A 67,263-nucleotide genomic window follows, 5' to 3' on the forward strand; every position below is an offset into this window, starting at 1 on the left:
TGGATTCCCTTATAGTTCAGCGATTGCTAAAAGCCGGCAGTCTACAGGGTCAGGGGGGAAATTGTTTACAAGTAGGCACTTACCTTTCCTTGTGCCTGTGGTGTGCGGCCATGAGACCCCTGCCAGGCTATGGGATCTCCAGGCCGTTCCCGCAACTCACCGTGGCCACGAGGAGAGGTAAGTACCTACTTGTAATCAATTCCACCCCTCCCCCTGCCAGCAATCGCCAGGCTTAAAGCCTAGTCCCTTTTTTTGGGAGTACACTTCATAAGAATGCCCCACCAAAAATATGCGTTTCCTGTTGAAATATTCATGCACGCTGAGCTGATCCGAGCATACATTCATGGGAGAGTAACCAACGTTGGCCTTACAACTACTGAATGTATACTGGCAGCCTTATAAGTTAGACAGATCTAATAAATGCATATGGCTGCTACTTTCTATAACAGACAATAGCGGCAGCCATATTGCATCACTAAAGTCATGAGGATTTATCAAAGTGTGTGGCATCACAAGGTTCGGATCATGAATCAGAATGTGATTGTAGTCCTGTGTATTCGGTATCATGCTACGTTCCTGATACCCACCTATTCTATTCCTCAGTCTAATGTAAGTCTACCTTATGATCAGAGAATAAGCTGCATTTACTGTTCAGGACTCTAGGAAAGCTTGGTGACGGCCCCTATAGGAGCAATGTTACCTGATATTGAAAAATAGCTCTGTTTTCCTGCTCCTACCCTGACATTCTAGGACTGTCCCTGCATATTACATCCAGCTGGTAACTCAAGGAATGAAAGGAAATGGATCTCAGAATGGCAGCAGTTGGTTCCATATCTGTAGGTGGAACAATTACATCCCACCACAAGCTATGGTATTGCTCGCCCACTGCCAGTGTCCACCCTATGGTATATCCGCTATAGTCCACACTGCAGAGGTATGTGAGGATCGAGCAGCTGCCTCCCTCCATCCTCCTCCAGGCTCACGCTCAGGACTGGCATCTCTCCTATAGACACATGGAGGGAGCCGTCTCCACGCCTGGGGAGGAAACACAAACATTTCACAGCTGACTTTATACAACCTAAAAGACCTCTGCTTGCTGTCATTCAATAGTGACTCCTACTCTACTCATTTCCTTCAGTTATGATATCAGCCTGGTATCCGCATATGGAATCATTTTGGATCAGGCACAGGATCCCGGCTCCCATAATATAGGGTTTACTGCCTACAAATTATTTTATTTTATTTTCCATTGAGGCCACCATATCACTTGTGATGTAGTGAAATATCACATAAAATTGTATCCTTCTATGATTTCCATAGACTAATACGCAGATAAATCTGTATCGTAAGAGAGACTAGGCTGAGCTGAAGCATGCATGCCACCTCTATCCTCCACCCCTCCCTTCTGTGCTGGAAGACAAGCACATTGTTGTTTAGGGTGGGGTGGGGAGGCAGAAGGCATGCATGCGGCAGCTTAGCTCAGCCTTAAAGGGAAATCATGATGTTATAACTTTGCACCCAGCCATCACGTAAGAGACTGATATAATTTGTTTTATCTCCCTATCTGCCCCTGTATGCCGCTCTGAGCATGATATAAGGCACAGCTCAGCAGTATGTTGTATATATTAGAGCTGCTAGAGCTACACAGCAACTTGTGACCATGTGATGTAAGGGGCAGTCACGCATTCCATGCATGGTCCATATATATATCGGACTACGAGCTGTGGAGCGGAATGCAGAACTCCTAGCATCACGATTTATTATGATGCCGGGAGCTCCGAATCAGTGTGAATCTTTGTGCGGCTGTGTCAGTACAGTAGCGCCAAGATATAAACAAATCATGATGCTGGGAGCTCAGTAGCACATTGTCTGTGCATGGACCGTAAACATAAAACACGTGAATGTCCCCAAGACCGCTATGTCATGCTGTTACATCACAACAAATAATAGTAACTGTGGTTGTGTCACAACCTGTTACCACAAATATGACAACACTGTACTATACAACACTCAAACATTGTGTGGCCCTGTCCTAAGGGTCCTATACACACTGAGGGAGAGATTTATCAAACATGGTGTAAAGTGAAACTGTCTCAGTTGCCCCTAGCAACCAATCAGATTCCACCTTTCATTCCTCACAGACTCTTTGGAAAATGAAAGATGGAATCTGATTGGTTGCTAGGGGCAACTGAGCCAGATTCACTTTACACCATGATTGATAAATCTCCCCCAATGTGTATAGACATCTCCCAACTCTGACAGATGATGTTGGGGGAGGGAGAGAAAGATCGGGCATCTTCGATTTCAACTACCTGATACTTTTGTTTTTGGGGAGATAAGCCGCTGCCAGAGCTCTTCGGCAAAAACAAACCCTTCTTTCTCCCTATTCATAACACATGAAGGTTCATCCGAGCTGAATGTTTATGTATATGGAAGGATGGAGTGAAATAGCTGTCAGTCAAACGAATGAAGGTGTGCCGGCACCTTTAGGACTCTAAAGAGCTGTTGTGCCAGGGCTTCCATAGAGATGCATGAGGCCTCTACTGTCCTTCCATATCTGTCTCCTCCTTATACAAGCTACGATGCTTGTCCCATGCTTCATCGGACTCATCGGTACATAGCATGTACCATGTGCCTCCATAACATACAGTACTCTTCCCTGGCCATATGGAGCTATGCAGTAATCTATTGTTGTGTACAACCTGTGGTCCTCCACCCTGTAGCTGTCAGGGCATGATGGGAATTGTAGTTTTGCAGCAGCTGGAGGGCCACAGGTTGTGCACCCCTGCTATAGATCAGGAATGGGGAACCTTCGGCTCTCCAGCTGTTGCAAAACTACAATACCCATCATGCCTGGACAGCCGAAGCGTTAGCTTCGGCTGTCCAGGCATGATGGGAATTGTAGTTTTGCAACAGCTGGAGGGCCGAAGGTTCCCCATTCCTGCTATGGATGGTTCTTGTTATACAATTTTTTGTTATATACAATTTAGATATCGAGCACTAAAAAGTTCCCCTAAGCAGCTTCCTTTTGAAAGTGGGTAAAATCCGGGTTCATCGTTTTCCTATAGATATTAAAAGGAAACAAAAACACCATGAAAACACGAGCGATCGGACACTATAATAATAGGATAAAAAGATAATTCATAATTCTGCGATATATATACATATATATATATATATATATATATATATATATCGGTTCTTTGTGAGATCAACAGTCAAGGAGGTATGACAAGAGTTAAAATCCCAGCCCATACAATGATCTAATGGTAGCGAGGCGGCGTTTAATGGTTTACTTTATGGAACAGAAAATGCCTGTGTATTTATTATGTATCCCAGTGACCCGGCTGTATCCTGGGACTCAGCAGACAGAGGCAGGCGCAGTGCCGCTGCTCCTCGAGAGCTGCCAGTAACCCCTTCCCTCCCGAGCCCTCCCATACACTGTCTGGGCACGAGGCTATAAACAAGGCTTTGAAAGGAACATGTGCCCTCCATGTACCAGTCTATGCCCGGAGGAAGGCACCATAATTGGCTTAATGGCTATTTATTAACGTTGCGTTGCTGTCTGTCGGCTATATGGCGTGTTTACTTACACAATGCGCTGTATATAGTATTTGTGTGTTTGTTGCAAGTTCTCCCACTGAACTTATCTCTATCACTACAGAAATTCTGCGTCCAATCCCGTCACTTGTCTATGTGTTGCGGGGCTGTTATTGGTCTGCGGACATCCCTCCAGGTGTACGTGTGGCTGCTATGCGGACGGCCATTGGCTGGGGAGGACCCCATGGCATCCAATGAGGCTTTACCCTGCCTCGCAACCAGGCTCTGTGTCTCTGCAGCAGATTAGCCTGTTCAGGAATCAGAGCTAATTAGGATAATCCCATTACTGCAGCTCAGCATCTCCCCGGCCACAACACACATTCACCTTCCCGCCTGATGCTGCAAAACACAGGGACCTGCCAGGAGCAGGGGGCGGCTGCGGGGCAAGGAAAAGCGGGCCCGTCCGGCTCAATTCACTCTTTAACCCATTCATCGCCTCCCTTGTTGTTCCTAAATAGAGTCCATCACGTGACTCATTACAATTACCTCATTGTTAAGACGGCTTCATCCATTAACCCGTTACTTACCTACGGCAGAGAATGATAACATTACTTTACATGCTGTTACTAATGCTGCGTTTACACGAGACGATTATCGGTTGAATTTTCACAATATCAATCGCATTTGAGCGATAATCGTACGTGTAAACACAGTGAACGGTCAAGCGAAGAGCGAGAAATCGTTCATTTTGATCTTTTAACATGTTCTCAAATTGTTTTTGGTCGTTCGCTAAAAAATCGCAGATGGCTTTGTGCGAACAGTCTTTCACCGATTTATCCTAGGCTTAAGCGATCTTAAAACAATCGCAATAACGAATTTTCCAAACTATATATTGTTCCGTATAAACGCTGATCGTTATAAAAAAACCACATCGTTACCTCGAAATCATTAATTGTTCGATTGGGCGAATTATCGCTCTGTGTAAACACAGCATAAGTCACATTAATTTCGTCCATTCTGTCTGGGGCTGGGTTCACACAATGCAGTTTTTTTTTTTTATTTCCTAAAACAATGATAAGAATAGTGTGTGTGTTTATTTTCTGAAACAATTAGCCACCGTTGAGGTTACGTGTCATATGATCAAAATATTTGCGCGACCTACTATCACTCAATTTTATCGCAGTAGCAATTTGGTTAATCGAAGGAAGTCGCAAGCAGGTTGTAATGACATGAGACTTGTATTAAGGTCAATGGCGGCAAATGAAAGCGAGACCAAAACGCCATTTAAATTGGACTTTGCGCTTCTTTTGTATCATGTATTAGACGTGAGGTCACGATGCAACATCACCATCTTCATGCCACATGACCATTGACCCCTATCTTTTCTGTTTAAAGAAAACAAGTGGATTGGCAGTAATAGAAAATACAGCAACTGTTCTAATAATTGTTTCAGTGTTTTAGCCTGTATATATTTTAGGCAATCAGCTGTAGAGTGTGAACACAGCCTTAGGGTATGTTGCCACTTGGGGAACATATCGGGCAAAGGCGGCCATCTCCCTATTAGGGTTTTCGGCTGTCCAGGCATGATGGAAATTGTTGTTTTGCAACAGCTGGAGCGCTTGAGTTTGACACCTGTGCTCTATATAGACATAGATCATGATCATTATTAGCAGTCATCTATATACCGAGACGGCCGCCTCTCCCAGCTATGTACCCAAAGTGGGAACAAAGCCTTAAAGGGGTTGTCCAGAGAAAATCTTTTTGTTTCAAATCAACTGATATCAAAAAGTTACATAGATTTATAATTTACTTCTATTAAAAAATCTCAAGTCTTCCCATACTTTTCAGCTGCTGTATTTCCTGCAGGAAATGTTTTACTTTCAGTCTGACACAGTGCTCTCTGCTGACATCTCTGGCCGAGACAGGAACTCTGTCTCGGTTTTCTATGAATCCCCATGGAAAACCTCTCCTGCTCTGGACAGTTCCTGTCTCGGCCAGAGATGTCAGCAGAGAGCACTGTATCATACTGAAAATAAAATGACATTTCCTGCAGGACATACAGCAGCTAATAAGTATGGGAAGACTTGAGATTTTTTAAATAGAAGTAAAGTAGAAGTACAAATCTATATAACTTTCTGACACCAGTTGATTTGAAAGAAAAAGATTTTCGCTAGACAACCCCTTTAAAGCGGTACTGTCATTTATATAAACTTTATATACATTTAATAGGGTTTTTAAGTGTGGATCAAGAGTCTTTTTGTGCACTACTACCGAGTTTGCGTCGCTGGATTTATCAAGAGGCCTGCGTCTCTATAGCCTAAATAATCTTTGCCAGCTCGGAGCTGTTGTAGATTTTTCCCCTTTTTTGGCTCATTGGGCGAATATACTGTATTGATATATACTGTACATTTATACACAATGTCATTCCCCCCACCCATATGGCGCAAACTGGCAAAGTCGCTAAATTTTGCGTATTTGTTCCAGTTTGCTGTAGACACTCAGCTTGTTCTTAAAACCATTGGTTACAGGAGTTGGGCTCCATAGATGATAATAGAGTATGATTCCCATAATCTGTTGGATTACGTGTTTCCTCTGGTTATAACTCACAGTCGCAGCGAGTATCAGGACGGAGGACTTTTATCTAGACAACAAGTTTATATAAATGACGGTGGCCATACTCGTTTATGTGACTAGTAGCCATCACCCCTAAGCCCCAAGTAACAGTAGTATGCATCATGTTCATTGCTATGGAGAAGGCAGGGGAAGCATCTGAGTGAATGTCCGAGAGTGGATGACTGGAGGCGTCTGGCCACCCCCATACACAATGGCTCATCGGATGATCCCATCATTGTTGCTTGACGTGAATGTAATGCGGAGGCTCATCTTCATTAAACATAGAGGAGATGCATTTACAGCACTTCCCTAATATATACTTGTTACCTGCATCCCTCCCTTTACAAGCGTGTAATAGCGGGGAGTAGGAGTAAAGAAATCAAATAGCTCAAGCTTGTTCTTCTCGGAGCTGTCAGCAGAACATGCTGTAATCTCTATATGAAGAGAGGAGAAGGGTGTTATGGTGTTATACCAGTCGTCTCGCTCCGCTCACTCCTCAGTGGCAGATAACAGGAGCGGGGGACTGTTACTATGCACCAGTCACACCAGTTACTTTACAGTTTAAGACCTTGTTCACACAGTGCAGTTCTGTACAACTAATGGCATGTATAATGTATTATATGTCAACCCTTATCTGACACAGAGAGCCCCTGTGCTACAACAGTACATGGGTTCCTTGGCCTCCGATTGTCCATCATGGAGCATGCCCCTTATGGCTCTCTTTGAATCCACCAGTAAGGCTTGGTAGGCATGGGAAAGAAATGGGGCAAATTTCACCTGCAGATTTGTGCAGGTAAAATCCATAGAGGATTATTATAACAAGGCTTAGACTGGCTCACAGGGGAGCAGGTGAATTCCCTTGTGGGCCCCTAAGGTAGAACGGGCTGCTCTGGTGTCTGGTTCTAACAGAGACACAGTCACTTACTGGAAGTATACAAGTGTACCACAATGGATCCACAATCCATTATATATTAAAGATGAAAAATTATTCTCAAAAATGCAACTGGTCCTGCAAAAAACAAGCCTCCATATAGCTTTGTATACACAAATAAAACAAGTAATGGCTGAAACAACTTAACATGGCTGCAGCATTAAACTTCCTAAAGTGACTGTACCACCAGGCCCAGGCTGAAGCACTGGACGCGGGCCGACCAACCCCCAATGGGAAGAAACCCTAGCCCCTTCATGATGTGACTCCATTAGAATCAATGGAGCCCTATCATAGATGGGCTAGGGTTTCCTCCCACTAAGGGTGGGTCGGCCAGCCTCCAGTGCTTTAGCCTGGGCCTGGTAGTACAGTCACTTTAAAACTTCTTGATAAGACTTGCTGCAGAATTGTCCACAACACATATGGACCTTTGCTAATTTCAAGCCATAGGGGGAGATTTATCAAAGGGTGTAAAATTTAGACTGGTGCAAACTGCCCACAGCAACCAATCACAGCTCAGCTTTCCTTTCAGCACTGCCTAAAGCTGAGCTGTGATTGGTTGCTGTGGGCAGTTTGCACCAGTCTAAATTTTACACCCTTTGATAAATCTCCCCCATAATGTTTATCAGCTCAGACCTTTAGGGCCCCATACACCTTACCTCTCCACAGCATTGTTCAGCATGGCTGAGTGTTCCTGTGTTCTTTACGGGGATGGAAGGGGTAATTTGCAGCGGTTTATCTCTCCCTGAACAAAAGGGTGAGGTGGGCATATTCTGTATTGAAAAGTTGGGGGATTAGATCCTGCATTGTACAGTTGGTGGTGGTGGGGGGGGGGGGGGGCTTTATTGTATTGTAAAGGTAAGGTTAGCCATATTAAACAGTGGTGTATGGTGTTAGAGGGTGTCCTGTACAGTGAAGTGGTTACAGCCTATATCGTATAGGTTTTGGGAAGTTATGTCATATACAGCATTGAAGAAGGTCACAATGTACATGTAGTAAGATCAGAGGGAGATCAGAAGTTGTGGTCCGATTGTGAAACACAGGGTTAGTTACTATACAGGGTGACCACATGGCGGTGATATAATGTGCTATGTTACTATAATCAGATATAACCCACAGGTGGTGGGTTTCTTGGCTCTACTATATGCAGTGGCTATGGTCAGCGACTGGCACCAGTGCTGTACTTTATTTAACCCCCTACTTATACAGGGCATCCACCCGGCACATGACTTTCCACATCACAGGTTCCCATCCAGGCAGAAGAGGAAGTGCCGGTCAGCGTACTTCTTATTCCTGAGGTTGGGCGTCTTCTGAGACCACAAACCCTTGTTTACCAGTAAAACAACATGTACGGCGGATCGTGAGAAAGGAGCTGTCTCTTTTACTCTCAGGGCCTGGCACTGTGTGATTGTTACATGTATCTTACATGACCTCTGCCCTGTCGCTCCTGTAACGCTATGTGCACACACAATTTTGGGCAATTGTATTAGCTGTAGCCCAAAAACACGTTAAAAAAAAGGCAAAAAAATTACTTTTTTTTTGCCTATTAAAATAGACATTTATCAAATAGAGATTTATCAAACATGGTGTAAAGTGAAACAGGCTCAGTTGCCCCTAGCAACCAATCAGATTCCACCTTTCATTCCCTACAGACTCTTTGGAAAATGAAAGGTGGAATCTGATTGGTTGCTAGGAGCAACTGAGCCAGTTTCACTTTACACCATGTTTGATAAATCTCCCTCATGGTGTAAAGTGAGACTGGCTCAGTTGCCCCTAGCAACCAATCAGATTCCACCTTTTATTTTCCAAAGTCTGAGGAATGAAAGGTGGAATCTGATTTGTTGCTAGGGGCAACTGAGCCAGTTTCAATTTACACCATGTTTGATAAATCTTCCCCAATAAGTGTTACCAACAATCTGTCAGTTCTTAAAGGGACAGTAAACAGGGGGGAAAAAAACTTTACTTAAAATTACTTTCTGACCCCACTTTGGTATGGAGGAAACTACACACTACAGAAGTTTACTTCAATAACAAACTCATGTCTACTCTTTCTAGGTTCTTTCCTACGATGAAGGTCCTTCCTGGCCCCGATACTTGATGCCATTAAACATGATGACCATGTGGGGACTAAACACACCCAAAGAAAGGCAGGAGGAAGTAAAATGGGTATAAGGAGAAACAGGTCAATGATGGAAGTTTACAAAACAGCAGCGCTTTACAGATAACCTTTATAGAGACTTGTCAGGGTATGCAAAACAAGGATATGTTGTATAGGCCTCTCGAAAAGGGGGAACTGGAGCTTAGAGGCAGTGGCTGAGTGTCCCGCACCACTGCAGGTTTACTGGTCATAGAGAATGAATAGAGCCACAGGTCACGTGTCAACCCTTGTCTGTACTGAAATCAAAGGAGCCTGGGGCCGATCTGTAGATTGGGGGGCATGGAGGTCTGACCCTCCCGCAATCGCCTGAAGGGCCCTATTACACGGAGCGATAATCGGCCAGATTATCGCTTTGTGTAATAGAGACAATGATCAGCCAATGAAAAGATCAATACATGTAATAGCGATGCATGGCTGACGATTGTCCAAACACCTGATACCTTACCTCTTCCCGCTCCCCGTCTTCTCTCCTGTGCTCTACAGCTTCCCGATCCCGGCGGCTGCAGCGTTTGAGCATCCTGTCAGCTAATAGGTCGCTTAGCCAATCACAGGAGAGAAGAACGGGAGCGGGGAGAGGTAATGTTGGGTTCACACGTTTTTGCAATCAGTTTCTTTCATCCAGTTTTGGAAAAAAAAAACGGATAAAAAAAAGGGATACATTTGTGTGCATCCGTTTTTTTCTATTGACCTTCATTATAAAAAAAAAAAAAAAATGTTTTTTAAAACGGACACAAAAACACAGTCTACCTCATTTTTGTGTCCGTTAAAAAAAACCCATACATTTTGATTGTTTTTTTTTTTTTTTAAAGTCAATCGAAAAACGGCTGAAAACGGATACACACAAATGCATCTGTTTTTTTGCAAAACTGTATGAAAAAAACTGATTGAAAAAACGTAGTGTGAACCAAGCCTGAGGTATCAGGTGTTTGGACAAGGGCTGCATGGACATCGCTAATGACTTCCATGCAACCCTTACTGTCCGATTATTAAAATCTAGCAGATTGATGCTCGGTTGCTTAAATGATCAGGCCGTAGTCGTAGTCCCAAAGTTTTAATTGGAAAACCCCTTTAAATCCATAATCACGTTATAAGGCTTCTCCCAGGAGTGAGGCACTGACTGACAAGGGCTTCTCTATGTCTTTCTTCCCAGACTTCCTATTTGATGTGGATTTTTGTGGCAATTTTTTTACCATGTGAGAAATCCACATTGATACCATAGAGAAATGTGCAGATAAGGGCATCACTGTTTTTGTAACGTGTGAACAATTAAATTCAATGGCAGACAAATTCCCATGTGGAAAGATGCTGATTTGGACATGGGAATTGGAATGGATTTTATACAAAACATCCCCTATACGGGAAGGTTTTCCATTATTTGTAGCAAATGATCCACATCAGGGGGTATAAGGTATGAAGTGTATGATGTTATGATGATGATACTTCTGAATGTATGATGATGCAAAAAGCGGATTAGTGCAGATGAGGTTTAGGCCGGATTAACACCTAAATACAGGTGTATTTATACCCTTGTAATGTTGCCGCAAAATACCTTATGTGTTTGAGAAATATACAATAATACTAGAAATCTATCATTCCTTTGTGCAGTTGTTTACGATGACGTCTTCTGGTTGCAGATCATAGGTACACAGTTTTCAGGCATGAGTGAGCAGCAGCCGGCCAGCAGTCTGTAATTTCCACAATAAATGAGAAGTGCGTCTGCCACTGCAGCGCTGTCACCTCTGTGATCGATTTCCAGAAACCCGTCTTACCGCCTGGAGAACTGGACAAAACCATATTTTAGGGGCCACTGCCATCTAGTGGTCACTTGTGGGGAACTACAGAAGATCTCTTGGTTGGAGTCATCACTTTCATAGTGCCAGATCCCAGAGTCCGGCGGTCACCAGTGGCTTCTACCCCCACATCAGCATCACGATGCACTACAAGTAATCAGAATTTTTTAAAGTCTTATGGACTTGCTCTTCAGTCACTGACTTTCTATAGGTTGCAGAAAGTAAACCTAGACCAGTCACTGCGGGGAGCAAGACCTGGCTGACATATGGGCACTGTATGGTGGTATTATTGGTGCTTGTACACTAGTGGGGAGATTTATCAATGGTGTAAAGTGAAACTGGCTCAGTTGCCCCTAGCAACCAATCAGATTCCACCTTTCATTTTCCAAACAGTCTGTGAGGAATAAAAAGTGGAATCTGATTGGTTGATAGGGGCAACTGAGCCAGTTTCACTTTACACCATGTTGGATAAATCTTACCCCAGTAGTGTAAACTTAAATCTTATTTTCATTCTCCTGTTATAGGTATGGTTTACTTATTAAGGAAATAGAGAGAGACATGGCCAAATTATTGGTCGCTAGTTTTTTGTAGTACAGGGCAGAAGCCGTATTATATGTGGGCAGGTGAGGTTTATAGGCTAGGACTGCCTTTTCGTCTCAGCCTGGCTCGGCATAGCTCTACAATGAGTCCTTTATAAGGATAAACTTGAGTTTATTGTCCCCCCCCCCTCCTCCTCCTCTTTTCAGCATTGACCATAGTAGATATTAATCCATCCTTTCTATGGACGAGCCAGCAGCGAGACCACAGGGTTACTAACAAAGCCTCTTCATGGTGAAGAACTGAAGTTTCGCCGAATGAGTAACTGTCATTTAAATGTCAAGTTGCAGATAGGGATCAATAGTAGAAGCGGTTTAAAAAAAACCTCTATAATAGGTTTTATTAAGCAAAGTTGTTTCCTTCTGTATTTAAAAAGCTGTTTTCCCACCTCCCCCCTCACTTCAGAAGAAGCAGGATTTCTTTGTCCATTATGGTCTATGGAGATGGGAGGGGCTGAGGGCAATGAGTGAGCACGGAGAGGAGAAAAGGCAGCCCTGCACTATACATCATCCTGCAATCTTACCTCACCAAGTTCCCAGACCAGCACTGACTTTTCTGACCTGTGACTTCAGTGTTTTAGGTGCTCAGTCTCCAAACTGCTGGGCTGCTTCTCTGCTCTCACTGCTCACTCATCCCCTCCCTCCTTCATAGGTTATATAGTAAACCTGTCTTCACTTTGCTCCTCTGTAATGAAGACGACTTGGCCTGATAATAAAAAGATAAGGAGGGGGAGGGTGGCTAACGGCTTTTTGAGTACAGAAAAAGGCTTTTTTGCCTTATAAAACCTATTACAGAGTCTCTTAAAATGATTTGTCATTTTGATTTCTGCAAAAATATTATTAAATGACAGTTACACTTTAAGTCATTCCTGCTTTTCCACATTGAGTACCTTTCTTTACTGCTTACCAGCTTCTTTTGTCTATCTTGTATAATGAGATCTCATGGGTCTAACCAAAAGGTCACATCAGGGGCGTAGCTAGGATTCATGGGGCCCCATAGCAAAAAAAAAAAAAAAAAAAAGTACAGCGCCCCATGAATCCACCACACATACATACATACATATACTCACCCAGCCCCCCAGCATTGCTTACAGTGGCTAGGGCTGAGTTCACACGTCCGTCAGGGCTCCATCAGAGGTCCGTGCGTTTTGCAGGATCTGGGGAGACAAAAAAAACCAAACTACAAACAGTGATCTTTTATCAGCTTAAATTCTGCAAAATAAACGGGAGGAACACCAGGCAGAAGCCCGATGGCCCCAATAATGTCAATGGAATCTCCTATGTATCCGTCTGCATCAGTTATTAAACAGACTGCCCGGCTGTGTTCTGTGGCACCAAGGTGACTCTCTGATGGAGGCTCCGAACAGGGCCTAGCGGAAATGTGATTGAAGTCCTTATCGTATCCCAGATCCCCTTTGCGGTGCACCAACTGCCCCATTCTTTATAGTACATCACCTTCTCACCATCCTTATACTGCACCACAGGGTGAGGTGATGGTGCCCTCTTAAGTATATAGATTGAAGGAGGTGATGAGCTATAAAAGGACTGAGGGGCAGGGACGGGTTAAAGGTACCCCAGCCCAGTCCACCCATCCTGCCTCCTCCCCTCAGTGCACAGACGCACTGACAAGGGACCCTAGAGCAATGAACTCTCTGGCATCCTCCTAGAGTAGATGGCCCCCGCTGCAGCAGTGTTCCCTTTAAGCTGCATGGACGTCCAGCTCAAAGAGAAGCCCCGCTCATTGCCACCCTGGGACCTCTGAGTTACGACTGGCAAAGATTGACACAGCGAGGAGCTATTGCCTCTCTGCTGGGCCAATGTCTCTTGTAGCTGCAGGCAGCAATTCTTCCTCTGTCCACAAGAGGTCACTACTTCCTGCAGAGCAGGGAGAGGAAGAAGGAGCAAGCCAGGTGAGTATGTTTTTTTTTTTTTAACACTGGGGGGTGCCACCTGGGGTTGGGGGAATACTACATCCTGGGGGGTGGTTACCTAAAAGGGATGTCAACCTATCACTATGTCCACTATATTTAATTTACTATGCTACATTAGCTTTTAGACTAAAGCCCCCTCCACACTTCAGGAAAATCTGTCTGGATTTTTTCACCCATAGGGTTGCATTGGGCACTGACACCCTTCAGGGTGTCCATTCAGGAAAATAGGTCAGAAAATTATAGAACCTGTCCTATCTTCGTCATAGAGGTCTATGGGAGCTCAGGAAATCCTGATTGTTTATTGAACGTAAAAACAGATAACTGTCAGGAAATCCCTGGTGTACACCATAGGTGATTATAGTGCAGTTACAGCCAGTGACTCACTGTGGAAACGTTTTCATTGAGTGAATAGGAGTTAACATTTCTTCTTCCTAGAAGGCAGGCCCCTCTCTGTGCATTTGTATAGTAGTAGTTACCCTATGCAGGTAGCTCTCCTAGTAGGTAGTATCCCCCATGTGTGGTGTTCCTGGTAGGTAGGCATCCCCCTGTAAGTAACACCCCCCCCCCCCCCAGTAATAAGTCCACTAGTATGTAGTATACCACATGTAGGCACTCCATTGTAGGTAATCACCCCCTGGGAGTTGACCCCCCCTTCCCTATATGGCAATCTTCCATCCCCCTTCCATAGGCATCTCTCCTTGTAATCTCCTCCCTCCATATAGACATCTCTCCTGGTAGTTAACCCTTCTCCCTCCTTTGTACTCATCTCCCTGGTAGGTAGCTTCCCCTTTTCTCCATGTGGCATCTCCCTTGGTAGTTAGCCCCCCTTTGCCACCTTCACCCCGCACGAAGGCACCCCCTGCAAATTAACCCTCTTCTCATGCAGGCAATCCCCCTCTACGATATCATAACCCCCCCAAAAAAAGCTACCACCATCACTATGTGCGCATCCCCCAGTAAATTAACCCCTCTCCCACAATGTAGCCATCTCCCGTTAGGTAGCATACTCCCCACCTCCGTTCCCAATGCAGGCATTCTTGTGTAGTAAAAAACAATCAATACTCACCTAGCTGCAGTACTAGCTACGGAGTCTGCTTCGTTTGCCTGCTCTGAGCTCATGAGTGACGTCATGTGCCAGAGTTCTGGGGGAGGGAGCTGGCTTTTGTGACTGAAGGCAGAATGCTATGGGCTCCTGACCCTGTCAATCACAGCCCTGCATTTAGCTGTGAGTGCTAACCCGATACTCTGGCAGTGAAAGTGCTAGATAGAGACATTTGCAGCACCCAGGAGACCCGCTCAGCAGCTTCAACTGATGCCATGTTAGGGGGCCCGGCCCCTGATATGGCCATCCCAATAGTAGTCGCCTTGGTGGTAACCCCCCCCCCCCATTAGTACATGGCCCCCTCCTGTGTAGCCCCCCCATTAGTACATGTCCCACTCCTGTGTAGCCCCCCCATTAGTACATGGCCCCCTCCTGTGTAGCCCCCCCATTAGTACATGGCCCCCTCCTGTGTAGCCCCCCATTAGTACATGGCCCCCTCCTGTGTAGCCCCCCATTAGTACATGGCTTCCTCCTGTGTAGCCTCCCATTAGTACATGGCCCCCTCCTGTGTAGCCCCCCATTAGTACATGGCCCCCTCCTGTGTAGCCCCCCCCATTAGTACATGGCCCCCTCCTGTGTAGCCCCCCCATTAGTACATGGCCCCTTTTTGTGTAGCCCCCCCATTAGTACATGGCCCCCTGTTGTGTAGCCCCCCCATTAGTACATGGCCCCCTGTTGTGTAGCCCCCCCATTAGTACATGGCCCCCTGTTGTGTAGACCCCCCCCCCCATTAGTACATGGCCCCCTCCTGTGTAGCCCCCCCCCATTAGTACATGGCCCCCTGTTGTGTAGCCCCCCCCATTAGTACATGGCCCCCTCCTGTGTAGCCCCCCCCCCCATTAGTAGATGGCCCCCTCCTGTGTAGCCCCCCCCATTAGTAGATGGCCCCCTGTTGTGTAGCCCCCCCCATTAGTACATGGCCCCCTGTTGTGTAGACCCCCCCCATTAGTACATGGCCCCCTCCTGTGTAGCCCCCCCCATTAGTAGATGGCCCCCTCCTGTGTAGCTCCCCCATTAGTACATGGCCTTCTTCTGTGATACATGACTTCCTCCTGTGTAGTCCCTCCTTCGGTACATGGCCACTTCCTGTGTAGTCCCACCCCTCCTTTTTAGTACATGACCCCCTCCTGTGTAATCCCTTTATAGTACATGGCTCTCACGATGATATTAAACGATAGAAAGTTAAAAATAAATAAATAAAACTCACCTCCCCCAGGCTCCCCCGTTGCGGCTCTCCTTTTCTGCCTGCGCCGGAAGTTCCTGCTGCCTGTCTGTGTCTGGCGCACACACAATTGAACAGTGCAGGGCAGCTTGAATGGCTGTGACAGCCCGAATTGCCCACATTATAGTGTGCCACAGCGGGGGTTATTGTGAGTAGGAGGGCTGCACTAGTCAGCTGTGCTGCACGGGAGACTCCAGAGGCGGCCAGGTACATTGTCAGCCCAGCCGCCAGCTCTCTGCCCACAACAAGTATGGCGGACACAGCACGGCTGCACGCACTCTACTCACCGGTACGTCACTGGAAGCCCCGCCCCTGTACGCTCCGCCGTTAAAGAGGAACACGCATGTTATTGGAGCCGGAAGGCAGAGCAGGGCAGCAGGTGAGCGGGGATTAACCCCTTTATCCCCGGGTGTGTATTGGACGATAGTAGAATGTGCGGCGGTGCGGTGCTATAAGGGGTGGGGTACCCCGGGCATGGTGTGATTATAGGGCTGGGCTGTGGGGTGCCGGGTCAGGTGGTACCGGTAGGTGATCTATCTGCTCAGGGTGACTGCCGGGCCGGTAAAGTTGTTGCACACGTGTAGTTATAGCAATCAACCGGAAATCCTCAGACTGTGTTCACACGTTGCGTGTGTACCGCGGTTTTCTGAGATCGCGATCAAAATCACCCATACAATGCTGTATACCCAACACTACGTATGAACAGGGCCGCAGTGTGCGGTTTCTGCTGCTGAGCTACTATGCTTGCATCATTGTCAGTGAAATTAACAATCAAAATAAAATAACGCACAGTGTGAATGCGGCTGAAATAGAGCCCCCACCGCAATCCTAATAGGGGGAACAAGAAAAACTACAGTTCCCATCATGCCTCGGAAACAAAAGCTTTGCTTAGGCTGTCCAGGCATGATGGGAGTTGTAGTTGTGGGACAGCTGGAGGGCTTAGATACATGCAGCCAGTCTATAGAGAGGCTGACTATGTATGATATGTCTGTATAGCGTCCAGCCCCCTGTGTGTATACGGATGGGGGGTCCTGGGTGCACAGGATGGGATGTCCACATGTAGAGTTTGTTTCTGTGAGGTGTCACTAGAGAGATATCTATATATATATATATATATATATATATATATAACACACTCATTGTTTTACAGAAAGAAGACCCCCCTGAGATTCTGCCCGGCCCCCCCCTGCTGACAGCAATGGTAAGCTTCACAAGGACCTTATATTCTCACTATAGCGCCCCCATCTGCTGGGATATAGGGGCCTGAGCAGCCCCCCTGCCAGATCTGGGCTCCTGTCCTCCATTAGGGCCAGTGATGCTGCTATCACCCCGTGTGCAGCCAATGGCCCCATGATCACTGCGCTGTGGAATAGGCTCAGAGGGCAGAGCAACAATGGAAGATCCAGCTCCCCAACATAGTGTCCAATATTAAGACTTAAAGGGGTACTCTGGGCGGGGCTTATTTTTAGGGTACGGCCGGGGAAGGGGTGGAAATAGAGGCCGCCGGTCACTTACCTCCCCGATTCCAGCACCGGATCGCGCTGCCCCGACCGCTGAATGGCTGAGCGTCACGTCTCAAGCCGCAGCTCAGACCAGGAAGCGGCGGCCGGACGGGAGAACAGGGCAGCCCGATCCGGGACCCGGCACTGGAATCGGGGAGTTAAGTGACCGGCGGCCTCTTATTTCCACACCTTTCCCGGCCGTACCCTAAAAATAACCCCCGCCCAGAGTACCCCTTTAACTTATAATCCAACATGAGTTAAATGGCTGCCATTATAGCGTATAGGGACAGCATGCTTGGTGATGTGCTTAACCCCTTCCTGTGTTAGAACATGTCGGCACATCTATTTTAATCCTCCGTTTAAATTGTAAGGATAGCAGCCAAAATTTACTACTGACCTAACGTACCTATGTGTCATGAGAGAAACAGTAAGTTAAAGCATCGCAGAGCTATAACCACATAAAGGGAGATGGGTCCGATTTATAAAATGGGCTCTGGTTGCTAAAGGGGTTGGCCACTTTATAGTAAAATAGTTCAGTGTACAGTATTAGTAAGTGTACTCACTGTATATACTGACAGCAGCTCCCTGTGTACTCACTGTATATACTGACAGCAGCTCCCTGTGTACCCCATAGAGCTTAAATCAGACTCCCCTCCTCCAGGCTGTGCTGTCCTGCTCTGTGGTAAGTCTGTTCATAAGATAGCCGACATGGAGGAGCATGTGACCATGCCCCGCCCCCCCAATGCCCTTCATAGGCATATACAGGCTCAGTGGTGGACACTTGGGGGCGGCGCATGGTCACATGCTCCTCCATGTCAGCCATCTTATGGACAGACTCACCACAGGACAGCACAGCCTAGAGGAGGGGAGTCTGATATTAGCTCTATGAGGTACACAGGGAGCTGCTGTCAGTATATACAGTGAGTACACTTACTAATACTGTACACTGAGCAATTTTACTATAGGAACAACATCCAATAAAATCATGACACATCTTAGGTGTGTGAGTTACATGAAAACAGCAAGGAAAACCTATAATTAAAGGGAACCAATCACCACCAAAACTTGCGTATACGCTGTAATAAAGCAGGCAGCGCCGTTCCCAAACGTGTATGTGATAGTAATCGGCTTTCCTCATCTATCCCACAAATCAACGCTGTATGTGAATGAAGCTTTATCTAGGGATGTGGGCGGTCCTCAGCTCCGAGCTGGTCACTGTTTGTGTGAAAATTAAAGGGGTACTCCGTCGAAAATATTTTTCTTTCAAATCAATTGGTTTCAGAACGTTATATAGATTTTCTGCATGTCCTGGGGGAATTTTGTTTTTCAGTCTGACACTCTGTGTTGCTTCCTCTGCCTGAAACAGGAACTGTCCAGAGCAGGAGAGGTTTTTCTATGGGGATTTGCAGCTGTTCTGGACAGTTCCTGACGTAGCAGCAGAGAGCACTGTGTCCGACTGAAAAGAAAAGAAAACCCTTTCCTACAGAACATACAGCAGCTGATAAGTATGGGAAGACTTGAGATTTCTAAATAGAAAAAAATACAAATCTATATTACTTTCTGAAACCGGTTGATTTGAAAGAAAAAGATTTTCGCTGAAGTACCCCTTTAGTCTGTAATCCTGTGGGACACAGTTACGGTATATCCCATAGGTTTGTCCCATATAGGTACACTCCTTTAATAGGAGGTATGTGTACAGCTTGGCACTGGGGGAGACACTGTTTCCATACATCGGGATGGGAAGACCCCTTTAACTACTTGCTGCAGCATTTCTCAACTTTGCCTGATCAAGAGGGGTCCCAAGTATCATGTCTATATGTGCTAACAGGGCACATGGGAAGAGTTGCTTAGGTACATTGGATACATGCCACTACCTGGGATGGCAAAGTAGACACCCTGATATGGCAGTATGTTCTGTACAGAGCTGTCACTTAGGGCCCTATTACACAGGACGATTATTGTGCGAAAAATCGTGAAATTATTTGAATATAAACGATAATCGTTTTGTGTAATTGCAGGCAGCAATCGAAAAATCGTTCATACGTCGTTGATTTAGATCTGAACCTAAAATTATCGATAATCGTTTGCTGTAATTCCATATTCGTTCGCTCAATTTCCACATTTGTCCACTAATCGTTCAGTGTAATGCCGCGTTTACACAGAATGATAATTCGCCTGATCGTACGATTAACGATTTTTTTTTATTTATAACGATCAGCGTTTAAACAGAACAATATATCGTACGGAAAAATCGTTTTTTTTTTGTTTTGTTTTTTTTTTTTGCGATCGCTTAAGCCTATCTTGCACATAAGTAAAATCGGTGAACGGCTGTTCACACGGAACAATCTGCGAATTTCTTGCCAATGACTATTTAAGAACATGTTGTAAGATCAAAATGAACGACGTTTGATCGTTCGCTGCGTTTACACGCACGATTATCCTTCTGATTCTATCGTTATCGTGCAAATTCGCACGATAATCATTACGTGTAAACGCAGCATAAGTGCACATGGTTCATTGTTTTGCTGGGATCAGAAGGAGTAAATGATCGCAATAACGGTCGCAGTAACGATCGTAACTAACGACCATCGCTCTGTGTCAATTGGGGAACGATTTCAGGTTAACGATAAACAGTCTCGTTTGCGATCAATTATCCTTAAGTCGTTAATCGTTAAAAATCGCTCGGTGTAATAGGACCCTTATTTTTTATAAAGGTACTGGACTAGATGCACCCAGAGCGGACAATGTTATCCCTTTAAACTGCCCCCCTCCCCAAATCGTGAACTGTTTGTATGAGAGTGTGTGTGTATATATAATATATTATGTGGGATCTGTAGAATGATGAGTGATTGTTGTCACAGGCTTCTGTATTAGACGTCAAGTCCAAAGAAGAGAAGGATGCCGAGCTGGACAGGAAGATTGAAGCTCTGCGCAAGAAGAATGAGGCTCTCGTCAGGAGGCACCAGGTAGATGTCCCTGCGGTGTTATGTAACCCGAGCCGGGTGTGCACCTCGCCAGCCTTTATTAATAAGCACAGAAGATAGGTGGAGGTTATGATATCTGATATATGTTCTTTATATAGCTGTATTGCAGAGCAGGTATATTGCTTACAGCAGGGATGGGGAACCTTCCGCCCTCCAGCTGTTGCAAAACTACCATTCCCATCATGCCTGGGCAGCCGAAGCTTTAGCTTCGGCTGCCCAAGCATGATGGGAATGGTAGTTTTGCAACAGCTGGAGGGCGGAAGGTTCCCCATCCCTGGCTTAAAGCCTTATGTATCTTCAGAGCAGGATTCATGTATTACTAGTATACATAAACTCTAGGAGATACCAGCCTGGGTTATACACATATAGGGGGAGATTTATCAAACATGGTGGCTCAGTCGCCCCTAGCAGCCAATCAGAATCCACCTTACAGTCTCTTTGCAAAATGAAAGGTGGAATCTGATTGGTTGCTAGGGGCAACTGAGCCAGTTCTGCTTTACACCATGTTTGATAACTCTCCCCCATAGTCCCATCCAGTCAGACTAACATCCTCAAAGTCAGAGCTTTATATATATGATGAAATATTCTGTCTGGATGGGAACACCCCAAATAAATGTAATGCAGTCACCATAATGGCTTTCTTATAGAGTCACCATACAGAGACGTCATGTAGGGATAGGCCTCCTATTAAAATCCTCATTGTTTGAAATAAATCCCTCTGGGATTTATATGTGTCAAGTTGTAGCAAGTGCTACATGTTATACCTTAGTGCAGAGGTGTCCTACCCGGGGTTGACGACTACAACACCCATCATGCTTCATAGCAGAACATCTGAAACCTTGACTACTTTTCCCACGTGAAAAAAGTAGTCAGGGCTTTGTATAGTTAGAGATTCTTTTCCATGCAGTTGTTCTAGGAAGCCTAGTTACATTGCTAGTAGGTAATGGTTGGCACTCCGACAGGTGGCAGTGCCTGGGAATAGGCACAATAGACAATGGAAAAAGCTTTCGACACTCACCGATCTTCTGCAAGGTGATTGCTAAGGTCCAAACACAGACAGACAGGACGCGTTTCGGCACATGGCCTATCTGTCTGTCTGTGTTTGGACCTTTGCATTTATGTCAATAAATCACCTTGCAGAAGATCGGTGAGTGCCGGGAGCTTTTACCATTGTCTACTTACACTACTACACATGCCCCTTTGCTTCTGTTTTATTATATACATCCTTAAAGGCAATCTCTCATTAGGTTTATGCCTCCCTAATGAGGGCAGCATAAACTAGTGATAGAAATGCTGAACAGATCAGTGTATTACTTACATCATTCTGTGCAGCTATTCTCCTAATATGCAGGAGAATAGGATTCTTGCCACACCCCTCCCCCCACCCTCCAACTGCTGAATGACAGGTGACTGCCTATACACAGCATAGATTGATAACTGCCTACAGCAGCTGGTGGGCAGAGTTTTCTGCTTCTCATGAATGTCCAGGACTACTGAGCACATGCACATAATGGAGAGGACTGCTTATTGTCAATGTTATTCTTCGAATCAGCTGCACAAAACAGTGTAAGTGATACATCATTCTGTTCAGCTTCTCTGTCACTAATTTATATTACCCTTAGATAGGATAGCATAGACCTACTGACAGAGTCTCTTTAAAGTTATGCATCTCTCTCCCCCAGATGATTGAAGAGGACCGCAAGAGGGCTGAGCAAGAGGGGATCGCTGTGACCACCCCAAGGAAAGCCAAACACCTGGATGGGGAGCCGGACAAGGCTCGGAAGGAGAAGGAGAATTTCTCCATCACTCTTGATGTTTCTGCTGGGGTCAGTCATTTCTGTATATGTTATAAAGTACATATGGTGTTAGGGTAAGGGGGTCTGAAGTGAGGATTTTTTTTTCCCCATCAACCAAGACTATATGCAAAGTTGATCTAGTTGGGATGCAACCGTACGTTGTCTTCTATTGTTGGCCGACGGTTATCCTCATGAGTAAGATACAAGGTCTTTGAGAATCCTTTGTTGTGTTTTGCTGTCCAGTCACCGTCCATTGCTTCTTTATTTCAGGAGAAAAGAGTCGTAAATGATGGGAAATCGCCCAAAGCTGTACATACCTCTCCCCGATCTGAAACCTCTCCCAGAAGTCCCACTCATAGGACCAGTGGGCGCACAGGACACTTCTCAGGTGGGCGAACCCCCCCAGGGGATAAACATGGGGAGCCATTCAAAGTAGATGGTGATGGTGATGGCGATCACCACCCGTCTGAAAGGCCGATGCGAGGGAGAAGGATTCAAGTCGCTGATATGTCAAAGAGAAGTCCAAGGATTTCTAATGAGGATTCTCCTGGAGAACGATGGTCGGCATCTCCCAGAGGAGCAGAGAGAGGTGGGAGAGGTCCTGGCAGGGGCGGCGGCATGGCTGGCAGGGGCGGTGTCCATGGAGGACCTGTGGATGTTGGATCAGGACCTGACAGAAAAGTTAAGGTATTGGGGTTGAGATGGCAGACACAAAACTGTGCATGTACTGTATGCGGCCTCTATATGTAGAAAAGTTAAACCCCCCTAATAATTTTGGGTTTTTGTTTTCAGGAATGGGAAGAAAAGAGAAAACAGAACATAGAAAAGATGAACGAAGAAATGGAGAAGATCGCCGAATATGAAAGGAGCCAAAGGGTGAGCACAAAGAATGTTGGGAGAGTTCAGCTCTGAAGCCTACAGAATTGAAGACGCAGCTGTGCACTGTATTAACTTAAAGGGGTTGGTCACTTTATAGTAAAATAGTTCAGTATACAGTAAAAGTAAGTGTACTCATTGTATATACTGACAGCAGATCCCTGTGTACCTCATACAGCTAATATCAGACTCCCCTCCTCCAGGCTGTGCTGCCCTACTCTGTGGTGATTCTGTTTATAAGATGGCCGTCATAGAGAAGCATGTGACCATGCCCCGCCCCCATTGTTCACTACTGAGCCTGTATATGCCTGTGGTGGACACTGGGGAGCGGGGCCTAGTCACATGCTCCTCCATGTCGGCCATCTTATGGGCAGACTCACCACAGAGCAGGACAGCACAGCATGGAGGAGAGGAGTCTGAATTTAGCTCTATGAGGTACACAGGGAGCTGCTGTCAGTATATACAGTGAGTACACTTACTAATACTGTACACTGAGCAATTTTACTATAAAGTTTCCAACCCCTTTAAAGGGTTTTTTCAAATTATTGGGTTGGTTCTGTCGCTTTGGTCCTTCACAGCAGGCATTGTTAACTTGGGGCCTGTATGAGCAGTCTTATGCTGTATACAGCGGAGGATAGTGATTGGGTTTATGGGCACTTCATCACTGGAGGGAAGTAATCCTCATCTGTAACCAACCGCACCTCTTCCTTATGTGTCCTTTAGGATGGCGTAAGGGAGAAGAATCCAATCCGCAACTTTCTTGATGATCCCAGGAGGACAGGCCCCATTGCAGATCTTGACAGAAAGGAGGGAAGCCGCAGACACAATAGGAACTGGGGAGGCCCTGATTTTGACAAGGTTAAAACTGGCATGGACCGGGAAAAGGAGAGTCATGTAAGTGCGTCTCTAGTGAAGGCCTATATACTGTGTTACTTACAGCCGAGCCTCCACTATCCTATATACTAATCACTGACTTCTATATAGAGGGGGCGGAGGTCTGGAGGAAAGAACCAGATGGATATGACCATGTCAATGACCGGCAAAGAACGTGCAGAATACGTACGATGGAAACAAGAGCGTGACCAGATTGATCAGGAGAGACTGGCACGGCACAGAAAACCCACCGGACAGTGGAGGAGGGAGTGGGATGCCGAAAAAACGGATTCCATGTATGTAGCCAGGACACTTTATGTAGATGTGAACATGATGTCCAGTCCATGTTATGGTTCTACAGCTTTTTACTTGTTAGCAGGTTTAAGGAGGGCGGCACACCCCATGTTGAGGAAGAACCAACCAGCAGAAGAGGTGATTATACCTTTATATTAAAAGCACACTCTGCCAAAAAACAAACATTTTCTTTCAAATCACCTGTAAAGTTATATAGATTTCTAATTTACTTTTATTTAAAAATCTCAAGTTTTTCAGTACTGGTCAGCTACTGTATGTCCTGCAGGAAGTGGTGTATTCTCTCCAGTCTGAAACAGTGCTCTCTGCTGCCACCTCTGTCCATGCCAGGAACTGTCCAGAGCAGTAGCAAATTCCCATAGAAAACCTCTCCTTCTCTGGACAGTTCCTGACAGACAAAGGTGGCATCAGATCAAAGATCAACCAGGGCCCTCCCTGCAGTGGCCCCACAACATATAGTGCTTATACCTTTATCCCTGTATTCTCCTTTTATGAGAGAATCTCTGCCCATAACATAGGGCCTACGTATGTACCCGCTTTTACCTTTTCTATTATGAAAGGGCAGAAAACTTGAAGTAAAACATGGATTAGAAAGTGGCAGGAACTGATTACATCGGGTTATTTAAAGGGGCACTGTCACTAAAAATAACTTCTGACGTGTCATGGGACATAACAAAAAAAAAATTGATCGCAGTGGGTCTCACTGCTGACACCCGCTCTGATCAGAAGATAAAGCCGGGGAGAGATGGCGGCAGCACGACCCACTCCCCACCCAGCAGCTCAGAATGTCAAAATTACCCATAGACTTCTATATGAATTTTGACAGACTGCGCTGCTGGCAGGGGATTGCATAGCGCTGCCACGATCTCTCCCTGGCTAGGTCTTCTGATCAGAGCGTGTGTCGGCAGTGATCAGTAACTCCGATCAATTACATCTGTGATGAAACGTCAAAAATTCTTTTTAGTGACAGGTACGCTTTAAGCTCCTACATTAGTTTTGCTTCACTGATCATATAAATAATCATGTGATCAGTGATTCTCATGATACTTTCTTCCATTTAATGCTTTTCTTGCTTCTTTCTCAGACCAAGGGAAACGAGGGGCTCCCAAACCCCCCACTATGGCCGAGTTCCTGCCAGAGAGTCTTAAAAAGCCGACACAGAGAAGGAATCAGAATAGAGGAAGGTCTGGCCATAAACCTTACAGGTGGGTCTTGCTGAAATCTATACATCGACTAAGTAATTCAGGGTCTAGATGTGGTTGTTCCATTGATCTGGATGTTTTAAGTGTTGGATCAATACTGTAGGGCTCTAGGTGGACCTTGATGGTCTTTTTTTTTTAACCTTAACTATGTATATGGTCCCCCTTTGCTGGACGTATATAGTGTAAATGCCTTAAATGGGCACTGTCACTACAAGACATGCCAAAAGATATTAAGGGTACGTTCACACGTACCGGATCCGCAGCGGATTTCAGGCTGCGAGTTTGCAGCGAAATTTGCTGCAAATCCAGTAGTGTGAAGGTGAATGGGTCCCATACACGCAGCAGATCTGCTGTGTGTATGGGACCTGGCTCCTTTAACCCCGCCACAGCCCCGGCCCCGAGCATACATTACCTGCTCGGCGCTGCGGCTTTGTTCAGGCTCCCGGCTCCTCTTCAGCCCATCAGTGCACGGCAGCTGCATTTATTTACTCTAGCATTTACAGTATTGATCACGCCATCATCGGCCCGTGTAATAGGGCCCTAAGCCTATAAGGGAATGTCGATGTCTGATGACGTGTCAAAGGTTATTTGTAGTGATGGGTACTCCTTAATGGTTACTGTCCAATCTTATCAGAAAAGCTTGAGGTTGGGAGTCTTCAAGGAATTGAACTTCCTTGGTGTCTTGTCAGCAGGAAGAAAAGGCCCGATGGGTGCATAGACTGAACACAGGGTTACTGCCAGTGTGTTGCCGGGTGGCGCTGATGAAAAGAATATATTAGGAAATTGCAATTATACAGATGGGTAAATGTGAACTTACTGTTCACATATTTAGTAGATGAACATATCTTTCTAGGGCTGTACTGGTGATAGAAATGTATTGTAAATGAGGATGTAACATTGAGGTCATGGGAGTCGCATTCTCTTACAGTATGCACGACAGCCGATGGGAAGAGGACGATGATGATGATGAGATTGCAAATGAGAAGGACAAACCACTGTCCTCAGAGGAGAAAGAGAAGGAAACCTGTGTAGAGAAAGCAGTAAGTTCTATGCCAGAGACTACATGTTGTTCCGAGCAGTATAAAGTGTATGCACTGATCAGCCATAATAAGAGATTATCCAGGATTAGAACAAACATGCAGCTACTTGCAAAAACAGCACCACCCCTGTCCTGTGTGTGGTATTACAGTTCAGCTCCATTAACTTAAATCTGCAAAAGCCGCAGCCAAACCAACCAGACATTTGCTGTTTCAGGAAGAGGTGGACTTTTTTTTTTTTTTTTTTTCTAAGCTTAGATAACCCTTTAATAACACGGACAGGTGGAATAAATAACATTGATGATCTGGAGACAGTGGCGTCTGTGAAGGGGTGGAATATGAGGCAGCACGTTGTGAGAAATGGACCTAAGAAAATATATATTTAATAGCAGGCCATCTTGGGTATATTTTATAAGGTATCTATTTATTGGACTCAAGATGGAGGATTACAGATTTAGTATTTTTACCCAAACATTCAGGCTAAATATCTATTGTCTGCCCAGATTCTTGCATCCTCTTGCACACACACACACACACACACCACCCTCTTACTGGGTCTAGATTTGAGGTTGGGCCAGTAAATGAAATACAAGAGCGAGTGTAAAGTAAATCACCTATTGTCTGAGTGGAATTTTGCCTTTATATTTATGAGAGTTGTACGGACAAATAAAAGCAGAAAGATGAGAATTACAAAAATACAATACACTTTAAACAATCAACATTAAAGGGGTTGTCCGGCGATAAAAAATTATTCACAGAATAACACACATTACAAAGTTATACAACTTTGTAATGTATGTTATGTCTGTGAATGGCCCCCTTCCCCGTGTTTCCCCCCACCCACGCTAGACCCGGAAGTGTGGTGCATTATACTCACCGCATGTCGTGTCGTCCACGGTCTCCGATCGTCAGCAGTGACGTCTTCTTCGTGAGTCCGGCGGATCTTCCCGAGTGCTGGCCGCCCTCTGCAGCGTCATCCGAAGCTCAGCCGCGATTGGCTGAGCATAACTGTGCTCAGCCAATCGCGGCTGAGCGGCTGATGACGCGGCCACGTCATCAGCTGCTCAGCCGCGATTGGCTGAGCACAGTTATGCTCAGCCAATCGCGGCTGAGCTTCGGATGACGCTGCAGAGGGCGGCCAGCACTCGGGAAGATCCGCTGGCCTCCCGAAGAAGACGTCACTGCTGAGGATCGGAGACCGTGGTCGGCACGTGACAGGTAATGTATAGCGCACCACACTTCCGGGTACACGGGTGGGGGTGGTGGGACACGGGGAAGGGGGCCATTCACAGACATAACATACATTACAAAGTTGTATAACTTTGTAATGTGTGTTATTCTGTGAATAATTTTTTTCGCCGGACAACCCCTTTAAACATTACATTAACCACAACGAAAATATTACAATTCTAAGAACTACAACTACAACCGTAGTTACCACAACACGATCTCTCACACACTCGTCTCCATCACAGTAGCAGCCCCTTTAGGTCTGGCCTACCCTTCCTGTCCTCCTATCCCTGTCCTCTGAGCCATCCTTTGTTTGGCCCTATTCTCATCTCTACTTAATTGTCGCAGAACCCTTTTGATCACCACTGAGACAATTTGCCAATTGGTATCACAATGTTATCGTACATATGTAAGCACTCTACCTGTGACACCAGGTGACCATCTGATGCAAGAATCTGGGCAGACAATGGATATTTAGCCTTAATGTTTGGGTAAAAATACAACAATATACACATGTAGCCTGTGTCAACTTGATAACAATGACGCTTTTAACTAAACCATTTGACTTAACATAGATCTCTGACACAATTGTTGCATCAGGGATCAGGTTAACCCTGGCTTAATCTGTAATCCTTCATTCCAATAAATACCTTATAAAATATATCCAAGATGGCCTGCTGTTAAATATATATTTTCTTAGGTCCATTTCTTACAACGTGATCAGTTGCTATGAACTTGATGACTTGGAAACAGGAATAATGGGCATGTGTAAGGAACTGATTGACATAGGATGGCTTGATGACTGTCATAGGTGTCCGAGCACACAGGACATGGCAGCTTGTGGAATCTAGGGTCAGAGCTATTCTGGCAGCACAAGGATGACCTGTACAATATTAGATCAGTGTATTGGGCTTTTGAATTCATGACCTATCCTTGGGGTGATTGCGGAGTCAGAGCCCATCACTGCAGCACCCAACATAGTAATGTCCATGCTAAGGCTGAGCGATTAATCAAATTAATTTGATTAATTCGCCTAGATTTTGAGAATCGGTTTCAATTGCTTTGAAAATCTCAAATTCGATTTTCAAGGAAAAGAAAAAAAAAGGGCTCCGACCTGCAGGGGGAGAAGTGGCGCTCTGGGCAAGCTGCTCCTCCTGCAGTGCCGCACGCCCGCACCCGAAGAACCGCAAAAGCCGCCTTACCAAACACACACCACCCACATGATCGCCGCCCGCACCCGGAGCACTGCTACCCCCAATACTGCTCTACTACTCCCAATACTGTTCCTAATACTGCTTTACTACTTGCACTACCATTGCTGCTACTACTACCCCCATTCCTGATACTACTACTACTCCCAAAACTGCTACTACTATGCCCACTGCTGCTACTCCCCTTATCTACTACTACACTCCTCATCTTCTATGCTTCTACACCCCGTATCCACTATGCCTCTACTACAACACCCTGCATAAAATAAATACATTTAAAAATAAAAACGAGATTTAAATCGAGAATCAAAAAAAAATAAAAATTGAGATTATATTTTTTGGCCATATCGGTCAGCCCTAGTCCATCCTATGTCTGTTACTGCAGCTAAGTTCATTTATGTGAACACAGCTGAACTTCAGGACTAGGCACAGCGGCCATATGTGATGTCTGTCAGGTATCCAAATGATCGGTCATTGATGTAGACAGGACTGTTCTGGAGGACTCCTCCCCACCCCCATGCATCCTTGTGTCCTGTGCAGAGAACACAATTGGGTTAATGGTCATTCTTCATGCTTTGCTTCCTCTATTACAGGAGACTAAGAAGGCGGAGGAGCCAAAGAAGCTGACATCAGAAGTTTCAGCAGCTGCACCAGAAGTGAAGAAAAGTGAGGGGAAGAATGAAATCGTAGAAGATGATGGTGTGGAAGATGATGAGGACTGGACAGACGCTAGTGGTGATGAAGAAGATCTTGAAGAGGAGGAGGTAGAAGAGGAGGAGGAGGAGGAAGAGGAAGAAGAGGAGGATTCTTTAAAAGGGGAAGAAGCTCCTCGAGCCAGTGCTCCTCCAGCTACCCCTAAAGAACAAAGGCTTCCAAAGCAAGTGGAGACCCCTAAACTGACTATGCCTCCCCCCGACATGCCCACTGAGGAGCGAGCAGTGGAGTCCAAGCCCACCAGCCCGTTCTCTCCAGAAGGTCACCGTCCTGTAACAGACTGGGGAGAGGAGATGGAGCTGCTGTCTCCTCCAGGAAGCAGCAATGAAGACAGCCCTCCTCAGGCCAACAGCACCAGGGGCTTCAATGAAGACGCAAAATCTCGAGATTTTTCACCCTCAGGTCAGTGAACATTAAAGACCTGTTATATATATATATATATATATATATATATATATATATATATATTACTACTGTCTAGTGCCGCCTCTCTGTGACACCTCAGCTGTTACAAAAGTCGCCATGATCTGACCATTCAGGGCATGCTGGGAGTTGTAGTTTTGCAATAGCTGAAGAGCCACAGGTTGGTAAACTAGGGCTGTGGTGGGGAGCCAATGGCCCTACAGCCTTTGCAAAACTACAATTCCCATCGTACCTAGGCTGCCAAAGCCTTATCTTTGGTTGCCCAGGCATGATGGGAATTGTAGTTTTGCAACAACTAGAGAGCTGAAGTTTCTCTATCCCTGAATGAGGGCATGCCTGGAGTCTATGGGGGACATTTATTAAGTCCAGCGTTTTTTACGCCGGACTTATAAATGTCCCCGCATCTCCGGCGCTTCGGGGATTTATGTAGAGGCGAACTGCCTCTACATAAATCCCGTGCGCTCTGGTATCTTTTTGCAGAACGGACTGTGAATCGCGCGGACTCTGAGTCCGCACCCTCCGGCGTACCCGGTGGAAAGTGCCGATTTGCGAATATTTTATTAGCAAATCGGCCATTTGCAAATAAAATATTGCGCAAATCGGCAATTCCGCCGAAAACCCCCGGAACGCCAGATGATTCATGTCCCCCTAAGGGTCTGCTAAGAAGACGCATACTATAGCTTTATGTGTAGGGGTCGTCTCCCTACTGCTGTGGGTAGTGCTTACCCTCTATACTTTCTATAGTGTCTGAGTTTGAAAGAGTCTGTATGTTCAAGAATTCACCACTGCCGCTGTGTGCCCATCTTATTATTGACACCAGTTTAAAGTGTCACTGTCGTTTATTTATTTTTTTTGCAGAAATCAATAGTACAGGCTTTTTAAAAAAAAAACGTTGTAATTGGGTTTATTAGGGGAAAAATTCATTTTTATCATGAAAAAGCAGATTGAAGCTCTCCCCGTCTTCATTGTTCTCTATGGAGAGGGGAGGGGTGGAGAGAGATGAGGCTTTCACACAGGTTCTGCTGTGTAATCCTTTGTTCTATCTCTGCTGGCGACTAATCTCCCTCCTCCCCCCTCCCCTCTCCATGGAACAGACAGGACTCGACTGATGTAAAAGTGTCAAGATTTCCTGATATAGAGAGAGCAGTGGATGAGAGAGAGGAGGGAGGGGGGACCTGGGGAAAGTCTTTTGGAATGCAGATAATGGCATATTTGCCTAATAAACCCAATTACAACGTTTCTTAAAAGTTTCTTGAACTAGTGATCTCTGCAAAAAGAAACAAAAAAACGACAGTGACATTTTAACCCTCAAGGCTTTCTTTAGTGGGTTGATTTCCCTCAGATGCCCCCTGCTGGAGGAAGTCCTGCATGACATGCACTCCCCATGTTTATTTGCAGTACAGTCCATGTATATTGAGATGTATATGCAGTGATATTAATTATAAGCTCGAAATAAGTTTTCTTTAGTGATCTGTATACAGCTTAATGTTTAAGGGACGTAGAATTCATATTTATCTTACTGTTCTTCCCAAACCCGCAGGCTATGACAGGAGGCAGCCCAGAGTCAGCTATTAACCCTTCAGCTTCCTGCCAGGTGTCCTCCCGCAGCGCTTATCATTGGATAGTGAATGATTGGCCGTGTGCGTTTGATCTGCATGGAGTATACCCAGAATAAAACACCTTAATGCATGGCATCGGCAACAGAATTGCGTGGCTGCTGACATCAGGGGCTTTATTTACATCAATTTTCTGTGAATTCTTATGCCATGTTGCTGCTGATCCATATATATGTATATATTTTTATTTCATTGTAACATAATGTATGTCCATCCTGTGGGCGGCTCATTTGTTACGGGGCAGGTGTACAGTCTCTCTTCTCTGTACAACTATAATCAAGGCTGGAAAGTGTTGATTATGTGCAAGTATTGTTAAAGGGTAAACGGATATATACAGATATCATATACATTGTGTGTGTGTGTGTGTATATATATATATATATATATATATATATATATATATATATATATATATATATATATATATATATATATGTCAGCTTCTTTTATTATCTCTGCCACTTTTTGCTGCTTAGCTTAGCCAGCCTGCATTGATGGCCTTCTTTCTATAACCATCAAGTGACAGCAAGGCTCTGGCTGCTTTGTCCTAAAGTGACTTTCTAACCTTAAAGGGGTTGCCCAGCAAAAATCTTTTTCTTTTAAATCAACTGATATCAAAGTTATATAGCTTTGTAATTTACTTCTATAAAAAAAAAAAAAATCTCAGGTCTTCCCATATTTATCAGCTGCTGTATGCCCCGTTGTTTTATTTTCAACCTGACACAGTGCTCTCTGCTGACATCTCTGGCTGAGACAGGAACTCTGTCTCTGTTTTCTATGAATCCCCATCGAAAACCTCTCCTGATCTGAACAGTTCCTGACTCGGCCAGAGATGTCAGCAGAGAGCACTGTCAGACTGAAAATAAAACATTTCCTGCAGGACATACAGCAGCTATAAGTATGGGAGGACTTGAGATTTTTTAATAGAAGTAAATTATAAATCTATATAACTTTGTGACACCAGTTGATTTGAAAGAAAAGGATTTTTGCTGGACAAACCCTTTAAGCCCCACTGGCATATTGATTAAATACACTGGGATCACCTCTGATGCCCTAGAAGTGGCACCTTTTAACTCTTTACAATTTGGCACCACTCCAAAACCATCTTTGTATGTGATATTACAGCACAGCCCATACAATGGACTTGGCTGGGTGGTAGTGACACTGTGCTGAGATCCCAGCTGATCAGATAAAAGTATCAATATGCCATCAGTGTTTATGAGAAAACCCTTTAAGGCATATGTCCGCCTTTTCACCCACTGTATTTTTTATTCTTGCTTAATAACTAGAGGGAACGATCAGCAGGTTTGTACATATGAACCCGCTGATTGGGAACTCTACCGGCAGAGCTGCACATTCCAGCGTTGTCCTTCTTATTTCTCTTTACACCACCGGGTTCCAGTAGTGTAATCTGAAGATAATCTGCAAATTACTCCTCAGCAATTCATGCACTGTCTCGCCAGCCGCCTCCTATGTTGCCTCCTATTGTGCATATTCATATATGCATAAGTAGCTATGTCTATCTCCTATACATAAGTAGGAGACTGTGGGCGGGACAGGGCACCTAACAGTAATTTGCATATTCTCTTCAGGGAGGGAAATAAGAAGACTGGTGCAGATGTGTGCCGTTACAGGTATCAGCATGTTATGTACGAACCTGCTGGGAAATTAGCAAGAGGATAATTACAAATTATAGGAATTGTAGGGTCAGACTACACACAGCTTGTTTGTAGTCTGTAACCAAGGAGACCCATCGATAAGCAGAGGAGCTGTAGACACAAAGCTGCAGGAACCTCTTTTTAATCATTAATACTTACAAAGTTGCTTCCCTTTATATTAGATGCATTGGAGCAATATAGAGATTAGGTTGTGGAGGTGGACATAGCCTTTAACAGGGTTTTTTGTGCAAAATGTATTGATGACCCATCCTCAGGGCAGGTCACCAGATATTTTTGATCTTTCCTGTAATATATTTTGCACTAACCCATCTCGCGCTTGCATCATGGATCCCTTTTTTTATTGCTTCATATCCACATACCTCCGAACACGTTACACACTGGATGTGTAATTTTTAGACAAAAAAAAAAGTAATATTATTACCTCAGTATAACCAAACTGAAATCAATCATGGACGATGTAAGCTTCCTAGCTTGTGTATCTATAGACATGAACCAGCACGGTCCCAAACCCACAGCTATACTGTAGGGAACTCCAGCTGTTCAAAACTACAACTTCCATCATGCCTGGACAGCCGTGGCTGATTGCCTATTTATGTTATGTTCATCCAGTCACCTTATTTACTAAAATGCGTAAAACTTTTTTTTTTTTTTTTTTTTAATGGTATTTGCTTATTAAATTTTGTGATGTGATATTGTATTATAGCACAGAATCAGCTTTTATTATGTCCTTGCATCCTCTTACGTAGCTCTGGTGGAGACGTGTCATATCTGCTTGTGTATTTTGTGTGCAGCGACACCTGCTGGTGGTAACCTCATATAACAGGCTGCCACAAATGGACAATTCAGACGAGGCAGTGTTAAGTCATATGTAGATTTTTGTTCCTTTTCTTTTAATAGTTTATTTTAACTTTTTAATGATGAGCCTTGTATATGTTGGATCTTTTTTTTTTTCTTTGTAAAGTTAGCTGTGATATTGCATTAAAAGAGAACTCCACCCTCTGAATCTGTAAAGGTTTTCTCCCTTTCACTCCCCTAATTCTCTCCTCATTGTTTGGGCATTTAGTCACTTTTTACTTTTATTATTACTTTACATTTATCACAAATCACATGACTTGGAGGGGGAGGAACCACATCACAAATGTTCATTAGATTGGAGTTCTCCTTTAATGAAATACTTGGTGATACTGTTGTGTAAAGTATAAGTTAAGGTGTAGAGTTTTTTTCTTTTCTTTTTTGTTTTTTTGTATATGTGTTTTGCACAATTCATTCCAACAAGGACAGAATAATTTTTAGGATTATGTATTTCCAGATTTATGATTTTTAATTTTTTAAGGTATTTGTTTTATTTACTGGAACAATTTCATGAAATTAAATCCTTTTTTAAATTAATTGTTTAGTATATTTTTTTTGTAAGATAGGAGAAGTAGTTCCTAAAAGCATTAACTTATTTCAAGGTCTCAAAGAAAAAAAGACAATCCTATACATTACTGTTTGAGAAATTTTCTCTGTTGCTACAATGTGATTAAAGGGGTACTCCAGTGAAGAAGGAACATTATTTTAAATCAACTGGTGTCAGAAAGTGGCAGAGACTTGTAATTTACTTAAAAAAAAAAAAAAATCTCCAGTTTTCCTGTACTTATTAGCTGCTGTATGTCCTACAGAAAGTGGTGTATTCTTCCCAGTCTGACACAGTGCTCTGTGCTGCCTCTTCTGTCTATGACAGAAACTGTCCAGAACAGTAGCAAATCCCCCATAGAAAATCGCTCCTGCTCTCCAGACTGGAAAGAATACAGTAATTCCTGCAGGACAAACAGCAGCTGATAAGTACTGGAAGACCTAAGTTTTTAAAATAGAAGTAAATTTAAAATCTTTGATTTGAAAGGAAGTCCGGGCTGAGAAGGGAAAAAAATAAAGTTTGAGCCCGGACTTCTCCATTTAACCCCTTAATGACCCATGAAGTATCTCATGTGTCATGGTGCCATTAGGGGGGGCTCAGAGAGGGGCCGTACCGCGACCTTGCTCTGAACCGCCGCTATCCCGACTGCTTTCTGCAGCCTGGGACCACAGCTGTTAGCAGGTGTGGCCAATCACTGCACCCACTAATTAGGACAGTTAAATGCAGCTGTCAGAAATCACAGCTGCATTTAAATGCCCTGCACAGAGCCATCCATGGTGTCTAGTGGCGGGATGTCCCCTCCGTCATGTGATCAAGGAGGGGAGATCCCATCTTCTGAGCCGACCCGATTCAGCAATCCATGCATCTGGTCTGCTGCAGACCAGAGCAATACAGTACCGATCTAATGGATCGGTGCTGTATTAAGTATACTACACTAATGTGTCGTATTAGAAGTCCCCCAGGTGGACGACTTTATTAATGTGTATGTTTTAAAAAAAAATAATAATAATTAAATAAAAATAAAAAAGAAATATATTTGGTCTTGCTGAGTGTGAAATCACCCGAACTATTAAATTATCACATTCCTGATCATGTATGGTAAACGGTGCAAAATTGTACATTTTTAGTTGCATCAAATCCTGAAAAATTGCAATAAAAAGTCGCATATAGGCAATGATAGAAAGTACAGATCATGGAGCAAAAAAAAAGACACCTCACACAGTCCCATAGACCAAAGAATAAAAGCGTTATAAGGATGGGAATAGAGCAATTTTAAGGAACATTTAGGGTTTATTTTAAAAGTCTTAATTTTTTTTAAAAGCCATCAGATATAAAATAAAAGTTATGCAAGTTGCCTATCATTGTAATCGTACTGACTTGAGAAACATATATAGCATGTAATTTTTACCATAACTAATGCAAAACAAAAAATTGCCTCAGACTTTAAGGGGTTAAAAATGGCCGTTATCTGCCCTTGCTTTTACATTGTGGGAACATAGCCTCAAGGAGCATTGGAGTTATGGAACCCTTGACAACTTTGTCGCATGCTTGTAGGCCTCTTCATTGAGAAGAAGGAATCCTGCCTCCGTATTGGGACCGGTGAGGGCTTGTTGATCACCTGACCTCTGTTAAATGCATAGCCTTATTTATAGCCTACCCCTGGGCCAATGCCATGAAATGTTTGCTCCTAAGGTAATTTACTATGATGGTACAATTCATATATCAGGAAAGTAAAGGGGGTTATCCCCTAGTCACAGTTTAGCTCAATATGGCCAGCAATGCATTACAGTGAGAGGTGACAGCAGTATATAGATGAGAAAATGGCATGACCCCCCCCCCCCCCTTGTAGAATGACCCATGCACAGGTCACAAAGCATGCCCCATAGAAAGAATAGGATTTATTGGATTTTTTTGCCCGCTGTCCTAAAAGATGGCCGTCATTATGAAATAAAGGCCTATAAACGGCCAAGAAAGAAGACTGCGTGAACACAGCCTAAAGATGATCCAAGTTTTAAAACTCCAAAATCTGTGCCAGCTCTGTGCCCAGGGTGAATGTGGTGTTACAACTTGGTTTCGTTCACTTCCACAGAACAGAGCTGCAATACCACACACAAACAAGGACAAGCGTGGCACTGTCTCTGGAAGAAATCTAATCTGTCTAATCCTGGATAACCCCTTTAAAGTACAGTCATATAGAAAATTATAAACTTCCTATGCTTACCTGTTCCTGCTCCCCTGGTATTCTGCTGGTGAAGTCTCCGGTGTACCCCCCGCTGACTGTCTAGATGGACTTGTCTTGAGTGTGACAGCCTGCTCAACCAATCACAGGCTGCGGTGCTGTCCTGTCTCAATCAGTGATTAGCTAAGGGGGCTGTCACTCCCGATACGACACCAGCAGGATACCTGGGGAGCTCAGACAGGTAAGTATATGATGTCTATTATTTTCTATATGACCAGAGCTACATAAGGAAAAACTGCTAAGGCCGAACAACCCCTTTAATGCTTTTAAAGCCTTACTTTAGTTTTTTTTTTTTATACAGAAAGTAACCTACAGGTGTCACCATTGTACAAAAAGAGTAAGAAAAACCATATATACAAGTAAAAACATGAAAACAGCTTTTTTTTTTTTTACATGAAAACAGCACCACCCCTGTCCTTAGTTTGTTTGTGGAATTATAATGTAGACTTCAGTGGAACTAATCTGCTGAATCACACCCAAACTGAGCACAGGAGTGGTGCTGTTTCTGAAAGAAAGTGGCCATGTTTTTTTTTAAAGGTGTTATCCAGTGAAAATCTTTTTCTTTCAAATCAACTGGTTTCAGAAAGTTATATAGGTTTGTAATTTACATCTCTTTAAATATTAACTGCTGTATGTCCTGCAGGAGCTGTCCAGAACAGTAGAAAATCCCCATAGAAAACCTCTCCTGCTCTGGACAGTTCCTGTCTCTAACAGAGTTGGCAGCAGAGAGCACTGTGTTAGATTAGAAAGAACACACCACTTCCTGCAGGACATACAGCAGCTGATAAATATGGGAAGACTTTAGATTTTTAAATAGAAGTAAATTACAAATCTATATAACTTTCTGAAACCAGTTGATTTGAAAGAAAAAGATTTTGCTGTATTTTATATTACTGCCACCCACCAAAACACAAGAGGGAAAGTGAACATTGTGTTATGGCCTAATATTTTGAAGAGGGGGGTGGGGGCATTAGCGCTCCTTATCATCACGGTTAGGGGCATCCATTGGTCTGTATGTTGGCATAAAGGAGATGCCAACCCACCACGCAACCTCACTGACTGAACCGTGGCGTCTGTCTGCAGTACCCCGGTTGGCCCCTCCAAACTCAATATAGTTGAAAACTAGAGGTAGATTTATGAAGCTGTCAAAAAGGAAGCCGGTCTGTTTCCCACAGCAACCAATCACAGTGGAGCTTTTGTTTTTGAAGCGCAGAATGTGAAGTGAAAGCTGCGCTGTGATTGGTTGCCATTGGAAACACAGTCTTCCTTTTAGACAGCTTCCTCAATCTCCCCCTTATAACTACATATTAAAACACAGCGGTGGCTATTTTACTTTTTATCTTTTGCTGAACTAAAAGTGCTGGTGCAGTGTATCAGTATATCCGGCCTGCACACTTAGGGCGAGATTTAGCAAACATGGTGTAAAGTGCAACTGGTTCAGTTGCCCCTAGCAACCAATCAGATTCCATCTTTCATTTTCCAAAGAGTCTGTGAGGGATAAAAAGTGGAATCTGATTGGTTGCTAGGGGCAACTGAGCCAGTTTCACTTTACACCACATTCGACAAATCTTCCCCTTTGTCCACGTGTGGCTGCTCGCTTTACTGTGTGACGGCCTGTGTGTATGTGGTAACCACGATGTACAGTACAGGGTTGGAAAAACTAAACTTCCCCCAACTCTGAGGCCTTTCTAGGACGTCCTGCTGCTCCAGATTAGACAGCAGACACTTCCCATGATGCACTTGTCCTTAATTAAAGAAAAATGTTTTGCTCAAAAAGTCACCAACAGGTGGCAGTGTTAATATTTTCACAATTTTATGGCTTTCACTGATGCACAGGTGACTAGCCATTATTTTCCAACAGTGTGGGCTCCTCGCTCACCCGATATCACCCCATGTGACTTCTGCTACTATGACAGACCTGCATCAGTGTCAGATCTGAAGGACCCCATTCAACAACATGTAGCAGAGATAAACGCTAAGGGTCCTTTTACAAACAGATTTCTTAGGCGTGGGAGATTGCAAACGCCGATCAGCGAGATTTCCACGGCATGAGAATCTAGCGTCCGGGCTGCACAAATGATCAATGTATAGTTTGTGCAGTCATGGAAACCGACACCATGCATATGCATATATCTGTGCTGTCAATTTCCGTATCACAGAGCAGTATATACTTACCGCTCCTGCTGTGATCTGGCATCCTATTCTTCGTCTCTCCCGTCCAGCTGCTGTGTCTTTAGGCCCTGCTGCCTCCTCCAAAATGATTGACAGCTGGAAGAGCTGGGACCTGAAGAAACAGGGGGTGGACGGGAGAGCCGGAGAATAGGACACCGGATCACAGCAGCAGCGGTAAGTACGTACTGCCCTGTGATATGGAAACTGACAGCACAGATATATGTCAGTTTCCCTTTATCGTCATCAGACTCACTTCCCCTGTTTACACAGGAATGATGTGTGGCCAATGAGGAAAAGTTTTAAAGCCTGCTCTAAATAAACAAACAGGATCGGGCCTGTTGGCGGATCACTGTCACTTTTACATGGGCCAATTATCGCCCGCAGGAACGTTTCTTGTAACTCCTGGCCGATAATTGGCCCATGTAAAAAAAAACCTTAAGGGTCCATTTACACAAAAAGATTATCTGCCAAAGATTTGAAGCCAAGGCCAGGAATGGATTTGAAAAGAGGAGAAATCTCAGTCTTTCCTTTATGACCTGATCTCTGTAGTCTGTTTCTGGCTTTGGCTTCAAATCTTTGGCAGATAATCTGTCAGATAATCTTTCTGTGTAAATGGACCCTAACTCACAGCAATGGAACAGGGTTCTGCCTATACAGAGCATTGTTGAACACCAAGAGGGACATATTAAGTAGTGATGAGCAAATATTCGAAAAATGTCTGAGGTCAACTCCCAGCATCTGGAGAAGTTTGATGCCACTCGAGAGAGTCCTGGAAAACATGGATACTGTCATAGGCTGTATCTATGTGTGCCTGTCATCCCTAGGGCGGCATTTATTCAGACACTGGGAATTTGTATACCACGCAGCTGAACACAGACATTTTTCTGATGTTCACTCATCACTAATATTGAGCGTTTATAGTATGATTTGCATAAATACAGCACCACCTATTGGTGAATTTTTGAACATTTTTTTTCTTATTTAATAAAGGGCGAGCCCATCATCTCCAGTGGTTGTCTGGTCCTTATCTCATTTGGAGCAGCAGAATGCCTTCCAGAGCCCTCGTAGTTGAGGAAGTTTAATGTCACTTATCCTGTATATTTTAAGAGAACCTACCATGTAGGTGACGAGGACAGAACCCACCTTACTCTTAATAAAGCTTTGGATACTTACTCCTCCCAGTGACGCTCTGGATACCAGTCATGTTGGCACCCATTATGCCAATAAGCAGAGATGAATCCGACATCCATAGGAAATCACTGTTATCGTTTTGCCTGGAGTGTTCCTTTAAAAAAAATATTTAATATAGAGCAATACAATAAATAGAAGAAAAGGAAGAGGGAGATGCTGCTGCAGTTTTTCTTTGAGAGGGGTAATAGAAGTCAGTGTCGGACTGGGGTATCTGGGGCCCACCAATGAAGAACCAGTGAGAAACAACATGTCAGTCAGTGTTAGTGCAGGTTCTAAAGCTGGGAGCCGGCCGGAGGATTCTCCGGTCCTCTTGTGGCCCAGTCCGACACTGATAGAAGTGATAAGAAAAATTATAGGTATTATGTAATACAGCTTTATGTTAGTATTCATATTACAGCCACAATATCTGCTCTATAATATGGACTGGACTATCCGAGAGAATAAATATGGCCATGCAATCCTGGCTGCACTATATTTGATAGACACAGGGACATAAGATTTGACACATCCCTTTTTTTTCTAATAATTCTTTTACATTTCTTTGTCCTTGACCCTTTGGCGCCATGTTCGCACTCGTTCCAGTTACAATCTCGTTCCTATAAATAGCGGAATGTTCTTAGCAACAATAGCCACAAATATGCCAGAACAGCAGATTGGCTCATGCGGTTTTGTTGCAACATCATGAAATTTATCTTTGCTAAATCAAGATAATATATCTTACAGAAAAGCATTGTGACACGTGTGTGTGTGACCTCCCTCTATTACAAGTTATGGCAGGTAGCACCCTTTGCTTTCTCTAGAATTACATTGGACCAGTGGACTAATGTAGGGAATGGATATGTCTAAGGAGTTTGGATAAGGAAAAAAAAAATCTCGGTTTGAGCGCCACTTTATTTCATAGTTGTAGGCACCGGGCTGTATTATCAGCTTGCATGGGGTTCTACTGAACCTGTAACGCTCAGCTTATAGGTGCAGGGGCAGTTAACCGAGTTACAAGACCCCTGTCTGAATAAGGGACACTTACTATAAGAAGTTGAAGTCCCATCTGCTAACACCTCCAGTGATTACCTGTAATCTGCGGATAAAGCAGGGGTGTGAAGTTGGGGTGTATCTTTCCCTGGGCTCTAGCACCCCTTCACCTCATTGGTTTGTATGCCCACCCCTTTGCATAATCAGCAACGCACAGTGAGACGTAGCAGTGCTTAGGACCCTGAGAACAACGCCTTTCATAGCCTAAATAAATACAGGTGTTTTTGTATGAAAATAAAAACAGACATACGCAACAATATTCTGAATGTTTATATTGATATGTATCCAGTGGTGCTGCCAGCTTGGTAGGGGGTCAGGGGATTACAGATTTCCTTTAAAGGGGACCTATTAGCAGGTTAGACGAATATCACCTGCTGACAGCTCTCTAGTGCACATGGGGTGCTGAGGATGAAGGTATGTCTCTTACCTTCATCCTTGGTGCCATTCCTGTGCTGTTTGTTGTGAGATGCTTTGACCGGTAAGGCCATTAGAAGCACTGGGGCAGGGCAAATGCCCCCACCTGCTGTTCTGCCCCCCATTCAGGCCTCCCTTTCTAATTATTATCAATAGAGCAGGCAGGCCGGGGTGAGCTAACTAACGCCCCTACCAGGCAGAGCGTCTCAAATCAAACAGCACAAGGTCGACGCAGAGGCTGAAGGTAAGAGACATATCTTACATACATACATCTAACCGGCTGATAGTTCCCCTTTAAAGCATTACCATCACCTACAAAACTTGTAATACGTTTTGTTTCTTGGGGTCTTTTTTTTACTACTTACCCTCTTAGTCCCAGTGACGCTCTGGATGTCGGTTGCGTTGCCGAGAAATCCCTGCTTCTTCTCGTTCATTATGCTAAAGAGCATAGATGAGTTCAACGTCCACAGGAAGTCAATCAACTGTGATTTTTTATGGACATCGGACTCATCTCTGCTCATTAGCAATATTACAGGGTAGGTTACTTTTTGCACAAGTCTCCAGCATGACAGGATCCCTTTGCATAAAACTACCACCCTAAGACATATAACTTACTATATAACTCCCGATAGGAAAATAAAAGAAGTACAAAATGTGTATTGTCTACAGTTTTCCAGCTCCTCCCTCTCTCCATGGACAACAGGATGTCACAGGAGGCTTGGCTGGGAGCATGGGAGGATGAGGTATGTTTACAGCATGCCGCCATATACTGAATGATGCAGCAGGTGCTGAAACCTCACTAATTGTACAATACTCTGCAGTGAAATGAGATGTTCTGCAACAGTTTTAGGTGGGAAATGGTAAAAGTGCTGGAGGACAGGAGTAGGCAGGTTGGGAGGGCTGTCATGGAGAGCTGAGAGAAAGCAAAGCATTCTGGGAAGTTTAGTGCTGAGCAACTGCCCAACCAGAACGTACAGACCTTCTCACCCCTCCTGGTGATGGTGTTCAAGCCCTGTACATCAAGGAGGAGAAATGCATTATGTGGCTTGGCAACACCTCCTTGACTCTTGAGCTTTAAGCATGATATAGAACTGACAGATTTCCTTTAAGGGGAGAAAGTGGTATGTCTTACAGCAAGCTTATTAACTGTTTGCAACAATGACCTGCAGAATTGTCACCCAATATGATTGGCTCATATAGGTATGTCAAAACTGCAGTGTGTGATGGACCTGAGGAACAAAGTAATGTATATTTTGAGTCTATTAAATTCTGTTTTTTGACAAGAAATATCTTGATGTAAAAATAAAGACAAAAGCTATTAAGACCCCACCCCCATGACCCTCCCTTTTCCAGAAGCACCCCCCATCTGACCCGCCCCATCCCAGAAGCACCGCCCCATCTGACCCTCCCCTTTTCCAGAAGGACCACCCCCTCTGACCCTCTGCTCCCCTTTCCAGAAGCCCCATTGCCATTCTTTCAAAGCATGTCTAGGTTGGGATATTGGAGGATAAGGATGGTCCATGTAGCTGCTGTAAAGCATATCTCTAAATGCTGTTAACAGAACAGAAGCTCGGGCAAGATGGCCACCTCCATGCTCATATAAAAAAAACCCCTAAGCATACAAAATAACCTGAAAATAGAAACTGGTTAGATAATCTCAGGTGACACATTCCCTTTAAGGTTTTTTGTAATGGAGTACAGAATTCCTATAATAACTGGTTATGGCTTTCACTCAGAAGAAGATCTTGTCTATGCCTGTGAGTAATATGTAATCTTCCTTGCACCCTGTAGGCTCCAACCAGAACCAAAGCCCAGTCCGGCATCCGGTGAAGAATTTAGCCTCTGATATAGAGGCTGAGTCTGTGCTATCTACTGAAACAAAGTCAAACATGGAGCAAACATTACCCGAGAGGCTTCCGGAAGAAGATGTGGAGAGCGGAACAAGCCATGGTAATTTATACTGGAATATTAATACATCTGTGTCATATTCAAACCTTATATAATATACACAAGCTATACGGTGCAGTAACATGCTACACATAGCATTCTGGGAGGTCATACTGTAGGGCTCTGATTTCATATGAAAGTATATATAGAGAGAAAAATCATACGCTCCATCGAATGTTGTATCACTGAGCTGTTGTCCTGTAGTAGCATTGCTTCTAGGGGAGAATACCTCCATAGCACTGCAGCCTCTGTGTCTACACCAGCTTGGACTATTTGTAGTGGCAGCATAGGGTGTACTCTGTCCCATTTACTTGGCTGCATTTCCCTGCTCTTATAATACATATACTTCAGTGATGTAAACATAGAAGAGGTTTCAGCGCTTGCGAGAGACTTGTGGCCCTGACACTGAGCAGGAATTGGACCTTTGCCAATCTAATAACTGTATATCTTGAGGAAACAATATTAAATGTTAAGCTTAGATAATCCCTTCAAGAAATTGTCCATCTTTACAGTAATTCACCTAAGATGGAAAACAAAACTAGTTTGCAAATAGTTATTAGAAATTTCCATTCATCTCCCCCCCCCCCTGCTTTTTTGCTAACATTTAGTAATGGGACAAATGTATAACTGCATGGCAATCAATCAAAGCTGGTAAAGTCCTGTATATGAGGACCTGTATGTATATTTCAGAGAAACAAAAGATCATAAATCTTAGGCTTGTTTTTATTTTTGCTTTGTACTTATTGTCCAACAAAAGATTTTTCTCTGGGTCTTTATTAAATATTGTGTTTACAGCCAGTTCATAGCAAATCTGTCACCGATGCTGTTTTGACAGGTCTTATGTCTCTTCTCCTATAATAACTTCTGTGCTGTCTGATGACCAGGTCAACTTTAATATGGTCATAAATCCACGTAGAAGTTATTTCAGGAATAAAGAGGATGGCAGATAACAAACCCATTACAAAAAGTTTCTGTAACAGACTTTATTGATAACAGGAAACTGTAGAAGGCTGTAGAAGGGAAAGTAAGCAAAATGTTTAATAAAGATCCATGTTTTTGCTCCATAAAATCTATGGACTTATGAAAAATGCTTTCAATAGTGTCCATAGTCTTTAAGAGTTTCTAGAACACCAGGGATACTGGCATTAACCACTTTCCTGCCCTAGACCACCAGTCATGCAGAACTTACAACAATTTAGGATGAGTTCACATTACAATTGTGGTATGTATATGTCAGCAACGTGTCAAAATGGGCTACTGATACTCAACATATGCCAATACACAAAAAACCCCAATTGAATTAAATGGCATGTTTTGCCCTGTAGTCCCCCCGTTGCTTGGCAGGTAATCTTGCAGTCATGTATCTTGTTGAGAAAAAAAAATGACAGTTTCAGTTTTATTTCCTTTGTGCAATTTGGTCCTGTACATGGTGGCTGGAGGAGTTGATTGCGGGCCAAAAACATTGACAGTACTCCTATGACCAGCATTACTACTGTACGTCTATACACATCACTGATTACATTTATTATGTTCTTTCCATAGACTTCAGTGGCAGCTACTTGGTTATAATACATCTATTTACTGTCTTTTAGAAGGAGAAAGTAGCCGATTCTCCATATGGAGACCAATATGCCCATAATAGATCAGCAAAAACTATAAAATGTAATTGTGTCTATAAAATGTAAATCGTTTTCCTATAAACGGCCATTCACCAAAAAGTGTTGACTATAAAGGGGATTGTACATGGGCAGTAAACTTAACTCTATGTAAATGTATGTGATGTGATATACCGGGGGTGGCCTCAGAACTGCCTCGCCATGCAGAGGGGCGCAATCGTAACCGCGTGCTGATGTATCAAATGTTACACGTTTAATATTATTACAACCAAAAATAAACTCTCTAGTTTACACTTACTAAATGATGCAGAGTATCCCTCTCCTTGGAACAAGATGGCCTGTAGATGTTGGGATCCGAATTCAGTGATGGGATGATGTCCAGTGATGAAAATTTGCAAATGTTGGAAATGTGCACCAGCCGGCGGCTCCACTATAACCAGCTTCCGTGTTCAGTAACGCCATTATGGTAGAACCGCTACGGATATCCACAGAGTCCACAAACACCAACGCATTTCGGCAATGAGATTGCCTTCTTCAGGGCAGCTCTACGAAGACAATCACATTGCCGAAACGCTTCCTCCTCCACTAAAAGTCTCTAGTGACTTCACTATGATACAACCACTACAGAGAATGACAGAGTCCAAAAACACCAACGCGTTTTGTCAATTCGATTGCCTTCAGTAGGACTCCCTGACTGAGGCCGAAACACTGCTGTGTCCACTAAAAAGTCTCTAGTGACATCACTATGGTAGAACCACTACGGAGTCCAGAAACACCAACACGTTTTGGCACTTCGATTGCCTTCATCAGGGCAGCCTGGCGAAGGCAATCGCATTGATGAAACACATTGGTGTTTTCGGACTTTGCGGATCTCCATAGTAGTTCTACCATTGTGACATCACTGGAGATCAGTGGATGTGGAAGCTGGTATTAGTTGGGCCGCCGGCCGGGACACCCAGCGTTTGCAAATTTACATCACTGGACATTATCCCATCACTGACCTCGGATCCCAACATCTACAGGCTATCTTGTTCCAAGAAGAGGAACATACTCTATGGCATTTAGTGAATGACAATAATGTGATAAGCGGATATGAACATTGCTTCTTGAGGAGGTACAAACTTGCAAAGGTTGTGGCGCTGAGTGACGTTCACATGTTATTTATACATTTAATATTATTGTTACTATACCTGTAAAACTAACCATACTAAAGGACCCCATACACTGTAAAAAATAGTCTAAACCTACCGAATTCACCAGGATCGACCCACTATCTAATCTGTATAGGGGCCTCCCGACTCTCGCCCATAGATAATCTAGGGAGAGTGGAGTGGAGATATGTTAGATTTCTACTCCCTGGTCCCTTATGGTTTACCCTGCTCTTTCCATTCAGAACACATTCTAGGTAGTCTTTATTTATTCTGCTATTCTCATTTATTTTCAGAAGAAACTTCATCTGCAGCAGGAGAGACCACTATAAATGAGGAGACTTCCTTATCTAAAGGAGGGTCATCCCCAGCTGAAGTAGAGAACACTCCTATGGAAGCTGTGTCCTCCCCTGTGGAAGCTGCATCCTCCCACAAGGAAGCTGTGTCCTCCCCTGAGGAAGCTGTGTCCTCCCACGAGAAAGCTGTGTCCTCCCCTGAGGAAGCTGTGTCCTACCACAAGAAAGCTGTGTCCTCCCCTGAGGAAGCTGTGTCCTCCCAAGAGAAAGCTGTGTCCTCCCCTGAGGAAGCTGTGTCCTCCCAAGAGAAAGCTGTGTCCTCCTCATCTGAAGCAGTGACCTCTCCGGCTGAAGTAGTTTCCTCCCCAGTTGAAGCAGTGAACCCTCCCATGGGAGCAGTGTCCTCCTCTGCTGAAGCTGTGTCCTCCCCTTGTGAGCCTGTGTCCTCTCCTGCTGAGCCTGTGTCCTCCATAGCTGAAGGAGGGAGCTCCTTAGCTCAGTCAGTGACCACTGTGACCACAGAACGGACCTCATCAGCTGTAAAAGAAACCCCACCACTGAAAGAGACCTCACCAGATGTAAAGGAGACATCACCAACTGCAGAAAACATACTAGCGGTCTCAAACGAGGCTCAAACAATGGCACAGGAGACATCCCCAGTTGTGGAAGTGAAAGAAGCGTCTGCAAAATCCGTGCACATTGCTGACTTTGAAACGGTTTGTTACAGAAAGACTTCTGCTTGACTCTGGTGGCCCACATGTCTCTCATCTCATGCATGTGTCTCTTCTGTGGCATGTCCTCACTCTGCATCACTCACTGTCGCTGTAATGCTGGCGCTGTTATCCCACTATCTGTGCTTCCTCTTTGTCTACTGCTAATTGATTGTGACTGATGGTAGAAGGGGCACTCTGTGTATGACTGATATATTTAAAGGCGTATTCCCATCCTAACTAATATAGTTACATTTGTAGGGCTCGTCAAGTACTCCCATGTAATAAGATTTTCCAACCGAGTACCCCCAGGGATGCAATCGGTTATAAACGTTGACTAAATAAGGCCAATATCACACTGCTGTCATAGACTCTGCATAAAGTCTCTGTCAGCAGTGACTGATCTGTAGGACCCAGTAATAATGCTCAAGTAATCTGAAATAATAATGCCCCCTGGAGCCAATAATAATACCACCATAGTCAGATATATACTGCCCCCTGTAGTCAGTTATAATGCCCTCTGTAGCCGCAAACAATTTCCCCAGTATCCAGTACTATATCTCCCTTCCCCAGATACAAGTCCCCCTGTAGTCATTCCCCATTTATAATGACCCCCTGTAGCCAGATACAATGCCCTTTGTAACCAGACATGCCCCCTGTAGCTAGATGCAATGCTTCCTATAACCAGATATGCCCCTTTAGACAGAAATGCCCCATGCATCCAGGTATGCAACCCCTGTAGTCAGATACAATACCTGCTGTAGCAAGATAAGACATCTGTAGTTAGGTATACCCCCTCATCCAGGTATGACCTCTGTAGTAAGATAAGCCCCCTTTAGTCAGGTATGCCCCTTGTAGTCAGATATGCCCCTTTTAGTCAGATAAGCCCCCTGTAGCTAAGTATGACCTCTGTAGTCAGATAAGCCCCTTGTAGACAGGTATGACCTTATAGCCAGATATGACCTCTGTAGTCAGATAAGCCCCTTGTAGCCAGGTATGACCTCTGTAGTCAGATAAGCCCCTTGTAGCCAGGTATGACCTCTGCATTCAGATAAGCTCCTTGTAGCCAGGTATGACCTCTGCATTCAGATAAGCTCCTTGTAGCCAGGTATGACCCCTGTAGTCAGATATGCCCCTTGTAGCCAGGTATGATCCCTGTAGTCAGAAGAGCCCATTGTAGCCAGGTGTGACCTCTGTAGTCAGATATGCCCCATGTAGCCAGGTATGACCTTGTAGCCAGATATTACCTCTGTAGTCAGGTAAGCTCCTTGTAGCCAGGTATGACCTCTGTAGTCAGATATGCCCCTTGCAGCCAGGTATGACCTCTGTAGTCAGATATGCCCCTTGTAGCCAGGTATGACCTCTGTAGTCAGATATGCCCCTAGCAGCCAGGTATGACCTCTGTAGTCAGATATGCCCCTAGCAGCCAGGTATGACCTCTGTAGTCAGATATGCCCCTAGCAGCCAGGTATGACCTCTGTAGTCAGATATGCCCCTAGCAGCCAGGTATGACCTCTGTAGTCAGATATGCCCCTTGTACAATTCAAAAATGTATCTGGTTTAGAAAATCCCTATTAATAATATGTTTTTTTTAGCCAGAGGAGAGAGGATACAAAGATCATCTCTTGCTCTGAAGGATCCAGGATGTCTCTGCATAGCATGGACCAGGGGTCCCCAAACTTTTCACACAGGGGGCCAGTTCACTGTCCCTAAGACCATCGAAGGGCCGGACTATAAAAAAACAAACTACAATACAAATCCCAGTGCAAAATGCAACCCCCCCCCCCCCAAGTAAAAGCATCCCTCTTTCTTTCCACCCCTCACCCAGCCCACACTCAACCCCTCACTCCCCACTCGACCAGCCTCCCCTCACTCCCCCTTCATCCCCTCAACCAGCCCCCTTACTTCCCTTCACACCCTCAACAAGCTCCCCCCAACTCCCCCTTCACACCCTCAACCAGCCCCCTCACCCCGCTTTCAACTCCCCCCACTTCACCTTCACCCCCTCAAGCAGCACTCAAGCACGTATGTGGGTTACCCCCTGTGTGTAGGATCCCCTGCTGTGCCCCCATATAGTAATAATGTCCCCTGCATTATCCTCCATATACTAATAATGTGTCCCTGCATTGTTCCTCATATAGTAATAATGCTCCCTGTTGCCCTCTCTATATAGTTATAATGTCCCCCTGCAATGTCCCCTATTTAGTAATAATGTTCCCCTGCAATGTCCCCCATATAGTAATAATGTTTTCCTGCAATGTCCCCCATATAGTTATATTGTCCCCCTGCAATGTCCCCCATATAGTAATAATGTCCCCCATATAGTTATATTGTACCCCTGCAATGTCCCCCATATAGTTATAATGTCCCACTGCATTGCTACATCCGTGGGCGGGGGGGTTGGTGGTCCGTGCGGCGCCAAGGAGGCAGGGTGCAGGGCAGACATCTCACACTGCTCCGGGATCTGCGGTCCGTTGTACATCTCTCCCCCCCCCTCCCCCCGAAGGGTGGTGCTACGGACCGCAGATCCCGGAGCAGTGTGAGATGTCTGCTCTGCAGCCTGCCTCCTCGGCGCCGCACGGACCACCGACCCCCCCGCCCTGGATGTAACCTGGAAATGATCTCTGAGGGATGCTGGGGGATCCCTCCGGCGACTGACCGGAGGGGTTCCAAGAGTGCAGAGGGCCCGGCCCGCCCAGGGATGACGGCGGCGGCGGTGTGGATGCGGGGCAAGGGCAGGGATAGGCAACAGTGTGGAAGTGCGGCGGGGGCCTGATAAAAAGCCTCGGGGGGGGGGGCCGCATGTGGCCCGCGGGCCATAGTTTGGGGACCCCTGGCATGGACGGTCCTTCCATTTTTTTTTTAATTGTCAACTGCAGGTGCTGCAGGGTAACAGAACAGCTTCAGCCACATTCTACAATAGATCATAGACCAATAGATCATGGTGGTCCTAGGACTCTGTAATCAGTTTATCATTGAGGGACACTTCTAACAAAAAGGGATCGTCCACAGTGAGCAATGACTTTAAAATGCTGCTGCGGAACATGGATTTTTTTATGTTAAAGATTTTTTTAAAGAATTTTCTGTGATGTTTTCTCTAGTTTTTCATTTTATGGGCCGCTAGTTCACTGGTTACTAAGTGTCATATTAAGCTGCTTCTTCTTTTTCCATAGAGATCACTTTACAGAGGTCGCAAAGCATGCCCAGAAAATTATCCCATTTATGTGAACAGGATCTTGGCCATGTCTTGAATTTAAGTTTTTTTTATTCAATGTTTATGATCATTGAAATTTATCTCCTATATATGGCCTTAGAGCTCTAGTATACAGAAAGGATTATTTTATTCCTGTAGGTTTCATACACTGTCTATAAAATATGTGATGAGCTGGATTCAAGCATGCTCAAGTCCGATCGTTCAGCATTTGATTACCGGTGGCTGAAGAAGTTGGATGCAGCCTTAGTAAGTCCTGGGAAAGTCTATGGCTGTATCCATGTTTTCCCAGACACCCTAGGGCTGCATCCAACTTCTCAAACCACTGGTATTCAAATGCCGAACTATCGGACCAGTCACGCTCATCTCTAGTGTATACATCTTATTTAACAACTACCATAGGGCAGTGTCATGCGGTCTGTAAGCTGTCTATAGCTTATCACTCTCTAGACCTCACTATTTTTAATAGTATTATATATACGGTATATATTGCTGAAGTAAATACCTAGGGTATATATTAGTAATTCCTTATGGAATCTTTACGCAATGTAAAATGCTATATGTTAATTTTTAGAGTACAAATAAATAATTGATAAAATATATGGCTAGTATATAGTAGCATAATACCTATCCTCAACCTCCTGTCTGATTTCCCTTTGTAGTATAGTACCTTGTTGCCTGTCATTGCATTTAAAGGGTTATTACCAGCTCAACTAACATAGATATACTTGTAGGGCTAGCTAGGTTTAATATTCTTGCTAATGTATTTATTTAGCAAACGCGCCTCCTCCTGATATGCCGCTCTTTCCCTCCCATTGTTGACAGTTTGTTGTCTAGGTTACCGACCACCACTCTGCTCTAAAAGAAGTGGTCTGGCTGGTTTATATACAGGGTGGTCCAAAAGTAAGTGGATCTGTAAAACTGGCTCAGTTGCCCCTAGCAACCAATCAGATTCCACCTTTTATTTTCCAAAGACTCTGTGAGAATTGAAAAGTGGAATCTGGGTGGTTGCTAGGGGCAACTGAGCCAGTTTCACTTTACACCATGTGTCATAAATCTCCCCCATAGTGTATACATACTGTATTATCTATCTATCTATCTATCTATCTATCTATCTATCTATCTATCTATCTATCTATCTATCTATCTAGTCCAGAGAAAAGCCGCACATCCGGAGGTAAAGACGTGGGTGCCAGCGAAGAAAGTCCCTTGGCTAGGGATCCCAAACACAGTCCACAGAAATCCGCAGAACTCCAACATGTGGTAAGAAAAATTTATTCCATCAACATAGGTACAAAAATGGCGACGTTTCGACCCTCTCACAGGGTCATTCTCAGGCATGCCTGAGAATGACCCTGTGAGAGGGTCGAAACGTCGCCATTTTTGTACCTATGTTGATGGAATAAATTTTTCTTACCACATGTTGGAGTGCTGCGGATTTCTGTGGACTATCTATCTATCTATACTATACTATACTATACTATAGCTCTATATATCAGCTAGACTAGAAGGAGGCGAGTTTGCTAAATGAATGTGTTTGCAAAAATATTTATCTTGACGAACCCTGCAATTTTATCTTTCTTAGTTAATATGGGAATATTCCTTTAACTGCTCAGTCTTCATGTTCTCGGGGCAGTAATCCACCACCAGAGGAGTCTGGCATCTTTCTTCATTCAGAACATTTGCACGCTTGGCTAAGCAGAGCATTCATGTGAATTGGGGCATCGGGAGAGATAGCTGGCGGCCTAATGACAGCTATCTGATGTGCACGGGCAGCTTCAGAATCTACCTTCATCTGAACATACAGGGGACTGTGCAGAGACGGATACACTGATGGATATATAACTCCGGGGATGGTGCTGTAGATTATCGTCCCATGTGGCACTTCAGTGGTTACTGGGTGTTCAGGAAGTCATATTTCCACATTACATATAGTTTATGTCTTTTCCCAGTTACTTAAAAGCTGCGGAGAGTGAGATGTACTTAATAATACATGGCAAGAGCTGTGATGGTCCATTAGGCCTCACTCCCTGGTAATGCTGCAATGGGTTTATGTTGTTGTGGTTTACGGTATTGCTGGGGGAGGTGTGTATGTGCCCAGAGCCAAGAACTTCAACACTTGTCATAAACTTAGGGAAAAAATTAGGCATTGCAGGACAAGAGGTAGATGTTGGTCATCGGCTTGTACTATCAACCAAGGCTCGATAGACTCTTTAAGGTCAATCTGAAGTTTAGGTTTCAAACATGATACCTTTAATAAATCCATCTGTGCTTCTGGAACATAGAAAAATGTGTTAATTTTCTGGTGTAAAAGAGGCCTTCCTAAAGTACTGTAAGTTGGAACACCTCCTCGCTCCCCCTCCCATCTCTGCTTAGTTGACAGCCAGCTGAAAGTACTAAGCAGGGTCAGGTATGAGAGAGGGAGTGAGGAGGTGTTACAACCCTCAGCACTTCAGGAGATTAGAAATGTCTCTCTGGCACCAGAGGGAAAAAAACTAACATTTTTCTATGTTTTGGAAGCACGACTGAATATATGAAAGGTAAACAGAACAGAACATACATTTGGTGTCTGTGTCTTATTTTGATAAAACAATGCCTATATTGGGGCCATAAATAGCGTCCACGAGGTGGGGCCTAAGGGTCCCTGGGCCCTAGTACCACTGCCCCTCACTGTGTTGTATGCACCAGGACACCTTTAAGCACTAGGCCCAGGGAGGGGGTGAGGAAAAAAATTAACATTAACCTTACCTCCCTGGCTGTCAGGCTGCCACCTGTACCAAGCTGATCCGATATTCTGCCCCATCGGACATGGAGTCATGATGCATGACCTGGTGATCGACTCCTACTGATCATTGTGATGGTTGTATTAATGGCTGAACGCATGGGGGCATTATGGCTTCACTGCTTTCCTATGCATGCTGTTATTTTCATGGCTATGCTTTGTATCTTTACAATGCATGTTCTTATATATACCATGTCCTTGCTTCACCAATCCCAAGACAGAGGCGACCGCTATCTATATCATTATAACAACTCTTTCTTCTCTTCCTTGTAGCAAAATACGGAGATGCCACCATTATCCTGACCTGATCACACGGCCAGATCTTCCGTGGATGTGTCTCAGGCATCTGTCCTCTCCAGACGTGCTTGTGCTATTACATTCACTTACAGGAAACTTTGTCTTGGGTTGAAAAGAACACTTATGTTCCGGTCCACTACAGTATTTATTGCTTTACATCATGCCCGGGGTTCCCATGGCTGGTGGTAATACTTGCGGAAAGGGTCTTTGGGTAATTTTGTGTGAATGATGAATATCAGGAAGGTTCAGTGTCTTCATCCAATAAGCGATGTGGGAGCTTGTTTTGTAAAGCTATGCTCATGCACTACAAGTCACATACACATTAGTACACATACACTGCAAAGAGGCGATTGTGCAATGTTCTGCATAAATATTATGTATTCTTGAGCTTTAATACAGCAGCAAGCCATAGCTCCACGCAGACAGGTTAAGATGTAGGATCTACCTGTTCATATGAGAGCCATGACTGGAGAAACTAAAAGCTATCTTATTTCATGAATCAATCAACTGGTTTCTGAAAGTTATATAGTTATATAATTTACTTTTATTTAAAAAAATATATATTAACACTTCCAATACTTATCAGCTGCTCTATGTCCTGCAGAAAGTGGTGTATTCTAGCCAGTTTGACACACTGCTCTCTGCTGCCACTGCTGTCCATGTCAGGAACTGTCCAGGGCAGGAGAGGTTTTCTATGGGGATTTGCTACTACTCTGGACAGTTCCTGACATGGACAGAGGTGGCAGCAGAGAGCAGTGTGTCAGGCTGGAAAGAATACACCACTTCCTCTAGGACATACAGCAGCTGATAATTACTGGAAGACTGGAGATTTTCTAAAATAAAAGTAAATTACAAATCTGTATAACTTTCTGACACCCGTTGATTTGAAAGAATTTTTTTTTCTTTTTACAGTAAATGTCCAACTTATAACATCATTATAGCTACCTGTGTAGGACCGCCCACTTGACTACTTAGTTTAGAATAAGGAGAGGTTTACATGAATTAATGATAAGTTATCCTGCAATGTTTCCAACAAAGCTATTTACAATGCATTCAGAAAGTCTTCACTTTTTTCACATTTTGGTATTTTGCGGCCTTGGGCTAAAATAAAAAATTCTACTTTCCCCATCATTCTGCTCTCAGTACCCTGTAATGGCAAATGGAAACTAGGACTGGAGATCTTTGCTAATGCTTAGAAAAGAGAAATCTAAAATCTTGCACTGACGTAAGTATTTGGAGTCTTTACTCAGCACTTAGGTGGATCCCTTTTGGCTATGAGGCCATTCTTCTCTTCAGATCCTCTCAAGTTCTGTCAGGCTGGATGGAGAACATCGATGGTCAGACATTTTTAGGTCTCTTTAGAATTGTCGGTTTGGCTAAAGTCAGGGTTCTGGTTGGGCCACTCAAGAAAATTCCTAGAGTTGTCCCTCGTGTGTGTGCTTATGGTCAAGGTCTTGTTGGAGGGTGAACCCTTGACCCAGTTTGAGGTCCAGAAAATTCAGGATTCGGTTTTCATTAGAAATATCTCTGTACTTTGCTCCACTCAGATTTCCCTCAATCCTGACCAGTATCTTTCTCCCAGCCGTTAAAAACATCCTAACACCATGATGTTGCCACCATTGTAGGGATGGTATTGGGCAGGTGATAGACAGTGCCTGGTTTCCTCCAGACATGACACTTAGAAGTGGGCCAAAAAGTTAGAGGCTTCTTTTTGGGCACTCTGCCATGAAGCACACAGTATCTTTGGAGTTCAGCCGAAGGAATTATTGGGTTCTTAGTCACCATAGTCCTTCTCCCATAAGAGGACTCTTCTAAGAAGAGACTTGGTTATTCCAAACTTTCCGTGTAAGAATTATGGAGGCCACTGAGCCCTTGGGAACTTTATATGAACATATTTTTTGTCCCTTCCCCAGATCTGTGTCTCCACACATAGGTGCCTCTGAGCTCTACAGGCAGTTCTTTCCTCCTCATTGCTGTTTTTTTTTGCTCTTGGACCTTATATAGAGAGGGGTGTGTTTTTCTGAATTCTGCCCAGTCAGGGTGTAGAAACATCTTAGAGATGATTCACAGACATAATAGGCCCCACAGCTAAATGTCACACGTCAAAGGGTCCGAATACTTATGTCCATGGGAAATGTTAGTTTTGCCTTTTAAAAAAAAAAAATTTCTAAATTTCAGTTTTTACATTCTTATTATGGGGTATTGAGTACAGAAAGAAATGTACAACAAAATGTGAAAAAAAAGTTTTCGAAAGCATTATATCAATCTACTCAGCTCCTCTGCTCTATAACATGCCGCCTATAGATTATAATGCATTTTTAACACAGTAGATTCCTTTTAAGTTCAATGTATAACCAGTATGCGGTAAGCTCATAAGCTCCCTCTATTATAACCTTAAGGCAGACAGAATTCTATCAATTAAAGAAGCACTCCAGTTTGTTTGCATTTTACTGACATGTCATGCACATTCACCATCTCTAATTGTACAGCGCCATTTGTTTAATTCCTGCACAGCTGCATCCCTGTGTTACAATATTGTAACAGGTCATGTGATCTGCAGCCTGACCCACAGAAAATCAGTGTGTCACAGGAAGTGGTCTGCCCTGGGTCAATTGACAACCTGCGAACTACAGGATTAATTCATTATTAGATCTCTGTTCCCAGACCCCTTCCCACCCAGATCTGTATGCAGATGCTGTATGCTATGATTTTCCTGCAATTGTTGCAAAATCGCTGTTGAAATTTGCAATTTATACTGTGAAGATCACAGCTTGAAACCCGATTAAAAAAAGCAACACAGCCCGAAGACTTCAAATCTTCATAAAACATCAATTTATGATAATATGTCAGATCACTTTCTCCTCATGACAATATATTCTCTAAACAAAGCACGTACTGTGTACTGACCCCAACTCACTAGGCAGCATTAGAAAATCATTTCAGAGGGCAATTACAAATCAACATGGCTGGAAACACACAAATGCTAAAACAGGTAAAGACAAGGCATACACAAGAACCTTTACATTATTCGTTAATAACAGCCTATGCTGCGCTGTATAAGCAAAAAGAAAATTCTGGAGTGCTTCTTTAAAGCAAATCTGTACCGACCGCCACCCACCTCAAACTGCCGGTACTGTTTTCTAGCCTTCACCATGCCATGTCCTGTCCCTGGGTCTGCCAGGGGCTGATATTATGCCTACAGACAAGTTGTATTCCGGTGGCAAGGTGGGGTGTCAATGAGGTGAGGCCTGGAGCATCTGTGTCCTAGGCCTGCAGCGCCTTTCTGCTTTTTCGGCACACCCCTGGCCTGGATGGAGGCGGGAAGAGGTGCTGCAGGCCTGCGGCACAGGTGCTTTAGGCCCCACCTTCATGACACCCTGCCTTGCCATGCTGCCAGAATAAAACTTCTTTTTAGGCAATAATACCAGCCCCAGAAGAAAGACAGACCCCGGGACCAGACATGGCTTGGTAAAGGCTAAAAAATCATACTGGCAGTTTGGGGTGGGTGGCGGCGGGTAAAGATTCAATTTACTTTGATCAGAAAGAGATTTGTAGCTCTGTATGAGAAAAACAGCTTCAACCACTATAAAGTTAGCGTTTAGCATTTTACCCCAAACGCATGGCGTTTGACTCCCGTAGACTGGGGAAGATGGATGCAGCCTTAAGGTGTCACTGTCATTTAATTTTTTTTTTGCAGAAATCAATAGTCCAGGCGATTTTAAGAAACTTTGTAATTGAGTTTATTAGGCAAATATGCCATTATCTACAGGTCCCAACCTCCCTCCTCTCTCTCTCATTCACTGCTCATTATCAGGAAATCTCGACTGGTTTACATCAGTCGGGCCCTGTGTAACCTATGGAGAGGGGAGGAGGAAGGAGGAAGATTAGTCGCCAGCAGAGAACAAAGGATTACACAGCACTGTGTGAAAGCCGGTATTCAGAGGTCAGTGCTGACCTCAGAGGAGAGAGCCTGGTGATGTAGCTGTAAATTAACTCTTTGTTGTCCTGTTTTGGTGCCTCATTTCCCTCCACCCGGGCCTCCCCTCTTTATAGAGCTCCATAGAGCTTCAAACTGCTTTTTCATGATAAAAATGCATTTTTCGGTTAATAAACCCAATTACAAAGTTTCTTAATATAGTCATAGGCTGTATCCATGTTTTCCAGGCAGCCTTAGGGCTGCACCCATCCTCTCCAGTCATAGGGAATAAAATGCTGCACGTTCTGGATTTTGCGTACCCAAACTTACAGTAAATTTTCTCATCTCTGGTAATATCCCTTCTTTTATGTTGTTTTTAGCTTCCAGAGAGTGGTCCATGATGTTTGAATGATCATACTGAATATCATGGCCTACTGCCATAATATCCCAGGCCGGCACTATCTGTCTCATTAATAATCTCTGAGTAGATCTGACAGTGATAAAGTTTCTTCACTTACAGTAATATATAGACATTGGGACATGCTCATTATTTATTGTTTTCTTACTTGAGCTGCGTCCCAGAATTCGCTTTCCATCATTGATTTTTTAATTTATTATGTTTCCGCTTTGTTAAAACAAATTATCTTTGACAAGAGGATGCTATGGGGACAGTCATGGCTATGGTCAAAGTCAGTACAGCTCTCTACTTAATATATTGGGATACACATAAATCAGGCAACCGTCAAGGTCAATTACAAACTAAAAAATAATGTTACCATTAACCCTTATAGGGTGTGTTCATTTTCCTCAATTTCTAGCCTCTGCTATTCCAAATGCGGCTGGCTCACCACTTCCTTGTCTCCTCTCAACATAGGGACCTACCCTCTTTGCCAGTCACTTCCTGCTGCGGACAGTGATTGGCTGAGCAGGCACTTTCTTGTGTTGGGACGTATCCAGGAAATGGGGGGTGCTGTATGAAGAGTTACCGCTGAGGAAGGGGCCCATGGTTGTCGCCATAGGTGGACTCTGTGTATTCTGTGTCCACCCTATCACCATATATAATTCCCAACTACTGGAGTCTGCTCAATGTCAATAATACCCTAGGCATCTACAGATACTAGGAGGCGCAGAATCGAGATCTGGATGTTCTAACTCTCCATCATTTGCTATATAAAAAGGAAATTGTTAGCAGGTTAGACAACTCCTATCTGCTGATATGTCCCTTTTGTGCATGGGGCGCTGGGGATGAAGGTACGTTTTTTACCTTTATCCTTGGCACCATTTCTGTGTAGTTAGTAGTTATTGCCTTAGGCTAATATGGTGGTTTGGAGCACTGGAGGCAGGACTACGGCCCCCAGAGCACAGATCCAACCCTCCGGGGCCTATTCCAGGTTTTCTGCTGCCTGAGACGAAATTAAAATGCCCCCCCCCCCCCACCACCACCACCCAGTGTCCATGCGGCCCTTTCACCACCAGCCAGGGGCTTAATTGGGCCCCATAGCAAACTTTTGATAGGGCCCCCCTTCCCCGCCCCTATCCCAATGTAGATAATCCCCCTGTGTTTTAGCCCTCCGCCCAGGAGGTAGCATATGTTAGATATCTCCTCTGGTATCCCCTAAGTGCAACCCATTGTAGGCATCTCCCTTGGTAGTATGATGACAGCTCATAAGGCCCAGTCTATTGCAGGGATGACCCCAGCCTATTGAAAATCATAGGTTAGTAAGTTGTGTGGGCAGAAAACCTGCAGCTTCTAATAATAAGTACATACACAATCCAGACCCGCCATAAATCACCCTGTTCTAGCATTGCCTTCCATGCTTGGTAAGGACAAGGCAGAAAAATTTTTCAATTCCACAAGTGTGTATACAATTCTTCAATCTTTATCTCCAAGAATAAAAGCCCCTGACATATACAAGAGCCAATGGATTGTGATTGCTCCTGGTGATCTTATTCATGGTCACACTACAATTATACCTTCTGCTCCATATAAAGGGGTACTGATCACTTGTATTGTAGTGATGTGTAAAGCATATAACAATACCTGCACAGTGTTTCTATTCCTGACTTTCTTGCATTCTATTATTTGCAGGTCATGGGGTCAATGAAGTCAGTGATCTGTAGCAGTAGTGGACAGTATAATTTATGTCCACTACATAAAACATGCTGCCATTCAGAGACACTACAAATCTGCCGCCCTCAGCAATAAACCTATTTCGCCTCATGGTAGAGATGGCCCTGCACCCTTCAATGGAGTGTGCTGGCCAGGGCGGATGAGTGCTCTGGGGGCTGTAGTCCTGTCTCCAGGGCTCCAAACCGCCATATTAGCCTATGGATATAACTACTAACTACATGGAAAAGGCTCAGAGGGTGAAGGTAATAAATTTTCCTTCATCCTCAGCACCCTGTGCAAAAATGGGACATATCAGCAGCTTAGATACATCTAACCTGCCTGCTGACAGTTTCCCTTTAAGTCTGTTAACATAAAATATATACACTGAGGTTTTTTTTTGATGTATGGAAATATATTTATAGCCAGTGGATCCCACAGCAACCCTGCTCTGTATTTCTGTATATACTGACCTTGTATACATAGGCATCTCTTCCCTTCCATGCTGCATTATGTCGGGTTTGCACTTTCTATATGTAGATTTTTTTGAGTTGCTCTGCAGCAAAGATTGTTACTTGACTGCAATATATGAGTGTAAGCATACACCAGACCACTGTCTCCTGTCATTTGTCCCCGCAATGGTCGGAAGAGAGAACTGATGGCTCAATGTCCAGCCGTCAGTTATTGAAGGTGTATGGGAACCTATTGTAACCTTAGTAGCTGACTACACAGGGCATGCTCTTTGTTGCATAGCTGGCCTTCTAGTGCTTAACACCTACTTCTAGCCCTAACAGCTTCCACAGTAGTAGGACACCCCTGGGTATTCTCAGATTTCCGTTCCACAAACCAGCTTGATCACAGGCTCTAGGCATTTGGTCTCTTCAGACTTTGGTGTCTCCTGAAGCCAGGAGGGGGCTGCAATCCTCTTATCAGATACTTCTCCTGAAGTTCTCCGGCTCTGGATTCTGGTGCTTTTTCCTCTGTATCTCCATAGGGTACCCCAAGTGGCCAGTCTGTACTCTGCTCCATCTGTTTCCCCCACAATACGACCTTTCTTACTCCATATACTCCCAGCAGCTCTGCCTTTTTCCAAGTTCTAGGTCACGGGAGGGCAACCTGTCACCTCTGCTGTCAATCTAGCACAGGACACAAGAGGAAAAGCCTGATGGTGGGCAAAAAAAGAGATCTGGTAAATGTCAGGGTTGTAGGGAAAATCATAAACAGGAAATATGAAAAAATGGTAAATATAATAATGGAGTTGGGTTCTTTTTAGCACTTTAAAGGGGAACTCCACATAAGGAAAATGTATTTTCTATTAAAAGTACAATACAAGTTATATACTGTAGATGTGTCTATACAATGTATTACTGTATCTGTGCGATTGTGCCATACTGGTAGCTGATAGAAATACAGGAAGTGAAGAAAAATGGCCTCTGTGCAAATCCACATTGTCTCCTGCTCCTTCTGCTATCCCAACTTAGGAGAAAAATCTTGCATGCCTCTGTCTCACATTGTGTGTGTTTGCTGAGCACAGGCTGATGATGCAGACAGGGGGCAGGGCGTGATGTCCCTGAGGCTTGGCTACATCCCCCAATCCGCTGAGTGATTCACCATCTTTAACCGGCCAAAAACAGGTGCAGCAAGGACTGTGGACAGTGATGAACAGCTGAGGGAAAGCAGTGCATTCTGGAAACAGTACTGCATTCTGGGAACTGCTGAACCAGGAAGTACAGAAACACAATACAGAACACCCCCCCCCCCAAAAAAAAATAAAAAATAAAAAAAAAAAGAATTTTTTGTAGTTTCAAAACTGGGATAGACAGGTAAGTAATGTGTTATGCTTCTGCAGAAGTTTCCAATTTTTTTAACCTCTACCTTTTAAGCTCAATGCTCAATGTATCTGTTATAAAGTAATTTGTTTAGGTGGAAACTCATTACACATCAGACTTCTGCCTGAAATCCTATACCATGAGTCTCCAAACTTTGGCCCTCCAGCTGCTGCAAAACCACAATTCCCATCATGCCCGGACAGCTAAAGCTTTGGATTTGGTTGTCCAGGCATGATGGGAAATGTAGTATTGCAACAGATGGAGGGCCGCAGTTTGGAGACCCATGGCGTATACCATAATGGTCCAGGGTAAGTATTAGCAGCAGTCAGATTATAGTTTGTGGGGACCAATCCCATCTAGGACCCAGACCCCAACTATATACCCCTATAAAGAAATGGTGTCCTGACATGTACACGTCTATAGGAGTTATGGAGAAAGTAAAGACAATGACTCCCCGAGCCTAAACATACATGGCCATCTAGTCACAGCCAAATAGCAGCAGGGTAACACTAAAGCAATATCAACCTGATTAGAAGGTTTCTATCTGTAATAAAGTATTCTGTCACATGGATGTAAACAGGAATTCACTGATACCAAGCAGAGCGGTGGTGGATTATAATATGCAGTATGGGTGGCTGCCCAAAGACCAGGACCACCCGAGATGCTCATCATTTAATATAGTACAGTCCGCCATGTGGTTTAAGAACCCCGAATGCTCAGAGAAAACCTATTCCTGAACACCCCCCTGAGCTCTCCCATTATGTCTGGCGGACAGTACATGGAAAGCTTTATCTACTCATAGGGAGGACTATTTGGCTGTATAGTGACAGGTGCACAGTTCTCTCCATCCCCTCTATGCACACTGGAATTAACCCTCTTAGTTCACCAGTGATGCAAACATTGAACTCTGACCAGCATGGATAGGGTGTTTAACCCTTTTCCTGCCTAAGACCACCAGGGCTGTTAATAATAACCCCATCTATACCGTAGATCACCAAGGATCCTGGCAGTAATCCCTTCTCTGCTCTTTTACTCAGTGTACTGTATATTGCTCTGTGTTTCAGTGTCTTGGTCAGCTTTGCTTTGCCTTCAGGGTTTAGGGACTGCTTGTTCTGTTTGCTAGGGAGAATTAGTATAGGGTCTCCACAGGGACACTGCAGGAACATTAAGACTTACTTCTGTCTGGTTAGGTTGGAGTTTAGGGAAAGATTAGGGCAGGGATGGGGAAACTTCGGATCTCCAGCTGTTGCAAAACTACAATTCCCATCATGCCTGGACAGCCAAAGCCGAAGGCTTTGGCTGTCCAGGCATGATGGGAATTGTAGTTTTGCAACAGCTGGAGGGATGAAGGTTCCACATCCCTGGATTAGGGAAAGCTAGTTAGGGTCAGTCCTTATATTTACTCCTGTTCATCATCATCTTCATTCCTGTATACCATCACCTCTTATCCATATATTCTCATAGTATTTAGATCTACTATAAGTCCTGGGGGTATCTGATTGCTTATAGACACAATTTTTAGGATCCAGGAATTGGCAAATGCTATCGGTGAGGACCAGCTGTCGTCATCACACATCCAGTATATATCTCCCATAATACCGTCAGCCTGGCTCTACCCATAGCAAATGCAGCCTCCCCCCCAGCCCCTAGTAGTGTATTACGAGTCTGGGAGCCTCCTGTCGTGTCCATCCATTCATTACCGGAATCAGATTATCTGTGACATTTCACATACGGAGTCTGTAGATCTGTAATAACACACTACACTTCACCTGCTATAAAGCAGGAAAATCCCAACAATGAACCATGGAAAAGATTTGTTTCGGTGCAGCCATCTCCATGTTGGTTTTTATTGCTATGTATTTATTCACACATTTATCCTTATACAAATATATTGGGATTATTTATTGGTTGTTTTTTATTCTGATCATGTGACGTTCTCTATTATAATCTACCAGTCTCGGCACTTTATATTATATTAGTATAAGATGTTATAAGGCTTTATAAGCATCTGTTGGGGCTGATGCAGGTTTTCGTCCATGTCTGTCACTCAGCACAGGGAGGACACAGCCGAATGTAGCAGCGAACCTTCTGACGTAAATGTAATTCTCACTTCTGCTCAAGGGTACATGCAGAATAGACCAAATGCAGGGAGAGCGGGGGGAGCTTGCGGCAGGCTTGGGAGACTCGTGATTTGTGTATGTGATGCTGGTGCTGATGAGACTGGAGCCTCTCCCCGGGAATACAGAGCAGTGCTTGCATTCTGAGCCAGGCAGCTGCACCGATGGTCACTCGCTCCTGGATCTCCCGTCTTGCTGATGTCCTCCGCACTGAAATAACCACCTAGAATGTGGATTAGGTAAACCAGTTCCTAGTCGATTTTTCCACAATGACGCGCAGGGATATGGATTCCATTTCTATGCCCAACCAGGACCCAAATTTTTCCGGGGACAAAAAGGCGAAGACCTCGGCGCTCAACAACAAACAATGGGTCAGACTTGCAACCGTGGTCGCCTATTTCTTGTGCGTTTCGCTCGGCGCCATTGTTCTGGCCGTCATCTACGGTCTCATTTGGACTCCAACTCCGAAGGTGAGTCCAGCAGAGTCTTCTGCGGGCGATGCAGTTCAAAGTCCCAATGAGCAAAACCTTGCCACCCTCGTCATCAAGCCCGCCTATATCAAGGAGATGGATCTAAGCGCCAGATCCAAAAGAGGATTCAAAGCGTTCCTGGTGCAAAGTTCTGGATCTGACGGCCAGCAAATTCTAAAGAGGATCCCGACACCTTTCCATACCCCTGAGGAAGTCAACGCCAAGATGGACGGAGGAGCCCTGACACCTAAATGTATCCCTAAAGCGATGGAGGGCACAGATCATCCAGGGGGGACCTCAGAGGAAGCCAGTGGAGCTAGACCCGATTGTGACTAATGATAGTGATGGATGGTATGGGGAAGCCGTAAGCCAAATGAGTGCAGTGTGTCATTACTGTCTTAACTTAATCCTCCTCAACTTGAATGGGTCTAAATGGACTTTGACACATCAGGGGAGAAGGACAGACATACAAGTCTGCGGTCAGCCATAGATTTACATGCCTCCTCCACAGGGACATGTAATATCCCGTCTCATATATATTAGGTGTATGTGTTTCTATGCTGGTGATATTTCCATGTCTGCGTGTTACTGATACAGTTTATGTCTATGTACAGAGATGTCTATGTGTGACTATTATCTATACCGAGACATAGAGCCATATATTTTACTATTCTGTATAAGACCTGTCATAGCTAGAATACACACACACGCCATCACGTCATTCACTCCTGGCGATGATACTTGTGTGTCTGCATGTCGCACTAAGAGATTAAAAGCACAGGGATTACCGAAGTGACCGTGTCTCACGTCGTATCTGAATCTCAAGGGTTTGCAGGGGAAATATAGACAAATCACTGGGGTATTGGTTTTTATTAACTGAATTAGTAATCGCTTTAGCTTAAAGGGGTGTTAGAGCAAAAGACATTCACAGAATATGCCATATATATTAGTCATATAGCTGGCTATGGGTCGCCACCTGTTATTACACCCTTTAAGACAGGGGTAGGGAATCTTGGCTCTCCAGCTCTTGCAAAACTACAACTCCCATCATGCCTGGACAGCCAAAGCTAAAGCTTTGGCTGTCCAGGCATGATGGAAGTTGTAGTTTTGCAACAGCTGGAGAGCCAATGTTCCCTACCCCTGTCTTAAAGTGTCATTTTTTTATTTATTTTTTTTAATTTTTTTATTTTGCAGAAATTAATAGTACAGGCAATTTTAAGAAACTTTGTAATTGGGTTTATTAGGCAAATATGCCATTATCTGCATTCAAAAGACTTTCTCCAAGTCCCCCCCTCCCTCCTCTCTCTCATTTACTGCTCATTATCAGGAAATCTCAACTCTTGTACATTAGTCGAGACCTGTGTAACCTATGGAGGGGGGAGGAGGGAGATTAGTCAGCGGCAGAAAACAAAGGATTACACAGCGGGAGGTCAGAGAGGTCAGTGCTGACTTCAGAGGAGATAGCCCGGTGATGCAGCTGTAAATTAACTCTTTGTTGTCCTGTTTTGGTGCCTCATCTCCCTCAACCCCTCCCCTCTCCATAAGAGAACCATGAAGACAGGGGGGAGAGCTTTAAACTGCTTATTCATTATAAAAATGCATTTTTTGGCTAATAAACGAAATAACAAAGTTTCTTAAGAATCGCCTGTACTATTTATTTCTGCAAAAAAAAATTAAATGACAGTGAGACTTTAAGATGTAGAAACCAGACAGAGGTGGAGAAGCAGGGTGAGCTGGCTGGGCATATGTATATATATCCCCAATTATAGTCAATGGGAGGTATCAAGCCATAAACCTCAATGGAGAATGCAGTTGTGTACAGACACCTTCTTTAACTGCTTCTGCAGCTAAAGTAAAGTTATAGGACCCGGTTCTCTTAGTAGATTCTTACCGCCGACTACTGCACCCCAATAATATTTCCATAAGATATATCATAATAAATCTTATAAGAGTACCCCTTATATTTTAGATTGATCTCAAGACTATCATTAATGTCTTTACATAATGTATGATGTGCCAACCTATGCCCTAGTGTTGGTCCAGAATCTCATCTAACCTTGTAGATAACATAGAGACACATAGCAAAGGGGTTTTCTCACCAACTTTTCCCCTAAACACAGAGTAGTGAATATGTGCATGATCCAGGATGATCTGACCTCTAGGACCCCACAAAATCTTAATAATGGAGTCCCCCAGACTCCCACTAGAAGGAAGGAGCAGAAACATGTATGCATTGCTCCACTCAGTGTCTATGGGACTGGCATAGACATATACAGCCTGTGGGTAGAGGATAGGTGTTTGTGGACATCCCTTTTAATTCCTCTATGACTATTGTAAGGATAACCGCTAACAGGTGGCTCCAATGTATACATGAGACAAACAGGCAATGCTCTGTGGCAGCCCTCTATCTGGTGCAAAACGACAGTTCCCATCATGCCAGGACAGCCAAAGCCAGGTTTGACACTTGTGCTCCATGGTTTTTCACCCCCACAGCAGTAATATCAGTCATTCTAGTGAATTTAACCTGATGTTCTGACTGTAGGCAAAGGCACAATTTAAAGTGAATGTGTTACCTAATTTTTTAATAATGTGTGACCTTAATTCAAAATCCTCTAAGCTGCAGTTTTATAGTGGTTGGGCTGAGCTGCAGCATACATGCCTCCTCTCTACCTTACCCCTTCCTCCCCTGCATGATTGATTTACAAGGCTCAATGCTGGAAACCAATCCCTTTACATCAATCATGTAGGGGAGGGGGCTGGCATGCATGCTGCAGCTCAGCCCGACCTTTCTGACATTTGAGCTTTTATAACTTTGCAAACAGCTAAGAGGCAGGTATCATCTATTTTATTTCTGCCTATGTTTGAAGCTCTGAGCATTATATGGAACTAAAAGAATTCTTTTATACTGCATGGTATATATTGGGAATCAATGGCAGAGAATTGCTTATCTTGATTTTCTTATCATATAATCTGAATGTGCACTATACAGATGACGCGTGCCGCCATATATGAGGATGTTGCACTACATCGGAACCCTTACT

At 44.2% G+C, this 67,263-nt stretch overlaps 1 protein-coding gene and 1 long non-coding RNA gene across 5 annotated transcripts; one reads left to right on the forward strand and one right to left on the reverse strand.

Moving 5' to 3' along the window:
- Nucleotides 1-10,831: 10,831 nt before the first annotated feature.
- LOC138766157 (uncharacterized) lies at nucleotides 10,832-40,404 on the reverse strand. Of its 2 annotated transcripts, none has more exons than XR_011358685.1 (3): nucleotides 40,316-40,404; nucleotides 12,696-12,782; nucleotides 10,832-11,176 (listed from the first exon to the last, which is right to left on the reverse strand). It is a non-coding gene; the product is annotated as an uncharacterized lncRNA (long non-coding RNA). The 2 variants fall into 2 exon arrangements; XR_011358684.1 differs by lacking the exon at nucleotides 40,316-40,404 and adding an exon at nucleotides 16,168-16,451.
- Nucleotides 16,175-54,483, forward strand: CCDC9 (coiled-coil domain containing 9). 3 transcript variants are annotated; one of them, XM_069943534.1, is made up of 15 exons: nucleotides 16,175-16,259; nucleotides 17,031-17,081; nucleotides 20,244-20,348; nucleotides 22,049-22,192; nucleotides 22,433-22,849; nucleotides 22,955-23,038; nucleotides 23,762-23,932; nucleotides 24,023-24,207; nucleotides 24,288-24,343; nucleotides 25,308-25,428; nucleotides 26,354-26,465; nucleotides 29,497-30,019; nucleotides 43,568-43,726; nucleotides 46,784-47,499; nucleotides 53,760-54,483. In XM_069943534.1, exons 1-15 carry the CDS (start codon nucleotides 16,224-16,226, stop codon nucleotides 53,787-53,789), a joined length of 2,910 nt encoding a protein of 969 aa, XP_069799635.1. In that variant the 5' UTR covers nucleotides 16,175-16,223; the 3' UTR covers nucleotides 53,790-54,483. The 3 variants fall into 3 exon arrangements, with proteins under 3 accessions (XP_069799635.1, XP_069799637.1, XP_069799636.1); XM_069943536.1 differs by having other exon boundaries at nucleotides 46,787-47,499; XM_069943535.1 differs by having other exon boundaries at nucleotides 24,291-24,343; nucleotides 53,760-54,482.
- The last annotated feature ends 12,780 nt before the right edge of the window (nucleotides 54,484-67,263 follow it).

The sequence above is a fragment of the Dendropsophus ebraccatus genome, chromosome 10, assembly GCF_027789765.1.
Source record: "Dendropsophus ebraccatus isolate aDenEbr1 chromosome 10, aDenEbr1.pat, whole genome shotgun sequence".
Classification (NCBI taxonomy): Eukaryota; Metazoa; Chordata; class Amphibia; order Anura; family Hylidae; genus Dendropsophus; species Dendropsophus ebraccatus.

Coding starts and splice junctions, on each gene's coding strand:
- CCDC9 (XM_069943534.1), top strand. CDS start 16,224: ATGTTATTGGAGCCGGAAGGCAGAGCAGGGCAGCAG. Junction 25,429..26,353: donor TCTGGCCATAAACCTTACAG/GTGGGTCTTGCT, acceptor ATTCTCTTACAG/TATGCACGACAGCCGATGGG. Junction 47,500..53,759: donor ACATTGCTGACTTTGAAACG/GTTTGTTACAGA, acceptor TCTTCCTTGTAG/CAAAATACGGAGATGCCACC.